Source organism: Gymnodraco acuticeps, unplaced genomic scaffold, assembly GCF_902827175.1.
Source record: "Gymnodraco acuticeps unplaced genomic scaffold, fGymAcu1.1, whole genome shotgun sequence".
Taxonomy (NCBI): domain Eukaryota; kingdom Metazoa; phylum Chordata; class Actinopteri; order Perciformes; family Bathydraconidae; genus Gymnodraco; species Gymnodraco acuticeps.
Genome location: NW_022990559.1, coordinates 773,885 through 825,100, shown reverse-complemented (window position 1 = coordinate 825,100; position 51,216 = coordinate 773,885). Strand labels below are relative to the sequence as shown.

The window sequence follows — 51,216 nt, the reverse complement described above, 5'->3', positions numbered from 1 at the left end:
TGGACAGTCAATGAAAGTACTCCCGATCCTAGATGCACTATATATTTCCTCCACATGTAGTACATACAGTAAACCATTGTATTTGAAGATTGAACTGCATTACATCTGTTCAGGGTTTGTATTGAATAATTTGAAGGAGCTTTAGGTTTACAAAAGATCACAACAGCTGATATCCAATGATTGGTTTAACATTGTATTCTAGATTGTATGATGAGCTGTATAATGAAGAATATATCTATTATGTAGCAAGGCCTATGGTTTCAACTAAATCATCAATTTCAGTGATATGTTATTCTCCCCTGATGTCATAGCATTTCCCAATGAAATAAAAGGAAGTAATACATGAGGTTAAGTGTAAAGGCATTCATACATAGGCTAGTGCAATTGTGTGAAGGCTGTGTTTGAGTTGTGCAACATAATTATTTACTTAATTTATTTTATAAATACTTGCAAATAAAAGGGGACACTTTCAAAATGTAGGCATATCCATCTGTGTGATTGATGTTTGTGCTTTGCTGTGTAACTACCAGTGATATGATCCTGTGTAGGTTGTTTTGTGGCAGTGAGATACAAAGCAGTGAGGCAGTAATGCACTTTTGTAAAAGCAATTTGCTTTACTTTTTTAATTATTTAAAAATAATTAGAATATGTGTCGTATACATGGATGTATAATAAGAACGTCATATACCGTAGATAAAGAATACCGCTATCTTTGTACATGCATGCCTGTACCATGAAACGCCCATTTCCGGATACAAACCAGACCACGCATGCGCAAGATTGAATCCGGTGGCGGGGAATCAAACGACAACATACTTTTATAATCCTCTCATGCGCCGGCTGCAGGACACTTTTATTGTTACATTGGTTTTAATATCTGATTCAGAAGATGGTTGAAGGTCCGGGGGTTACATTAAACGGAGAGAAAATCCGTGCAAAAGTTCAAAAAGGACAAAAGATTAAGGAAATCAAAGGCAGTTTGACAACATCCACCGTAAGTCATGTTATGTCACTATACGCGCTGTCTGTGTTGTCCAGTTTTGATCATGGATGTATAAAGAGAGGTTTGTATACTATCGTTAACAGGCAGTGCATGCTAAACGATGTTGCTAACCATATGTCTCTTTACAGAAACATAACTCTGGGGGAAATGCCTTCCAGAGGTTTCATGGTTGTCCGTACACCGGGGTTGAAACGCTCGGCAAGGAGCTCTTCATGTACTTCGGTGCAAAAGCTTTGAGGTAATACTGCATATATGTACACACATCTTATTGAGACTTATTGCTCACTTTACAGCGTAAATACTGCACTATTAAGCATCATTTTATCAAAATAGCAACAAGTGCAATATACAAATCGCAGTAAGCACAATATTTGGCTAAGTCAAAATAAGTAAAACTATCTTAATTCAGTATGGTGGAGCTTCAAAGGAAGTCCAAGCCTACAAATGTTTGTCTACAGATCCTCTTTGAGAAAATAGACCATGATCCTTTCAATATATGTATCAATCAGATTCAGGTTTCCTTTATTATTATCTAATGTAAACTGTAGTTTGCATTTCCAGTGACTTCTATTTTATTCTCGTCATATTATGTGACCTGAATTTCAAATGTATTTCTACTAATCATACTTTGTCATATATTATTATTTATTTGATAGCTGTTACTAAACATGGTGCCACTATTATAGCTGTGATATCTGTAAAATGTTATATCGTTTCATTGCTTTTTCTGCCTCAATGCAGTTGTGAATTTGACCATCTATTTACCATTCATTTTATTAGTATTATTGTAGTCAGTTATAGCATATAGTAAGTGTTTTTATATAGTCTTTACTACCCCTCAAAGACTTACATTTTACAAGTCATCAAGATCTTCTGCTTTTTGCTAATCCAATGAATCAAATACTTAAACATTATTATCAATTCAACTGTAAATACACTATTGGAATGTAAGAACAGTTGACACTTTCATACGGTTTTTAAGTAATCTTCATATAATCTACCCATGATTTTAATCAACACATATATCAGTTAGTCCTCTGTATAGGGCCTTCAGCTGGTGGGTGTAAAGCACTCAGGTTGGAGCCTTGTGGAGAGCCCACTTGAAAGACGCACAAGCTACTGCCCTCCTGGAGCCTGTGACAATTCCATTACACACTGATGTCTGCAAACACAAGGCCACCTTTTTGTTGCCTACTCGGAGATAAATTAAGACATGCTATCTTTAAGTGGAATTTATCTTTTCTTCCCTTCTTCCTTTCATGCTCACATCCTTTAGAATCCACTTTGGTATGAATGGATCAATGCGTATAAACCCTGCCGTGAGGAAGGAGAGGACTGGCTCCGTACCCGTGCTGGAAGTACACCTGACTAACGACACTGTGTGCTTCTTTGACAGCACTGTGGAAATAAGGTAACGGGGACACCGGCACACAGCCTAGATGGATTGAGGTGACAGAAGTTCACCTTGGGGTATGAGCCTCATTCAGTGGGTTTGTCCTACATTAGGCTGTGTCTGAAGACAGCGGCTATTGTTGCATGAAAAACACAGCCACGACATTTGTCCTGTTCATTGACTCTAAGGTCCTGGTGTACTATTCTGCAGCCAGACAGACATTTATTCCTGCTGTCTGAAACTGTAACCTATGCTGTCCTGTCTCATAATAAACAAAGTGAAACCGAATATATGAAAGAAACAATTTCGAGACGTGTAACCTCGAGAGAGCTCCAGTTGACCTCGTAGCACACTTTCTGTAACAACAGCCGTATCTTTTCTAGACTCCTCCAGTTCTGTGTGCCTGCAGGTTGACTGAGGACTGTGAGCAGAGGGTGAGGGCTATGGAGAGTCTGGATGTGTGCTCCCCCACGTTCAGCTTCTCCCGCTCCGAGGAGGCAGTGAGGAGCCAAAGTGGCAGAATACTCTGTGACGTTCTCCTAGACCAAGCCGTCATGCCGGGAGTCGGCAACATCATTAAAAACGAAGCCCTGTTTGACTCGGGCCTCCATCCAGCCGTGAAGGTATGGGAGAGATGATGGATTGTGTTCAGCAGAGGAACAAAAAAGGAGAATACAAATGCAAGACAACTCTCACAGGGAAAAAAATAAAGTTGGGCACTTGTATTATTGAGTGATGCATTGAAATGAGGAAGGTGAAAGTGGGATAAGACAAACAGGCGCATTGCGACACTTACGTTCAGTTTGAAACTTGGAAAACATTTTCAATTATTTTCATGATGGATATAGTCTTTATTGAGACTTGTGTAGGGTTTTTCATTTGAGTTATAATAAAAAATATCACTCAAATATGTATTATTCATGATCCATTCCAGACACGTGAAATGTAAAATATTCAATGCTTCACATCAGTCTTAGGTTTTTCTTTTCAATAAGCAAACCATAGAAGCAAAGTATAATAGTTTGAGGGACCTATTCATTTCCAGTAGAAGTCCCTTAAGCATAAATACTGCTCTATTAATCGTAATTTTTTTAAATCACAATATGGACTAATACAATATCCAAATTGCAGTAAGCAAAGACTTGGTAAAGACGATTCATGTGAAAATATCAGAATGAAAGGTCCCATGTCATGCTTTTCCGGTCATCACCCGTCCCCTTGTGTGTTATGAAGGTATGCATGTAAACGGTCTGCAGAGTCACAAACCCTCAAAGTCCACCCTGTAGCGAGTAAAACTCTAACACAGAAAAGACTATGCTGCCCCAGAACGCCTCGTTGGACATTTCTCTTTTTCCATTTGTTTCTTCCGGGAACCAAAATGGACCAATCCGCGGAGCTCCTCACACCCCAGGACCTTTAGCGTAAATGTTCAACTAACAGGGAGTCCCCATTAACTCCCTGTGGTAATAGACAAGTTGGGATCGCGGAGAAATGCTTTCCGCAGACCCATTCTCACAGCGTTCTAAACCTTTTTCTTACTCAATATCAAGCCACACTTATTGTTTTTACTTCGGCTGTGAGTGTGTGTGTGCTCAGGATGAGTTTCGCGCTGTCTCGCTGTATCGCCGACCCGGAAACCACACCAGTAAGCCAGCTCACTGAGCAGCGAGCCTCGCAACGTCCCGACCAATCCGAGCACACTGGGCTCACAGGGAGGGGGGGGAGGGGCGGAGCTCCAACAAGCCGTTTAGAACAGAGAGTGAATACACATACTGTACAGAGATGCTGTATGAGAAACCAATGTGAGTTTGGAAAATTGCACAATATCAACAATGGAATTATGATCAGTAGAAATGGCCGTGACATGGGACCTTTTAAGTATTGTCGGCGGCACAGGAAGTCCCGGCATACAACGATTTTTAATAATAATAATAACAAATTGGTACAAATCCTCTTAAAGAAATATCTCACTATGATCATTTTATTATATAGTATTGTATTAATGGTGTGAACAATGGTTTCAAAATGGTCATTCGTCCTTAGCTCATAAGTAATATCGCAATTATTATTAGTCAAATGATTTCAATACATTTTTTTTTCAAATCCTGCAGACCTACTATTACCTTGCTATGTCTCTGCTCTCCTTTATAATCATAACATGGGGATTAGAGAATAAAGCACACCATACCAACATATGAAATCTCTGACTTTTGGCCCCTTCTTCCTCTGAGACCGGTGAATAGATTGTGAGCTTCCCCTCCATTATGGAGCCCCGAGGTGTCCTGAAAGAACCACAAGAGGTGTCTGTCTGTGTGCCTTAGATCTTTTTACATTGAGTGAGCAGAGACAGGTTCTCGCTGCCTGGGGTTTAAGTCTTGGAAATGCATTGTATGTCATTTTGCTCTGTTGCATCATTTTAAGTCCTCTTTTTTCTTTCATGTCTGGCGGTTTTTATTGTTTATATGCTTGTATCATTGATTTGCTGACTGTGAAGCGGCTTTCATCTGTGCTTTTAGATATGAACAGCTATATTTGATTCACTCTCCTGCTGTGAACTGTGCTGCTTTATTCTCAGGTTAAACAGCTGACAGACGAGCAGATCCACCACTTGGTGAAGATGACGCGGGATTTCACTCTTCTGTTTTACAAGGTTTGAAGTTTTTGAAGCGATAACAAGAACATTTGAAAGGGTTTCATAGCTTTATATGTGCATACACATTGGCTTATGGGTACTTAGCTAACACCTCATTTAGACTGACTTGCAATAATGAATTAACTTCAAATCTGTCTGTATTGCAGAGGAAAGATAGAACAATTCAAAGCTCCAGTGACTACAGAAAACAAACATTCCTGTCCATGCATAATAGATGATTATAGAAGTGAGGAAAGGTGGATGTGTTTTTCACTTTTCTCATTATCATCTCCTCTTTATTCACTCCTTGTTTGCCCTCCTCATCTCTATCAGTGTCGCAAATCTGGCTCTCCTCTGTACAAACATTACAAAGTCTACAAGCGTCCCCAGTGCGGCCAGTGCTCTCGAGCCATCACGGTCTGTCGTCTTGGAGACAACAGGAGGATGACTTACCTCTGCGAGAGCTGTCAGACGGGTGATCCCAGCCAGGTTGAGCTCAGGTAAAAATCCTCAAAGACCTGTGGCACTTTGACTGCATTCTTTTTTGTAGGGACTGCTGGGGTTTGGTCCAGTGGTGTGTAAAAGTGTTTGAAGCCAACACTGCTTTCACTGTCTGAAGCAAGATCAAATAACATGCCCTTTTTCAGTAAAGGGATGGAACTTTATATCACAATTCTAAAGTATATAGCTTCTAGTAATAATTCGATTTTCTATACATTTACTGTATTTGCTTCTGAATAATTAACTAGATAATGCCTCATTAATACTAGTGAGGTTAAACACATGTAGAAATCCTAAGATACCTTTTATTCTTTTGACAAAAATATATTATTTATTTATTTTTGTGAGGTATTTTGAAATTTGGTCCAGACATTCCCCATACAAATGTATATTAAAACAATGCCCTTCTTCAGTAAGGGGATTTAGCTTTACATCACAATTATACTGTAAATATTATACTGACGGCCCCCACCTCCTTTTTTTGTGGCCTTCAGATTAATTTAAAAACAACGTAATTAATAAAAAAAAAAAATTATTTTTATTTTTGTACTTGTAGTACTGATACCGTCCACTAGACTCCTAGTTACGTCGCGATCTGCGTAGATGATTTTGTTCGGCAGCCAAATATCGCAAAATAACCTGTGACGCATTTGTGTGTATTGTGTTTGTTTCCCGGGGCAACACTCAGAAGAAACACCAGCTGTTGTTATGCCTGCTGTGACGTTAAGTTGCCTCTTGCATTATGCCGTACAAGCTAAGCTTAAAAGTTGCATTTATCATCTGAATTTGGTGAAACAAGTTTAATATTCTAAAAACCAAGACTTTGTTTATTTGAAATCAGATGAAAAAAAACTGTCACGGACCCTGCCGTGTTTACTATACGCTTTTCATTCATAATTTCATCGGGAGGGAGGGGGAGCGGCGCTGAGGAACAGCAGAGTGCGGGTTGACAGGTGTCTGTGTTGACATTCCCCTTATTGTGTCTTAGGTTCAAGTTAGACAACTAATGTCTGGGTTAGTGTTCACACTTTTAAAACTTAAATAACATTTCTGTGAACTGATATTTGTTTAGTGAGCTTATTAGAGGATGTTCCCGGAAAGAGTGTAAAATGTCAATGAAGATGTCAGACTTAGTATATTTGTTAATAATTACATACAATACATGGAATTTGTGGGCGTGTGTTCCAAGTGAATCTGCCGCCCCCTGGTAACCAGTACATCAATGATGTGGCCCCCACCACCATCCAAGTGGCCCCCACCACCATCCAAGTGGCCCATCCCTGAGATATAGCTTGTACATTTTTAGCATTTACTTCTAAAGAATGAACTAAATGATGCTTCATTCATTCATTCCAGTGAGGTTGGGTTATGGTAGAAACCCTCAAGTACCTTTTGACTAACTTACCTAAGGACTGTTAACGATAACTGCATTCAACCATTAAAACACAAACTCGGAAAAGGCAGAATCCTGTCGGTACATACGCTTACAAATAAGTGAAACCATTGCAAGTGGTACTGCATTTGTTTCCAAAAAGACACACCTTTCTTAGTGCTTAAGTACTGCTCACATCACAATGATCCAATAATATAATGGTATGAAACTGTACTAAGTACTTTTACTTTGAATAATTCAAGTACATTGTGTTGTGCACCTCTGTACTTGTCATTTTGAATGCAGAACTTTTACTTTTAATGACGTACCTAACAACTTTATATCAAATGTTACAGTATATTGATAGTAGTTTACATTACATTCAGTGTAAACACTTCTAACGAATCAACAAGATGATTCGTAGTGTATTCTTTATAACTAGCATATAACCCTTTTTGCAGGCTTTTGATTCTACATACATTTTGATTTAATGCCAAAAGCAAGACGGTATAGCGAGTGGTAATTTTTCCAAGTCTTTGTAGAAAGTTCTAAAGCCTTTTAGATAATACGTTCATATTTATAGAGGCCATCTTTGCAGGCAGATGGGCTTGGCAGGGAGTGGGAAGTGTTATGGGGGAAATGAATGCGCATATAAGGCTGTGTTTGCCAGACAGGGCACAAACTCAACACCTCCTGGGTTGTATTTGAGCAAAGCTTTGCGAGGGGTTAGCGCCTAAAGCGCTTACAACGCATTACACAGCTGATAAAGCAATCTGTGAGGAAAGTTTTCAGAAAGCCGCTGCTACTTTCCTCCTTCATCACTGTTGGCATTGCAGCATTGCCTTCTTGTCAAACACAGTTGAGCTTCATGTCAGCGCGCTAACATGTAGGCTCGGAGCTATTATGTGAAACACGTTGTCGCGTATCTTCATCCTCAGCCTGAAGCGCAAATGTTTGTCTATTTAAAGTCGCCTCTTCTGTCGGGCTATGTTTTCCATAATGAGGTTACAGGAATAGCTGTGGAAAATTGAATGTGAATTGCTCATGTTTTTATTTGCAGTTTGTAAGGATTAATTGCCTGCTATAGGTAATCAGGGACATGTACGTGTACATATGCAAACACTGTAAATGATTCTGGAAAACGGTAATGAAATGGAATAGTCCATTTAGTCACATTTCATGCATCAAGAAGTCATTTTCCCAAGATGGAAATACACTCAGTTGACAGTTTATTAGGTACACTTAGGTAAAACGAATGAATGTAATACAACATCCCCCGTGAAATATTCTTTTCATGAAAATTATAATGTTCTCTTCTAGTGAAAAGTGTTTTAGAAAGTTTTATTGTCAATGTAGTTGTGTTATTGGTATGTGTTTTGTTAGTATTTAGTCAGCCATCAAGTCTCTAAATAGTTTATATCAGAACATGTGGAAATATTCCGAACATTTGTTGACTGGTATAAGTTTGAATCAAGTGTTTGAATGAATCATGTGTGCTTTTGTATAAACACTAAAGGTACCCGTTTGCACACATTAACCATAATATCAGCCAAGGTATTTTTGAAGTCAGAGTTTCGACCCCCAACCCTACAGCAAGCATGCCGAAGCATCCTTAGGCGAGATACTTAAAAAGGACACATTCTGCTCATTTTCAGGATCATATTTGTATGTAGTTACTGTGACATGTCTCCATGCTTTAATGTTCAAAAGCTCTTTATTTTCCTCAGACTGCCTGTGCTGCAGCACCTCTTTTCACCCTCTGTCTGAAACCAGAGCCCAGTCTGTTCTGATTGGTTAGCTGGACGGCCAATAGAAGACAACATTGCATAGTGATGTTACTGTGTGACAGTAAACAAAGGAGTCCAATGGAGGTGTTTCAGGCAGGGCGGGGTGTGTGTGTGTGGGAGCAAAACTCCCTCTGGAGGGCACTTTCGGATTTAGCGTTAGCAGACCATTTACATGCACAGAAACCTCTTTAACACACTACAGGAAAGGGAGAACCAAAAAAGCACAATAGTGCCCCTTTAACCCCAGCTTACTTCCATTGGCTTGTATACGGTATTAAACTATGCAAGTCGCCCCTGATAAAAGCATCAGTAAAATATAATGCTATAACCATGGTCACTCTTGTCTTTCCTTCATCCAGTAAGCTCCCGGTCAGAAACAGTTTGATTGGCTGGGTCTACAATGAGAGAACCAATGATTGCGTGGCTAAAAAGGAGGAAGAGGACTGGGCCTGTCAGCTGTGCACGCTCATCAACCAGCCGACGGCCAAGTCCTGTGACGCCTGCCTCACTCCCAAACCTGAGGGTGAGTGAAACGCTGCTTTTACAGTCGCTGAGTGTAACGGCGTGACAGAAGGTCCTTGTTAGCAAGAGATCAAATAATAGTAGCTGTAGTTTGGCTGAACGATCCCTGAATGATGCCGTTTGCCAATGACACTCAAGTTCTTCTGAGCAAGGCACCAGACATCAAGCTGTTGAAGTGAAACTGCAGTCGAGCTCAGTAGTAGTGTGTGTGTCGGTGTTTTGCTGAACAAGTAATGAGTGTGTCCGTCAGCTGGCTATTTTTCTCGGACTATCTGGAGATACATTATGGCAGCAGTCAACTGGTGTTTAAAAGAAATGTCCTCGCTGTCTCTCTTTTGCAACAACAGACCACAGTTGAATGGTTTTCATAGTATTTTTTTTTTTAAGGATCACATTGCCAAATTCTGAGTAAATCAGTTTTTTTAAATAGTAGCTCATTGTAGTTTTATGAAAAATACTTACAAATAATTGCTCATGTCTTATTTTGTTATACTGAAAAGCATATGTAATTGCAAACTATCAAGTCAGCCTGAGGTTGGTTCTGATAATGTTCCAGAATTGTTCTTTGCACAGGACAGAAACCGTCATTTTCAGGATATGTGGTTGCATTTCCAGTGCCAATAAAAACATTTTGCATATTATTTAGAAAAATAATCTTTTGTACTTTTTATTTCAATGTAAAAAAAAAAGTCAAAACAAATACTGAAACTTCTTGAAACCAACTGTTTAAATGTGGTTCAAAATTGAAATAAAGGGGGATCAACAAAATCTTAAAGTGCAAACATGCATGCAAAGTAACCCTGTATTTTTAAACTGACATAAGTCGAAGTAAGTTTTATTTTCGGTTGAAACATTCCTTTTTAAAACCCGTGGAAATGTTTAATAGACTATACAGGAAACTTGCACTTTTTGCCGTAATATCCTGATTTGCATTTCTGCACTTATATTTCCATTTTCTTCTGTTGACCACTGAGCTGCTTCACTATAACAGCTGGGGGTTAAGTGCCTTGCTCAAGGGCACATTAATGGTAGTTGAGGGAGGGGAGAGTGATACTTATTCACAGCTCTGTTAATGACTCTGTAAGGCATCGTTGCCAACATTACTGAAAACATACTTCTTTTACAGTGTTATCACACGGGGGCTCATCTCACAGAAATGTTCATAAGGTCATCTTAAGCTCAACAGATTGCTTGACATTTTATTTGACGACAGAGAGCCGCAGTCTGCTGCTTACTTGTAAACTTTTATAGCTAAATAATAAACTTAAAGCCAACAACAACCTGGATTTTATGAGAGCAGACAGTGTACCAATATAAGCTGCAGCTGCTGAGCGTGGAATGATTTTTCTCTCCATCTCCACAGTGCACAAAGATGGCACTAACACTGAGGCATCACCCTTCACCACTGATTTGATGAAATACCCCTGCAATGCCTTCACAAAGCCACAAGAGGAGCTCAAAGTCAACTGGAGGTCTGCATTCGGGACTTCCACCCTTGTTTTCTCTGACTTGAGCAAGAAGACAAAGCCTGCAAACTCCCCTCTCTCTTCAGCCGGGAGTCATTTGAATTCCTTGGCGGCAGAGCGGGGTTTATATAAATACAGCGTCTGCCAGGGGACAACAAGCCCCAATTATGCCTCTGGTGGCTGGCAGAGGAAAAGTGGCGAGCTCTCCAACGGGGAATCGCTGGCCTCCTACAGTCACCCATCCAAGAAAATGAGAATTGATCACAGTCCCTTTCCCAGTAACAATGCTCAAAATGGGGCCCCCAACCCGAGGTGAGTGAATCTCTCGCTTGGCTATTCATGAATAAGTTTATAATAAGAGAAGTTTCTTGCAAACTCAGGGAGATAAGTGGGATGAAGAAGTATCTGACATGTGTGGACATTGTAATGCAGCATTGTTAAAAAAAAAGATTGATGAATAGCTATAGTAGGATACCATTTCACTAACTCATAACCACACACAGCTGAAGAGAGGTTGTTTGTTCACTAATGAGGATTGTGAGGTTTATTTTCCATCCATTGTAAAACTAATAAGACTGTTTCTTTACTTCTGTCAGTAAGCGTAAAGTAGAAGCGACAGGCCACAGCCCTTCCACTTCCAGTCCCAGCGCCCCTTGTTGTGCATCCCATAGTCGTCCAGCCGTCCTCAGAGCGGTCCACAAGGACGGGGAGAATAAGGGACGACAGTTTTACTCCTGCTCGCTGCCCAGGGAGACCAAGTGCAACTTCTTTGAGGTGAAAAGGGAAAATTAACTCATCTATATGGCATTGTGTCACCTGGAGAACAAATGGCTTTAGAGCAGGGGTGTCCAAACTACGGCCCGGGGGCCAAATGCGGCCCGCGGAACATTTTGAATCCGCCCTCAGCAAATTCAAAAAGTATGACTCACAGTATAATAAACTTCTGCTTTTCTTATATTGTGCTTCTTAAATATATATGTTCAAATATATTACACGGTATTCATGTGTTTATAATAAGCCCAATTTTCAAATAAATTCAGTCAATTAAAGTTAGTTTGATAAGAAAAAAGCCCAATAACATATTTTCACAGCACTGTTGGAGGAGCCTGTGACCTAAGATTTTCATCGTCATAACAACACTGTAGCTATGTTCGTATGACAAATAAAAAAACCTTGAAATATACCCTTCATATTTCCTCTTATCAGCAATCTGAAGCTTCTGTTTGAAAGGGGACCTATCATGCAAAATGCACTTTTGTATGTCTTTTTATATATAAATACGTGTCCCCGGTGTGCCAGGGAACTCACGCAGCGTCAGAAAATAAAACCCTCTCTTTTCCTCCGTACCCAAATATTTTAAAAACCGGGGGTACAACGAGCGGATACAGATTTGCTGCCAATATTACGTAATTTTGGATGGTGCAGAAAGTTGCCTTCAGAAACAATGCCTGACGTGTTTTGGACGTAATATGGTCTGTGTTTACATTAGCAAGCCTCGCTAACACTCGGAGCTAACCTGTACTGAAGAGCACGTGTTTAAAAAGCAGGAAATAAAAAAAGAACTCACCTTGTGATAAACCCGCAAGAGAAAAAGCATTTGAGCTCCATACTGTTTCAGAAATAATCCTTGATGTGGTTTAGAACAGGATGGCGTTTTATCACAACAGAATTTAACTTCTAATCAGGCATTAGCTCCGCCTCCTCCTTCTTTTTTTTCAAGCTAAGGACCCAAAATCCGGGTTTCTCTAACAGGGCTGGAAAAGAGGGATATGAGATGTCTAAAATCCATGATCTGTTTGTATTTTGAGCAAAACACATCATAGACATGTTTTTATATATTTGTATATATCTGAGACCCATAATATATGCCTTATGATAGGTGCACTTTAAGGAATGAGCTGCTAACAAAATGAATGAAACGCTATGGAGAGCTGTGGAGTAGGCAGTTGTTTTCTAACAGCATTTTCAAGTATCGAGAATAATTTACCTACATTGGACTAGGGCTGCACGATATTGAAAAAAACTGACATTGCGATATTTTTTTCCCCTGCGATATATATTGCGTTTTTTTTAACTATATTTAACCGGATGAAGGATTTTAGTCACGGACGTCTGGATCTTAACTGGTTGACTCGTCATACCTTAAGTCATGATCTAACATGTCATGATAATGCATGTAGCTTACCCTCAAATAAGGGGGTTCATCTGTGAATGAAGACGAGAAGAACCTTTGTGTATTCAAAATAGTTCCAGATGGCAGATGTTGCTTTTCTTTTTGGAAGTAAATCTTCATTCTCGCCGGTATTGTCCTCCTCTGCCTCGCTAATTTTTTACTGGTGTTTTGATGGTCTGCAAACTAGCGGGGCGGGGCGGGGCCTGCTGTGATCTGATCAAGAATGATTGTGATTGGTGGTTTGCTGTGCATGCAGAGCCTGCATGTCACTCACTCAAGTACCCCTGACATGAGAGCCGCGCAAAATTTCCTTTTGTAGCAAGCAGCAAAATAATTGTAACATGACGTGTTTAAGTTAATTGACCTACTTAATATCGCACGTCCTAAAAAACATTTTTTTTAATAAAATCGCACGTCCCTGCATGCGCATATCGCGGTTATCGCCATGACGCGATATATCGTTCAGCCCTACATTGGATTGATTTTTCCAACTTATAACTGAACTTATGAGGCAATATACCTCACCTCTAGTGAGTGGCCCAGCCCTTCGTATATGTTTCTGTATGTGGCCCTCGGTGAAGAAAGTTCGGACACCCCTGGTTCAGAGTATTTTTTCAAATCAAATTTGTAGTGCCTAAAATAACCACTAAGAGGATTAAACCTTTTTTCTGTGTTGCAGTGGGCTGACACACACTTCCCCTCCTGTCAGCACGGGAAGCGCTGCTTAATGAGGACGGTTCTGAAGCTGGGACCAAACAACGGCCGCAACTTCTACACCTGCAGCCTGCAGAAAGGGAAGCAGTGTGAATTCTTCAAGTGGGCAGAGAAGGGACCGGGGATATCCATCCTCCCTGGCTGTTAATGTGTTTTAGCAGTGCAATACTTCTATATTCAACCCTGATGCCTATATGTTTAGGTATCCCTTCACTAGCTTGGTAAAGTTAGATTTATTCCCAAACACCTCAGTTAGTCCAAAAATGTTGTACCTATATTTGTATGACCTATTGTTGTCTGTGTTTCACAAGAAAAATAATAAAGAATCTAAACAAACAAAGCAGAAATTCAAATGTTCTGGAACCAATGTTTGTATTTAAATTACATCTTATTTATGAATCAAAAACCAAATCATCAGCATACAAATACAGAGGGAGAGTGGTTATTGTAAAACATATATAAGAGAGATTCACACGACATTTAAAAGCAGTCCACAGATTTGAGGAGGGGTATGTCTGACTCTGAGTTGGACACCATGAAGTGGAACTGGGAGAAGCCGGGGACTTTGTTACAGGCCGCACCTGAGGAGATCACAGAGAGACAGATTAAACGCTAGCGGTGAAATACAATGTTAACTCCTTTCTCTGTAACGCCCAATTCATACATGGTATTAAACGTGTACTCTATATATAGACCTGCCATGCACAGTACACAAACCCTTTATTACAGACACATTGAAATGGAAACCCTCTTCAGATCATCTTTGTCTATTACAGTGTTCTTTCAATTAAGTTCCGTGTAATGAAGCTCAGCGCAAGTTCAACCAGGAAGACCTTCTTTTCCCATTAATTTACTATGTCTATGTTATACTCTCTCTTCTCTCAATAAGTGATCGGGGGCGTCACTCCCCAGCTTAACCTATCATTTCGCTTTATTCCCACAAGCCTATCGTAGCGCTCCGCTAAACCTTTTAAATCTGCTCTCCCCCCTCTGACAGTTGTCATTTCAGGTGACTCGACGCAACCCTCCTCCACCCCTCTTCACATCCTGTCCCTCTGAATCCAGGGTCAAGCTAAGCCCCTCCCCTTCAGACCGAACCCAACCATCCATTTACCACCACCAGTGTCTAGACCCCGGGGGGTTTCATCGGATCGGTTCTACCCTCCCGAATGATACTTCCTGCACAACGGGGCCTAATCGCCAAAAGGTCATTACATTAATTTGTGTATTCCTGGCAATAAATATGTATTCTTACATCAAAACCGTCTCCTGATTGAATTTATATTCGATAGAGATGCTCTGGGTGCATATCCTTAACTACTGATATGTGTTTACTGTTTTGGATTTTATTGATTCATGTGCAATGCATTTTTAACATTCTGATGTGAAATAAAAAAAATCCCAAATTGGGATTAGTAAATTAATTATATTCGAAAAGCAAATTTAAATATCACAAACTTTTGATTTTATAATTGTTAAAGCCAAACAGGCTCTCAAGCTCAGCATCAAATGGCCAGTCATTTTAAAAAGCCTATTGTTAATGATATTAGAGAAGCCTTTAATTGCATAATAGTTTGGTGCTGAAAGTTTAGATAACTCTATGTAGGTTACGCTCTGGTTTTAAGCTTAAACAATGCAAATATTCTAAAACCATGTATTACTATTTTGAAAAGAAGGAAGATGTTGAGATTACAGCAACCTGTTTTAGTATTACAGACATCTTATCTGGTGAGGCTTGAATTACAACATATTTTATTATTTTCCAACCCTTTTCCCCCCAAACTTTTATCTTAAACATGCTTTCTTAAATATATATATACACATTGAAATCAAATGCACATGAAGACACACTGCCTCAATAAGTATGAATGTGCAGATGCTTGACTACATCCCTCTATGTGTGGTGTGAGTGCCCTTTGGCAGCAGATTAACGAAATGCATTTGTGCACATTAGCACTCACCATAATGGCCTGTTGTGTTAGCACAGATGATGGCTCCAAAGAAGTCTGAGTAATGCCTCTTGATTCTGGAAATGGCCGTCTTGCAGGCTGCCGAGGGATCTGCCCCGGCCCTCATCAGCTCCACGGCCAAGTAGCTGTTGGCAGGATTACACGTGGTACACATGAGGAGAACTAACAAGTGCTGACCAACCAACGTGATGATAGTGATGTGTTTGAGATTATAGCGAGGAAAACATCTGATGAAACACTGAGGTGTCAAATGTAGCTACTTCTACTCCACTCAATCTGACAGCTTAAAATACTACGTGTCACTTTGCAGAGTCAGATCAACAACACAACATGTATTTAATTATATGGCTAAAATAAGATCGAAATAAGGCTGTATTTCTTCTCAGCGGGAAATGTATCTACAGAGTTATATATCAAATATATAGATATAGATATATTAGAAATATCACATTAACCTACTGCCACTTTTAAGGGATTAACACAATAAAACAATGATAGGATTTTAAACAGGCAATTCTGCATCCTGATTAATGACTTTGGGTACTTGAACCTGTTTCCTGCCTGGCCTGTTAAGCATTATGAAGAAAGATTTCAACCTAATTTGTTTATCAAAATAAGTTGTTTTCTGATCTAAAAAGAAGGCCTGCTTTGCGTATAATTGACTAAAATGTTCTTTTTTTTTATCCTGTGTTATTACTCAAGAGTTTGGATGTCTGAATTGAACATCACTGCAATGTGAATAACGGACACTATGTGCCATTAACTCTATAGACTTGGGTCAAATGCAATAAACTAGCGACACATTGCAATATCAAAAATATTTATAATAGGCAAGCATTTGGTCAGACCCCTTCTTCAATTGCAATTCCCTCAATTTACATCCGGAAACTATTAGAATTTAAACAAGGAATATGTAAATTAACCTTTATTCTTCAGTTAATATGGACAGAAAATGTACTATATTAGACGTTTTTTTCCTCATTTGTTAACAAGCTCATTAGACTGATTTAAATCCCCATTTTTGTAGAGAGTTACTATACATTTAACTGTATCAGATAACACTTAAAGGGGAGATTCAGGATTTGTGGACCTACAGCTATAAGGCCAGCATACAAGACGGCTGTATTTTTAAACTGGGCTATTGCTGGTAATAATGATGATACATTTTGACAGTATTGTCATTAGGAAGTTTTGTTACCATAACTTTAAAAATGTGTGTGACAGGAGAATGAATGATAGACACACTTCGGTCCAGAAGTAGCATGATTTCTTGTAAAACACAACGCAGAATCTTTCCAGGAAGAGGCTCAGAAAACTATGATTGAAATAGATGGCCCTTGGGTGTGGTTGTGTGCGAGTCTGAATGTAAAGCAGAGTGCAATTTAAAAATATATATATACTCCCAAACTATCCTGGATAAATAAATCTTACAAAAACTACCCTTCTGAGACTGCCGTATTTTCACAGCCAGGAAACTAACAGCAGCTTTGGTGTCTAAAAAAAAAATCTCACCTCTTCTGTGCAATCCACAAATGACAGTTTTGGGGCGATGTAGTCACCGCCTCCACTCTTTCTAATACTGGAGTTGTACTCACAGCAAAAGGTTCACACCAGAAATTGTCTGTTCAAAAACTGCACGTCACCGATGTCAATACCCGCTGAAACATATTTCTTCTGTCAAAGAAAAAGCCATGTAATGGTCTCATATTTTTTAAAAAAGTACCACAATCCCTGGTTAGGGTGCACAAAGGAGTTGTGATCCAGTCAAGATGTCTTATGGAATTTAATATGAAACACTGTTCGAGGACTATGACAGGAAGCTATTTTCACATGCATTTTGAAGTGAGGAAGAAAAGTCAGAAAACAATAGGTACCTTGGCAAAAAGCGCATCATGAGGTCTCCGTTTCCAGTAGCAGAGGCAGCACCAGCCGAGCTGTCTGCATAGGCCCCCGCTCCCACAATAGGAGAGTCCCCAACACGACTGCAGGACGGGAATATGACCAAAATATAAACACAGAATAAGGCCACGTGTATAGACACAAATAAACTGTGGAAGCAACCATATATATGCACTCGTCCAGTATTGTAATTCATTGCAAAACCTTTTATAACTTAACTAAACTGGTGGAACAGAGGGAGAAATCACTGAAACTGACTATTTAGCATGTATAATGATTATGTTCTACTCAGTAGCTATATCCGAAGTATCTTTATATTGTATTTACTGATAGGAAACATAATATACCTGAGAAAATGCATGCTAAAACATGATAAGCACTTCATATGACACTAATCTACATACCCAGGAATTTTGTGAGTTAGTCCATTGGTTGATGTGCCAGCAGCCAGGTGACCGTGTTGATCAAGAACAATCATCCCTGGTGCAAAGATAACAAATGTTAGCCGTCACCATGGTTTCCTAGTAGCTACAGAAAGCCCGACAATCAATTAAAGCCCATGTGTGATGTTGGGCTATTACTGATGAAGATTTGCTGAGCATGACATTAAAGAGACATATTGTGCTCATTGTCAGATTCATATTTGTATTGTTTTACTCTACAGTGACATGTTTTCATACTGCCTGTGCTGCAGCACCTCTTTTCACCCTCTGTCTGAAACCAGAGCCCAGTATGCTCTGATTGGTTAGCTGGCCGGCTCTGTTGTGATTGGTCTACTGCTTAGCGATATCCTGTCCCTTAGCCCATCATTTACAATGTGAGAGAAACTCCCTCTGGAGGGAACTTTGGGATTTAAGCCTTTGCAGACCATTTACATGCACTAAAACATATAACACACTACAGGAAGAGGAAAACCCCATAAAGCATAATTGGGCCCCTTTAAATCCCTAACACCTCCAAGTGTCTTGATCAGTAAACCATGCTATAAAAAACCCAGATTTGAACAGAAACAAAACCTGAATTGTTCCATGTAACATCTACATCAATTAGTCTTTCTATTTGGCACACTTTTCTGCTATCTCATCCATGTCTAGTTTCAATGAAGTGCTTGAATACTGAACTGCCTGAGGATTGCCGACTTAACCTTCAGTGTTAAGAGATAAAATATACCTATGGTGTCATGGGAGCACGTATTAACAAGCTGTGCCCTGGTGTTCCGTCTCACTGTCGCCCTGGGCTTGTAAGGTCCACAAGACTTGGAAGGATTTGGAAAGACATTCTTCAGACAAGAAAGAAAACATTATCACTGTTTGCATAATTTAATAATCCTTCAACTTCATTATAATGGCACACAAGACGTGGCAAATTGCAGCCATTTGCTTTGATGTGCTATCAATAAAACTATCAGCACCAAGCGGATAATAAAAACAGTAGGGAGTCTCGTTCTAAAATCTTGAACAACTTGAAACATTGCATGAGCAAGACACCTCAGTTTGAATTCCTGCTGCAGCTGAAATGTGTCCTTAAGCGGTGAAATCCCATGTTTTTCTGCAACCTAATGTACCTGAGGAAAGAGCAGCTTGAGAAAGGTTTCCCCGTCTCTCTGCTTTTTACGAGTGACTGAGTGTAGCAGGCAGCTTGACCTGCAGGGAGGTGTGAAAAGTTCATCTGCTCCTTTGATGTAACATTCTGCTGGAAAATGTCATATTTTGAGTTTAGGTGAACAGCCCCGAAACACAGGCCATAACAAGCTAGAAGTTAAATGCAAAAAAAAAAGGTATTTTCGCATGGAGTGTGTGTATCAGCATACATTTCTTTCAGGCTGCCCATTAATAAATCCACGTAAGGATCACCTAGTCTGCTTCATGGAGGTGCCTGTGCATTTTTCAAGAAGTCTTCAATATTCCATTTCATAACCTGTCGAAACAATCTCTTTTGTTATGAAACATGTAGCTACAGTTGTTCTCCTGGGACTTTAGCAACAATCTGAAAGTGTCACACACAAAGAAAGACTTCCAGGTACATCATACAGTTGGTGGTAGTTTTGCCTACATGTATGGACATGAGGTAATATCGTAGGGGTGTCGAGGCGTGTGCACAAGATTATGGAGCTTTTGTATTTGAAAAGATAATATCAGCTGATTGTGATTATCTAAACACACAAAGGCAAACCAAGTAGATAGAATAGAATAGAAGATACAATTATTTACTGCAAAATAATTGTATCTATTTTTATATTCTCTATTATCAAGCACTTAAAGAGTAAAAAGTTGAAGTTCTGAAGAAAATGCTACATCAATCTAATTACTAGGCGTAGGCTATTTTCCATTTTATTTCTCAAAAAAATGCCAATTTCAAACAAAATGTTCACATTCAAATTGTGAATTGATTCAGAATCTAACAATCTTGATTATTTTCTTTTATTAATCAATATTCCCCTGTCCTATTATTTACTACTGAATGCTTTCTAAACCTTTAACACAATATATCACAGGTTGTGATACAATTATATTACTTGTATTGCTATAAAATGTTGGCATGAAGAGTTTGGGCTTGGTTTGAGAGGTAGAAGTAAAAGCTTTTCACTTCCTCACTGTTGAGAGGACGGCACTTAACTCCTCTGTGTGTAGTGCAGCAGCTCACAGGTCATCACTGGAGGTCCTTGAACTGGACACCCCAAAGTGTAAAATGCTGTACATTTGATAAATAGGACACTCCACACTCTCACAAATACTGCTGACAAATAACTTTCTCTACAGATGTTGGGGTATTATGGAGCAAATTAATAAATTCGTTTTTAAAGAATAGCTACAACTCAACGCTGTAGGGCATCACCTTTACCACAAAATCAGACATTTTTATGAACTCCTTTAGTATGCCTGTCAGTTTTCCGGCTTATTATCAATCTTTTAAAAAGGAGCACGCCTGTAGCCAATACAAGTGAGAAAAACACACTCTAATACGTGCACACACACACACCTTTCGATAATTAGGTTGGCAGTTGCCCTTCAACCACTTCGAGAAAATATTCACAGATTTGTTGGTAGTCAGGTCTTCTGCGACGAAGCCCATGTTTTCAGCAAACACAGAGGCTATAAAGAGAGAAGTAATACGTTCAGGTCAAGTTACACATTCTGCTCCACACTGACCTTGGGCTAGAAGGAAAGAAAAGGTCACAAACAAAAGAAGCGCTGCAGGCAAACTCATCTCATTTAGGCTTTGGCTTGTGAGGGAGGACAGGTCTTACATCGCTTCTGATTTCAATAGCAGTGACCTTACCGTTCACATAAGAAGGATGTTTCAATTAAAATGAATTATTTCATGAATTTCATATTTTTTCTAAGGATTTCTTGACTTATGAGACTTTTAAATTTGATTTACAAGACACTAGTGGAACTACAAAGCAAAATCTCGGCCTTCACTTTCCTTACATTTCCTCTATTAATTTACTGCTCTGTAGAAAATAAATCGTTGCACTGTAATGCTATTTTTTTCTTTTCTGTTATACAACCATTCCATTTATGTTGAGAGGGTTATGTGTAGCTCTGATCCATGCATTCATCGCTCGCTGCTGATGTTAGTCGTGTAGGGATCAAAGATTATTCAAGTGCAAACAACACATTACGTGAGTGCCTAAAAGGTTTCGTCCTAATGTGACAAGTGCCTGATAAAGATCCAAAGAAAGGTGTCTCCTTCAAAAATACGAGTTGGATCTCTGTATTACATGTACATACAAAAATGTAAGTGACAAGATTTATTAATATCACTTTAAAACCATGATTTGTTGTGGACATTTACCCACACATACCTGACTCTCCTACTAGCAGTGTGTGTTCAGTGTGCTCCATCACAGCTCTCGCCACCCCTATGGCATTCTTGATTCTTCTCAGGTCTGCCACGGCACCCACATCCATTGTATCCCTGCAGGGAAAGAAAGAATTAAGTGGTTTGCTGGATACACGAGTATCTGTTGAAAGGCAAACTGTGGAGTATATGACCTGAAGAGACTTACATATTATAGTTGAAATTAGTTAATAAGCACAGTGTGTCAACATATTAAATACTATTCAGGCTATCATCATAGCCCAGTGTCCTATATTCATGAATAAGATACAGAAAAACACAGGACAAGTAGAAATCCCATTTACAGTGTGATGCAATTTCCGAGAAATGCCCTGTAATATATCTGTCAAACCTATAGCATTAAGTTCAATTTTCATTTGGGACTGTCAGAGGGAACTTTTTTAAGGCTGTAGTTTCTTGTGGTGATGTAATAAATTGTATCATAAAGAGGTGTTTCTAATATTTATCCACCAAAACAGCTAAAGTATTTATAGATATCTATTGCAGAGGTGCTGTTTTGGATTGCATTAAACTGTACAGGTGTTTCCATTATTGAGTCTAGTCAAAGTATACAATATGCTGCTGCTGCTGTATTTCCTATGCAGCTATATTGGATATAGTGTGGGAGTCTATCCTTTCCCCACAATGTATTCATGACTTTTTTATAACCGAAAAAGTAATTTTTCCTGCAGAAGGAAGAAGGAACTTTACAATACAGTTATAACAAACTGCTTTGCCTTTTGTCCATCATCGTGAGCAGGCACTAGCCTCCCATGGTAACTGAGCATGTAAATGTTTGTAGTGAGGGACTCGATAACTGTTTTCAGATCCTAATAATCTTAATTAGTGCTTTATTAACCCTCCTGTTGTCTTCAGGTCAAATCTGACCGATTTACTACTTTCAATCATAACTTTTTTGTTTTACATTCAATTGCATTAAGGCTTCATGATATCCTTCAGAGTAGACATTTGAACATATCAAATTGCTGATCACCACTTTCTTTGAATTTTGGATGATTTAGTCAACTGTGACACACACACACACACACACACACACACACACACACACACACACACACACACACACACACACACACACACACCACACACACACACACACACACAACACACACACACAACACACACACACACACACACACACACACACACACACACACACACACACACACACACACACACACACACACACACACACACACACACACCACACACACACACACACACACACACACACACACACACACACACACACACACACACACACACACACACACACACACACACACACACACACACACACACACACACACACACACACACACACACACTTCCCCCCCTTATGTGCCAATCCCCCCATGTGAATCACACCTGGCACTCAAACACACACATATACAGAACAATTCGACACATTTCCCGCTCTTATGTACCCATCCCCCCACATGGATCACACCTGGCACACGCAATACATGTTCAGTGTCTGTTCTTTGTATATTTACTGCAGTTTTTCATGTATACCAGTAGTCTGATACAATATGTACAGTTTGAAAGGGTGTTAAATAAAATTTGGTGATGATTAGTGGTTTTTGTGTTAATGTAATAGCAGTTAAAACAGGACCGGTCAAATTTGATCGAGAACACCAAAGTAAGGGGGGGGGGGGGAAACGAAGACAATAGGAGGGTTAAAGAAATGCTGGCAGGAAAGGTTAACAGTTTATAGCTGAAAATGTTAAATATGCATATTAGCACCAGCACAGATGTAAGACAGTCACTCAACATATTGACGGCTTCAGGTTCTTAGTGGTAATTTTTAAATGAAATATAGGTCCTTCCTGTTCACTTACAGCTATATATTGCTTGTTTTCCAAATCCAGAACAACAGCAATGCTGGAGATTAAAGCGTTCATCAAAAGTGCTAAAATATAAGATATGGAAGCATTTCAACTGGGTTTATACAGTTTTACAGCTGCTTTTAGGTTGCAGTCATGACAGCTGGTAAAAAAAAAAAAACAGCTGTTAAATCCCAGACAGCCGAGGCAAATTGTCCGTGTTACCGGCCTTCTGCTTAATCCACTGCTTCTTCATGCTGCATTACCATGTCATTTCCTAGTTTTACATTCAATTAAAGGGTGCTTTATGTCCAGGGTTTACCCGTTCATGATCATGGCATCCAGGGTGGTCTCTCCTGTCTCATCTGGGTTCCCACCGTAGCCCACGCTGCCATCGCACTGCTCCATTTCACAGCGGGCACATCCCTTCTCCACTGCATCCAGCACGGAGCCGCCCGACTGCAGGGCGTTCCACGCTGCAGGAGAAGACCAGGGGCACATTCAGTATGTGACAAACAAGACAGATTGATAGGAAGTAAACACACTCCACCAGTGATGATATTGGTGTGAATTCTGACTGTTTAACGTATTAACTGAGAAAGCTTTCCTGTTACTGTTTACTGTACCTTTACATTTTGTTTATAGCCAGTTTGACAGCTAATGTAATGTGATCTGATATCAGAAACACATTTGCCGCTTCTGTTGAGTGTTATGGTGGTTATGAAGCTTGTCGGGTGTTGCAATTCACCACACACACACACACACACTCAAGCACACACTATCTCCTTGTGTACTGAAGGATTGCCCATTGTGTTCAATGCTGCAGTTTTAAATTAATTTAAATTAGACTAAAAGTATATTACCACAATTATTTGTATCTGCTCATAATATTCTTTATTAACTTCCCTTCATATTTACTAAAGCCAAAGGTGAGGTGAGGTTAGGACACATGCTGAGAAAATAACGTTGCATCCTGTTCTGCAAAAAGACTTTACTGTGACACAATTGACTTTTTGCTTTATAGCATGGTTGACAGCTCATGTAATATGATCCGATACCACAGAGCACATTTGCTGCTTCTGTTGAATGGTATATGTTGTGCAAAATCTATCAAATATTGGCTTTAAAAAGTAATCTCTTCTTGACCTATAAATGCCAAAGCACACTTATCTCACGGGAGGCGTGTGGTGTCGTTGTGTCCCTGGGCAAGACACTTCACCCCACATGGCTCCTGTGGGGATTGCCCACAGTATTGAGTATATTAGTCGCTTTGGATAAAAGCGTCTAACAAGTGACATGTAATCTCCAAACTCTTGTCTGCTTTCTTTGAGAAAGCAACCAAATTGTGTAAATAATCAAACTATTTGTCGAGTTTACATAACTGAGCAGACATGTAAAAGGTTCAGATGCATGATGACCACTGAGATGGATTCCTGACAAACAGAGACTGTGAGATGACGAGCATTTGGTCACTGATCCCACTAGTGCCCATGGGGGATCAAAATACCAACTGGTAGCTCCGTCACCAGCTTGCCTCGAAACTCTCCAACCAGCAGGCTATATCACAAATTCCCCCTCTTATCATTTATGAGTCATCCACCTATTAATTCTGTCTGTCTACCATCGTTGGTAAGTGCTCTTGTCTCAGGATATAATTCATTTTTTTAAATATATATAAATGAAAATGAGCAGTACAATCCTTTTCACTTAGAAAACGCAGCAGAATGGAAGATGAGAGTAGCCTGCTATTGTCAGCTGCTTCTGTAAGCCCCCGAAGGAATGAAGATCTGCATGGGCGGATCAATAGTGGAGGCTAGCACTTTTTAAATATCTGCCGACAGAACAGAGAGCCGGGCACATTTTTCATTTTCATACCCACCTCAGGTTTACGAGGTGATGCACATGCGATACATTAAAGGGTATCCATCTATCAAATGGTGAGATTTTTTGTTAACTTTACACACCTGCAGCTTTTGATTTGTCGAGGTTTTTTAACACTATTTCTATCTTTTTTTTTGTTCCTGTGCACCTGCTGGAAATGCACTACACTTGATAAGTTACAAGCAGTGCTGAGATATTTTCAGTTTCAACTTGAACATCTCCAATGTATCATTCTGAAGGGAATCAAATAGATTTTGGGGCAGACCTGGAAATGGCAGTTATGAAGCCTAGTGGGTTCTTCCAATTTCCTATCCCCATCTTCCACTCTGATGGTCTTAGATACTTGGACGGTTAAGCTGTAGTGGAGTCACAAGTATATTGCAAAAATCACATCATATAATAGTGTGAGGGGGAACCTGAAAATACTGGTTATTGAACCTGTCAGGGATTACACTCCATTGCACATACAACATACACACAATCTGTCTCCTGTAATGATGGAAAACTGCTCGATCTTGCAGTTATAAATACACATAACATTATAAAAAATAAACCATTTTTTATTCCCTGTCTTTAATTTGTACTTTATTTTATTTATTTATTTATTATCCCTGATGAATATTACAACCTACGCTATTATGGAATTATCCTTTTATTAACTGATTAGTAATTTTTCATTATTATTTAAATATTTTGTAAACAAGTTGAAAGCATGTCGTGCAGTATGCTGTTCATGACCTGTGTTCATAATAAGAATTGAGCAATAAATTACCATTGAATTAGTTTCATTAACATTTAATTTGCAGATGATTTTCTATAATAACTGATTCATCATTTAGCAAATAAGACGACAGAAAATAGTGAAAAATGCCCTTCACAATCTGTAAAGCACAAGGAAACATCATAAGTGTTGTTTGTTACCACTAACAGACCAAAACCTGAAGAGTTTCCATTTACCATCACATTCGACGGAACGAGGCACATTTTGAAAAGCTGAAAGCGGAGAAAGGCTGAATTGATAAATGACAAAAACAATTAGGCCTAATCGGTGGATCAAATAGTTACTCATTGATTTTATGTCTGAATTGTTTCAACTCTAATAGCTCAGCTCTAAACATTTCATCATTCATGCTTTGCTGTTACAAATACTCATGTTTGAAGACATATGTTATAATTTGGTCTTGGGCTCCGTTTTGCCTCATTTTGTTGACATTATTTTGGGGTGCAGGATGTACGTGCATTGCCACTAATCTACATTTAGTTAGATAATATTTGCGTTGTATAAAGATAATATGTATATCTTTCTGTATGTTCATTTCAGACTAGTAGAATACTGAGCTAGATCTAAAAAAAGAAGGGCTTTGCTGTTGGATTGTGAAACTTTTCCAAAACGATTCCTGTGGCTTGATGTGTCAGACTGATCTGATGTTACAAAGTACATCACAAATTAACAGAAGTTGGAAGTCCAAATACTAGATATGTCCTACTTCAAAGGCTATAAGCTCCACAAGATGTGCCAATGGTCCAAAACATAACATAAATGCTATGTATCATTACATATGACGGAGAAAGGCACATTTGAAAAGCTGGCAGCAGAGAATGGCTGAATTGATTCATGTTTGAAACAATTAGGCTTAATTGTTGGTTTTATATAGTTGCTGATAAATGTTCTGTGTAATTGTTTCAGCTCTAAACATTTAATCAGGATTCTAATCAAGAATGAAATGGAAAAAATGTAATCAAAAGAACATAAATACATAGTCGCTATTTAAGCCTTGTGAATTATGAAGACTCCTTCATCATAAAGAGTTTTGACAGTGTGCACAGCTATGCCTGCAACCAAAAACCGATAGACATGGAATCGTTTTTTTAAGTCTTAAGAGTAGATGCATTTCACAAATCATTAGGCCGAGGACATACTAGAATAACAAATCATAGCCTCTGCTTGTTGTGGAATATTTTCCAAGGCCCATAACTTTGACCCAGTGTATCAGTTCAAACTGTCCTGACTGAGCACACGCACCTGTAACCTTGGCTGCTGTGCTCTCAGTGTTTTGTCTGCCTGTTCCTGCCTGTTGGCGTCAGCTGATAGAGGTGTTATCATTCTATCTTGTTATGCAGCATGTTGATGATGCTCTCTGAACTAGCTAAATACATGGGTCTGGGGTAGAGTTCTTCAGAATTGACGTGGCAACTCTACCGTGAAGTCAGAACCTCTGACTCTTGGACTTGTGATGTGAATCCTCCGGCCGTTAACTCCAAATAAACCATCATGTGTTTGACATCAAAGCTACTGCTCTTCCCGTGTCTCCTTCCTGAGTCGGTGACTCCCACTGCATAGCTACACAGAAGTTTCTTCTACACTGCTCTTCCTTAAAAAATTATGTAGCTTTTTCTGTAAAAAAAAAATTGCACTTCGTGTGTTTACATCCATACAGAACTATAAATAACTGTTATAGATAGTGATCATTTTAACTTCTAAAAAACGACTTATTGACTACTTTACAGAATATCATATGTATGTTTTTGCACAGTTGCAAACCAACACAGGAAGCCTACTTGGCAATACATATAGTGGGCAAAATAGGCCTCTTTATGTATATGTAAATTGGTAATGCAACCACAGTATACTACGCAGTGCAGTACAGTATATGTTTATTAGTCTAAATTATATTGGAATAAAGAGCAACAATTCGTTATCTGTCTATCTATATAATGATTTAGACACAAAGGCCACAGAAACGATATGTTGGTGTTCAAAAAGATAAATCATATAAAAACGTATTTTTTCGGGTGGCATTATATCTGTTTGTCTGCAGGTTTTGGCCACAATGTCACATGACTGTACTCCAGTCCAGACTGAATGAAACTTTGTAAACAACACAGAACAGTGTGACCTACCTGCAGCCGTTGCATTCTTGAATGGCCATGTGTTGATAACGAGAGGTAGCGATGTATGTCCAAGTGGAAACAGGACAGTTAGAGACGAAAACAGCAGCAACTCAAACATGTCAAAACTGCATGAACATACAACCCTACATTCAAACTTCCTTGTTGAGTTTATATACAGTCTATGGTTGAGTCACATGCTTAGGGGCGGGTTCTTCCTTAAAGTGCCAGTACATCCGCTTTGACTCGGGGAAATCTGTCTTGCAACAGTGGTAGGTTCAGAGCTGCACAGTGTTGCCAACTTTGGCGACTTTGTCGTTAAATTTGGCAGCTTTCCAAACCATCCGGCTACTTATTTTTGTCAAAAGCGACTAACGACTGATCTAACGACTTTTTATTAGGGACTTTTCTGGTGTTTGGAGACTCACGTATTGTTCTGCAGTTAACGATCTGCCGTGAGCCCCTCAGCCCTCCCATAGTACCCATAGTGCGCAGACTCACAGTTGCCTCCCGCAGCAGCTCAGCTGCAGTCAGAGCAGAGAGGAGACACCCACTCTCCCGCGTCGAGACAGCTTCAGTCACTTAATCACCTCGTCCACTGTGTGTGTGCTTCTCTGTGACAAGCTAAACATTCACGTATGGTCATCATGTCACAGTCTAAACTGTATTCACAAAAGTACAGAAAGGAGTGGGAATTAAACCCTGAGTTTAAAGGATGGTTGAAGCCATATTGGAGATGACACACGGGCATACTGCCTTTATTTCTACTTTCTACTTTGTCTATTAGAGACATTTCTGATCTACTGTCGTCTGGATTTACTCTGGTGGTTTCAAGTTCTCATTCATAACACTCCGTTCGATGTCTCACTATGGGATGCGCCTCATCGCGGAGCAAACAGAAGCATCAATCTCATTACGCCAATCCTGATTGGCTGGAGATCTTGACGTCAGCGTCAGGGAAATCACCCCCTATAAGTAGCTTGCGCCACAACGCATGCGCCATTCAAACACCTCTTCTCGCGTCAGAGCACATCTCTATGGTAGCCAGACAAGCTTCACGGTCCACAGACTGAACCCAAATATCCATTTCGGTCGACGGGCGCTTGCCGGCTACTCCTTCTGCTTCGCAGGAAGACGGTAATTACTAACGCTAGTTATTGTTGAAATCGACCTCGCCGCTCTCTTTCCCCGGAAAGTAAGCTAGGTCTGACTTTTTCAAGCTAGCGTTAGCTTGCTCCCTCACTACCGACACCACGGTAGCGAGGAAGTATTTTCTTTTCTCTTCCCCACGGAGGAGGAAAGGATTAAAAGGAGCATACTGCCACACCAGTCAGTATTCTCTGGGAATAAAAGACCCACACCGTCCTTTTCTCCGGATTAAGGACAGGGTGGTTACCTCTTTTTCTCCCAACCTACCTGTTGAGAGCGGGTCCTCTCCACGCCACGAGGCGAACAAGATGGACGCCCCTCTCCCTCACACCAGAGGAGTCAGGGACTCGGTGGCTCGACTCTGCGGCTGCGGGTTGAAGATCTCGGGCACAGACACACACCAGGTCTGCTCGTCCTGCCTCGGGCTGGAACACGCCCGAGGCGCTATCGACAACCCCGGCTCGTGCGGACATTGTGTCCGCTTCACCGTAAAGAGCCTCCGCCGACGGCTAGCACGCCAAGCTAGCCTGTCGGAGCAGGAACCCCCCCATGTCCTCTGACCTGCCGGCCGGCAGTCAAGACGCGGGGGCATCTGCCACAGAGAGTGAACCCCTCTCCATGTCGGTCTGGGGCTCAGTATCTGCGATGGCCGCAGAACCGGATTCCCGCGCCCTGGCAGGCCGGGACCCGGTGGCGGCAAGACACGCGGGAATGGGACCCCACGCTTTACCGAGCTGGGGCTCCCAGTTAGACCTCACCATGGTCTCACCCGCGGAGGATGTCCTCGAGCTGAATTACGACGAGGACGAAGAGGACGCCTCGGTGTTCCTCCTGTCCGAGTCGGCATGAACATGAAGAGGACATCTTCATGTCATCGGCTCAGGCTGCAAGCCTGGAGCGAGGGCTGCTCTCCCAGACGATAGCATACCAGATTCGCCCTGTCTGAGTATGGACCTGCAGGCCGTGTGCAAACGCGCTGCGGCCAGACTCGACATCCCGTGGCCTGAAATGGCCAAGGAGACCTCCAGGTCCCGCTACGAAGGGAAACATTTTCCCCAAGCAGCGCGGACAAAGAGACAACTCCTTCCGGTCTTCCCGGAAGATGTTGGATGAGTCGTCGGTCTCGTGGAGAGACCGGCCCCTTCAGCAACAAGGTCCCAATCCAGGGGGCCTCCTCCCTAGACTGTGACGGAATGGAGAAGCTCGGCCTGCTCCGCATACCGCCCATGGAACCGCTGGTAGCAGCCCACCTCCTACCGAGGATGGGCCCGTCACCAAGCAGGAACCCCACGCTGCCGGCAAAGTCGGACCGATTTCAGTCGACAATGACTGAACGGTCCTACAAAGCCGGCCAGCGTTGTCCGCCAGGGCCCTGAATGTGGCCTCGCTGTTAACCGCTTACCAAGCGGGAGCTCTGCGAGGACCTGTCGGGTAACCCGGGTGCAGCCACTTGGACGAAGGATGGCGGCGGTCACAGACATCTGTCCTCCGTGTCCAACGCTTGCGCCATCCAGGCCACGGGTAAGGTAATGGGGATCATGGTGGTGCAGGAAAGAGCGAGATTGGCTCAACCTCACCAACCTCCCAGACCGGGAAAAGGAAGGATGTGCTGGATATGCCCATCGTTCCCGAGGGAATTTTCGGCTCCGCTCTTGCTTCCATGCAAAGGAGGTGTGAGTCGAAAAAGAGGGGAGGACGAGGCACTCCACCTCTGCCTCCCTCGAAGGGTCCAGCCGCTGCCTTCGCAGCAGCAGTCCTTCGCCCAAGCTGCCTTGAACCCTGCTCGGTTTTAAAACACCGAAAACGCAGAGGTCGCAAGCGCCCGCCCCGAGTCCCCAGCCCAGGCTGAAGACGAGGGCGAGCTGGCCCAGAAAATCTCCGGTTCCGGCTGCAGCTCAGGCGCAGCCAACCCAGAATTTCGGCCAGCAGGCGAGGAAGACAGAAGCGAGCGGCGTGACAGCCCCTCCTTCTCCCCTCCGTGACAGAGCTGGAAGTCCACGGTTCCCCAGCTCTAAATGTGTTCCCGCCGCCTCGAGAGATGCCTCAACACCATCCTCAAGTCCGCAAAAACACATGTCACAAATCTGTTTGTTCCTCTGTCATTAAACATTTGCCGCTGACGCATCCAGGCTTCAGGCCGAGGGCGCAGCTCAAAAAAATGATAAGAAAAACAATAAAACCAATAAACAGCCCGCCAACTGTTCCCCTTCTGAGAGCAGCTTCGGCATCTCTCAAAAGGCGTATTACAGGCCGGTCTGTGAAGGCACCACCGTCACGCGCATGCGCAGTGCCGGCTGGGGTTTTAAAAAGCACCACCGCCACGCGCATGCGCAGTGACGGCTGGGGTTGTGAAGGCACCACCGTCATGCGCATGCGCAGTGTCGGTGGGGATTGTTGAAAGGGGGCACCACTGTGTTCAGACACTAGAGGGCCCCATAACACAACAAATAGAGACTCAGAGGGGAAGAGATCTGACATCTCCACTGGCTCTAAGGAGCATGCAGTGGAAGATGCTCACATCATCTGCTTGGGTTTTCAAGACAGTAACACGGGGGCTACAGACTCCAATTCGCTGTCACCCCCCCCTCGCTTCTCGGGCATTCTGCATTCGCAGGCCCGAGGAGAGTCAGCCCATATTCTGGAGAAAGAGATTCTCTCTCTCCTAGAAAAGATGGCTATATCTATTGTACCCGCCGAGCAGAGTCAGGGCGGCTTCTATTCCAAGTACTTCCTCGTTCCCAAACGGGGAGGGAACGGAATTCGGCCAATACTTGATTTGAGGGCTCTGAACAAATATCTAAGAAGATATAAGTTCAGAATGCTCACTCACACATCTCTGCTGCGGCTCGTGCGACAAGACGACTGGTTCACATCAGTCGACCTGAAAGATGCGTATTTTCACATCCCAGTATATTACCCACACAGGAAATATCTGAGATTCGCATTTCAGGGGATCTGTTATGAATACAGAGTACTCCCCTTCGGTCTGTCTCTCAGTCCAAGGGTGTTTGTACGATGTACGGAAGCCGCGATAGCCCCGTTAAGACAACAGGGTATTCGCCTGGCGACCTACCTGGACGACTGGCTGCTTCTCGCACAGTCGGAGCAGGAGGCTGTTACGCAGACAAATGTCCTCGTAAAGCACCTGCTCAACCTGGGTTTCATAATAAACACAGAGAAGAGCATGTTGTGCCCCGCGCAGACTATACTCTTCCTGGGTTTACGCCTGAACTCGGTGCCCTTTTCAGCTCGCTTGTCAGCGGATAGAGTGAAAGCTTTCAGAGCTTGTCTCGCTCTTTCCCAGCTGCGCAAACATGTTCTCTTTAGATCATGCCTGCGATTGCTGGGGCTCATGGCGTCAGCCATCCTGGTCGTACGACTGGGACGCTTACACATGAGGGAGTTTCAGCGCTGGGTGGCCGCCCTAAAACTAAACCCTGCGCGCCATGGTGCGCGGAGAGTGATGGTTACTGTGAAATGCGTAATGGCACTGCGCCACTGGCTGCACCCGACTTTTCTAGTACGAGGTGTGCCTATGGGTGCTGTCCTTTCACGGAAAGTGGTCACCACGGACGCATGTCTGACAGGTTGGGGAGGTATTTATGAAGGTCGCCCGGTGAGGGGTCTCTGGAGCAGAGACCTCCAGCGGGCGCACATAAATTACCTGGAGCTTTTAGCGGTGTTTTCTCACCCTAAAACGCTTTCTGCCTTTCCTCAGGGGACATCACGTCCTCGTGAGGACAGACAATACGACCACAATATCGTATATTAACCGCCAAGGGGGTTTTGCGTTCTCTCCAGTTACACACACACTGGCGCACAAACTTATCCTATGGAGCGGTAGGCGTCTCCTCTCTCTGAGAGCGACGCACGTACCGGGAGTGATGAACCTCGGGGCAGATCTACTGTCCAGAGGTATACCACTTTATGCAGACTGGACTCTACATCCAAGGATTGTGAGCCAGCTGTGGGTGCGTTACGGCAGAGCCGCGGTGGATCTGTTCGCATCGAAAGACAACGCTCAGTGTCAGCTGTTCTTTTCGATGCGCGATCTAAATGCACCGTTAGGCGTGGTTGCACTCGCGCACAATTGGCCCCCGGGCCTTCTGTACGCGTTCCCACCCCTGGCTCTGATACCCCCAACTCTGGCCAGAGTGAGAGAGCAACGCCACACACTTATCCTGATAGCTCCGCACTGGCCAGCTATGTACTGGCTAGCGGAGATATATCAGCTGCTGTGCGGGCAGCCATGGCAGCTCCCACTACGCAGGGACATACTGTCCCAAGCGGGGGGGGCGATCTTTCACCCACACCCAGAGCGCTTGGCTCTATGGGCCTGGCCCGTGAGTGGTACAATCTAAATACAGTGTGACATGAAACTGACTCTGGCAGCTGCCAAGAGAGCCAGTGGCACTCATGCACTATCTGTACAGTTTTCATGCACTCAGTTTGCCCCAGGGCAAACAGAGTGTGGTTGAAGCCTGACCCTGCCTTTATCTTAAGGCGGTCGGTTCGGGTACCACATTTGACATTAAGGCATCCTCCCCGCCACTGTATTCCTCCGGGGAACAGCGGCCGGATTTGCCGTGTCCAGCCCGTGCTTCACGCACGTACAGGGACAGATCAAGGGTGCTTTGTCATAATGACCAACCCCTTGTGTCCTGGGCTAACCCTTATAAGGGCAAGCCTGTTACTAAGCAACGGCTCTCCCACTGGTCTGTGGAAGCAATTGCTTTGGGGCTCATACGAGTCAGAGTTCGCAGGCACCCTCGGGTCCGCAAGCTCTTTCGACTCAGAGTCTGGCTGCATTCTGGACTCTGTCCAGGATGTCTCCCATCAAAGACATTGGTGCAGCGGCGAGCTGGTCCTCGCCGCTCACTTTTGTCTGCCTCCTAACAGGCTGGACGTTCTGCTCCCAGTGTGACTCAAGCAGTGCTGGGCACCTGGTTGAGTCAGAGCTCTACCTGTTAAGTTCTGGTTGGTTTGGTGATTTTCGAGATAAGCTCGTCTGGCAATACGGGAGCTACAATTTCCCATAGTGAGACATCGAACGGAGTGTTATGAATGAGAACTATAGGTTACTTGCGTAACCCCAGTTCTCAGAGTAACATGAAGTGAGATGTCTCACCAGACGGCCCTCCTTGCTATGGTGAAGCGAGAAGAGGTGCTTATTTTGAATGGCGCATGCGTTGTGGCGCAAGCTACTTATAGGGGGTGATTTCCCTGACGCTGACGTCAAGATCTCCAGCCAATCAGGATTGGCGTAATGAGATTGATGCTTCTGTTTGCGCCGCGATGAGGCGCATCCCATAGACATCTCACTTCATGTTACTCTGAGAACTGGGGTTACGCAAGTAACCTATAGTTTTGATCCTTGAAGGGGGAGGAACGTTTTTTTTACCGCCATTACATTACATTACATTACATTGCATTTAGCTGACGCTTTTGTCCAAAGCGACTTACAATAAGTACATTCGACCAGGAAGACACAACCTTGAAGAAAACAGAATCATATAAGTATATCAGGTTTCATAGAGCCAAACATTTCAAGTGCTACTCAACTGGCTTTAGGTAATCCAGTCCTTATTGGTATAAAAGTGCTTCGTTAATCGTTCTAACGCTCGAAGTGGAGTCGAAAGAGATGAGTTTTCAGTTTGCGCCGGAAGATGTGCAAGCTATCTGCCGTCCTGATGTCAATGGGGAGCTCATTCCACCATCTTGGAGCAGGATAGCAAACCCACGTGTTTTCGCCGATGGGAACTTGGGTCCCCCTCGCAGCGAGGGCGCAACGAGTCGTTTGGCTGATGCAGAGCGTAGTGCACGCGCTGGGGTGTACGGTTTAACCATGTCCTGGATGTAGGAAGGGCCAGATCCATTCGCAGCACGGTAAGCAAGTACCAGTGTCTTGAAGTGGATTCTAGCAGTTACCGGAAGCCAGTGAAGGGAGCGGAGGAGCGGAGTGGTGTGGGAGAATTTAGGAAGGTTGAAAACCAGACGAGCCGCTGCATTCTGGATGAGCTGCAGAGGTCGGATGGCACATGCAGGTAGACCAGCCAGGAGGGAGTTGCAGTAGTCTAGGCGTGATATGATACATGATATGCAAATTAGGCGATGACGTCATTTAGGGACTTCTGGTGACTTTTCGTACAGCCAATAGCTACTTTCCTTACTATGGAGTTGGCAACACATTTCTTCATGATACAACAACATTAATAAATCAGGTGCATAGCAGCGTACAATATGTATTTGACTAACACTGGAGAAGTTCCCTATATCAGCCTTTTGATAACAAAAAAGTGTCTACACTTCTTTGTGGAAGTTTGTGGGAAATAGGTTGTTTTTGTTAGGGAACTCCTCCACAATTATTCTGAAGGAAATATGGCTATACAATGGCATGCAAGACCTATACTATACAAAACCTACATTATCTAAGAAGTAGAGACAGGTTCCATTATGTAAGCAACCCAGAGGAACCACATTAGTGTTTCATTAGCATATATTGGTAAGTGTGGTTGTTTTCCAACATCATTCCCTAGTCCCTAACCATTTTTAGCTATGTAGGCAGGCACATATCTGTTACCATGCTAAATGTATGCTGTTGTGCTAATTGGATGTTGCATTATGATCTCCAGACACCAATGGCAGCACTGAGTAGATGAGCAGGAAAGAAAAAACATATTTTTACAGAAGCCACTTTGACAGCAGGACCAGCATATGTTTAATTAATATCATCAAGGATTGCATTACAATAAGTGGACCTGATTGCAGGGCCCTGCTTTTGTGCTTACTGGCTCATTTGTATGGCTTAAGGGAATTTAGCAATCTTTAACAAATGTAATTCACCTGAAAGTCACTGTTTTTCTTTCTGGTGAGTTTGTACTTTCAGCATTATTTCCTTCATGGAACTTATAGAGACTTGAATCTGAAATGAGTGGGTCGGCTGGATATTGAACTAGTTACATTCAATAATTCATACAGGACTGCAGCATGGCCTCTGTAACTTGGCAGTGTTCACTGGTTGCCCTCATTCACACCAGAGTGCTCAGACTTGACCACTTCAGCTGAAACCAAGCTGTGCTGTCGGCTGCTTGGGATCATGGTGACATTTCTAGATGGGTTCATTCACTGCGGAGATGCCGGGAAACCAAGGTAAGTGTTTGCTGCTTGTGCTTTTAGTAGAGGTCTTGGCTCAGGACAATTTGTTTGTGCTTGGCAAATGTCAGCAAACTCACTAAGCTGCCATTGTTGCTGACTATTTCTCTGTCCAGTTTTAGCTTTTCTGATGTGTGCTTTACACAGATCCAGTTTGTTAGAGACATGCATTTGTTTCAGGGTCTCTATGGGTGTTCTGCAAAAGTAATGGATGTCATACTGCATTCTGTCTGCTTCTGTCTTTCTACAGTAGCTACTTATTTCATGGTATTGATTGAAAAAGTAATTTGGCTTCCAAGCTTTTATTTGATTTCTGTTTGATACATGTGTTATGCCTTTGTGCTATTGATGTCACATTTTTTTGATCTATGTGCTAATTTTTTTGTGGGGCATAATTATGCCTCATTTTGATGACATTTTGTTGGGTTTTGTTTAGGGATGTAAATGACTGTCTTGCATTACTCCTCTGTAATGTGGCTTCATTGAATACTGATAACTATGTTCACACATGGTTTCACATCCAGTTGCATTCATTGAAGTGTATATATCCCTTGTATGAAGAATAACATATTGCTGTATGTTCTTTTTAGAGAAGTTGGCACAATTACTGAGATATATTTTAATAAGGAATGGCTTTGCTGCTTGGATTGTGAAAAGTTTCTATAAAGACTTTATAAAGCATAACTGTACAACTTCACAAATCAGGCAGTTTCTTGATGTGTCTGACTGATCTTATGTTAACAAAGTACATCAAAAACTAATGAAAGCTGGAAGTCCATATACTAGATGTGATCCAAGTCAGGACTGGATTCTCCAAAGGATGTGTTCCACAAAGGTTTGTCTCTCAGAAGATCTGAGGTCCAATCTGTGGCTGCACCTCTTCCCAAAATAAGATGGTCTACCAGAGACCAAAACTAATTGGACATTCAGGCAGCGGTCCCTCATCAACTTGTGAAGTAAAAAATTCAAGTTGATCACCATATGCTTTCAGACAAACGGAGAATGTATCAGTAGTTAATTAGGATAGTGACAATATTAAAGTTTTAAGTCAATGGGATATAAATACTTCCAGAACGCCATTAAATAGCATATCTACAATAACTACAATTCCCTCTGGCAAAGTTCAGAAAGTAACTTTACTGTGACTCGGTCAAAGTATTGAATAGTCAAAGATAGATAAACTGTAAATCATCAAAACATAGAACTGTCCATTCTAGACGATACATAAATAGTTTTGTCTCCTGTAAAGAAAACCAGGAAGAAGAACATGACCCCTTTTATTAATGGAATACACTGTAGCCCGAATATATCATGATTGATTACTTTATTTGTCTGCATGCTATAAATAAGGAGCACACAATCAATACAGAAGCCCAGAAAAATCTAACACTCTTTTCACTGTGCATGCGTGCTTCACATGCATAGTGTGCCTCACTCCTTGTTTTCCCTGCTGGGTGCTGTTCATAAAAATAAAGTGCTGCTCAACGTAGAGATTATACTGTAAGCCTATCAAATAATTAACAAATTACTTTTAGATTTAGCGGTTTGGGTTTTGATGACAATTCACACATCAAACTAAACTTCCCTGGGAGAGCAGTTTTGGCATGAAATCATTAGTTAAGTGTAATCTTATAATTTGAGCATATTGATCAATGTTCCGTCAGTCCTTTCCTCATCTCCTTCAATTTACCTCCTGGGAAGAAGCAGTCGGTTGTGACACAGTGAAGGAAACAGGTTGTGGTGATAAGTGTTGGCATACCGTCCAAGTCACACCATATGGCACTGTCTTGACACTTCATACCTCATGCTGGGCCTGGAATCTTTCTTTCAAGTTATTGGAATAACATATCCCAGAAGATGAGGCAAAGTGTCCATCAGAGGAGAGAACTTGATAGAATTGGATCCTCTCATTTCTTACCAAACAAGAACAAAGTGTGGGCCATGCAGCGGAAGCTAACAATACAGTGTAACCTTGAGACGTTGACGCCAACAGCGTGCCCTCTTTTACATTATTCATATGAAAAATACAATTTTCACTTATATTTATTCATTGGTTTTTCCTTAAACAATGAGCAGTCCTTGCGTGATTTTGACAGGGGTATCTGACGGAGAGAAAATGGATGAGAGGGAAGGAGAGTATTATTACTTTCACCTGTGTTATTGATCGAAATTAAAGAACAGCCGCTAAAGGAATAGCTTTTCAATAATAACTTCATCAGTCAGCGGTGGCCTTTCATGTTGTTTTGTAATGTCCTTCGGAAGTCTCAGAGGGCACACACAATGTCAGTATGGGTGCAATGGCATCTTAAGAAATGCATGTGTGGTTATCTAAATCACCACACGGCTGTACATTATACAGTTTATGTTTTCAGTGCTTGCTGATCGACAGTTGCTGACAGAATGTTGCACAATTCAGTAAGTGAATACGTTTATTGCCCAAGTGATACTGGATACTTAAGTTTGTTATATATCAGAGAATAGCCTTACATTTTTTTACATAAAAACATGAAATAAACAAACGTTTTTTAAGAGTTATTGCAGTGTCCGTTAAAAACATGCCTGTTTGGAACCGGCCTATTGCTTGGCCTGTTACTTCATTATCATAGTATGTGCTTGATCTGTTTGGTGGGAACCATGTTTTAAAACGTACCCACATTCACTGTAAGGTTACTCAATGGTTCTCTTTATAAACTGCAGATACGAGGTGCTAAAATGGATTCCCAAATCTTGATCCCAATTCATTCTAGATTAATATTTACCATCGCTTATTATCAGCAATTTTGTTCCATACCAATCAGATGAAGAAATCCCAGGTTTCCATTTGGAGGCATTTTTGATTACGAATCTTGGATTTTACCAAAATCATTTCTCTTTGAAGCTATTTTCCTGTCTTTTATGTACCTTGCTGTGCTACATTGTGCCCTAGGAAGCAAAGAGACAAGGACAAGGAGAGAGATTTATATTCATTAATTCTGAGTTTGTAAAAACACTTTTGTGGAAAAGGACTTGACAATGCCACAACATACGAATCAAGGTTCCCATTTGTCCACAACCATGCGAGCAGAGGAGCTAGGTTATTTTTATAGTCTGTAGAGAGTAATACATATAAGGATTTTCAATTGTATAATTCTGAATCCGAGCGACTTGAAAATTACTGCAGGGCCTCTCGACATTCTTTCCCACTCTGCAGAGGTGATTGAAACCCTTAAGTCTAGTTACCTTTGGGACTGAGGCTGAATGTTGGGATTAGAGAGGGAATTAATCAATCAATCTTTGACAGACCTGAGACAGTACCTCTGTTTGATGCTAAAGAGCTAAACTGTTTATCTTTCTCACAATTATAGTCAGCAAATTCTTTGGGGAGTTTTGAGAAAAAATGATTCGAATCGTGGCACTGTAGGGAAGTGTTCCTTTTCAAATGATATCTCCTTCTACGCTCCTCCCAAGGATAAAATCTCTCCATTCTCAATGATTTGACAAATCTCTGTAATATTGAGTTACTACTATACAAAGTTAGACAGTGTTTTCCCTGTAGATCTAATTATTTTGTTGTTCTGTAAAGGACAGGGTACTAAAGCAAAGTTGGTGATTTTTAATGAACGTTTTAAAGGTCTACTACTTCTACTGATCATAATTCCATTGTTGAGGTCTACTAAAACAGATTTATATTGTGCAATTTTCCAAAATCACATTGGTTTCTCATACAGCATCTCTGTATAGTATGTGTATTCACTCTCTGTCCTAAACGGTTGGTTGGAGCTCCTGCCCCCCCCCCCTCCCTATGAGCCCAGTGCCGTCTGCGAGACAGCGAGACACAGCCAAACTCAGCCCGAACACACACACACACACACACACACACACACACACACACACACACACACCTGCAGCCTGGCTGGGAGTTTGTGTGTGTGCTCACACACCGCCTCACAGCCTCGCCGCGTCCCGCCGTCTCAGGGAGGAGAAATCGGTGGAGCTGCAACTGAGAAAAGATTGAGTGTGTGTGTGAGGAAGTCCGCTCCGCGGACTTAACGTAACGGCTCCAGAGATTGGTCTATTTGGACCAATGGGTCCATTTGGGTATGGGCACGTCACTTTACCCAGGAAGAAAACAATGGAAAAAGAGAAATGTCCAATGAGGCGTTCTGGGGCAGCATAGACAGGTCTTTTCTGTGTTCGAGTTTTACTCGCTACAGGGTGTACTTTGAGGGTTTGTGACTCTGCAGACCGTTTACATGCAGAAAAACCTTCATAACACACAAGGGGACGGGTAATAACCGGAAAAGCATGACATGGGAACTTTAAATCATATTACGAGAGTTCTTAATAATACTATTATCTACTTTTTTGGGTGTAACAGGACAACCCCACAGATATATAACAAGCCAATATTATGATGCAAACAGTTTGTAGAAACAAGATCTTATGAACATGTTTGTTGTACAAGTAAAACACAAAAGAGAGCAAGTTTATGGATTAAATAGTGTATTGATAATGTTGAACTTCTTCATTGGCTTGTTGATTTTGCTTAGACAGTTTATGAATGTGTTTCATTGAGGTAATACCATCTCAGTAAGACCATTTGTGTTAGATTTTAACACTAATTAGCAAATCAGCATTTTCAAATGATTCTTTGAACAAATGAAAAGCTGAACAGAAAAAAAATCCTCTTCACTCCCGATAGTTTTCATACTTTATCCTGAATGTCAATTAAGTCAAAGTCAATTAGCTCTTGGTGTAGGATTTTCCATTGGGTCCAAAACAGATGGTACGAAGGTTTGTCCAGAGACCTGCCTTTGAAACACAGTTGCAAACAAAGAAGTTCAGATGGCAGAATTGAAAGGTTTGTTGAAAGAAAAGTCAACGTTCAAAGGCAATGAATGGGGTAAAATGCCAGCTAGGTGAGCTGCGATACCAGCTGTTATCTACGAGAACAAGAAAAAACTCTGGGGTGATAGCTGGCACTGGACAAATTATCCTGCAGAACAGATCTGTCCTCAGAGAAAAGAAAACCCAATTCAGCAAACACCAGTTGAAAAACTTTTTTTTCTTCTGTTGAAGTCACAAAAAACTCCAGGAATCATCATTTTTTTTTCAGTTTAAAGCAAAGCCAAGGTATCCCAATTAACTAGATAATTGCTCATTTATTTTGCACATATACATCTCTCTATGTTAAGTTGGTAACAAACCACTCATGCATCAAATAATTGCTGGGATGACTGCCACTTTGTAACTTTGAAAAATAGCGCCCCCGTCTATTTTCAGTTCAGCAGTGGCTAGCTTTTTTATTATGGCAATGTTTGAAACAAATCACAGTAACGCCTGGTTGCATTTCAAAGAATGCAGAATCATACTTGTCAAATAACTGCTCCAAACATAGTTTAACATAGCCTATATGCACTTATGTTAAAAGTCACCTATTATGCAAAATCCACTTTTTCATGTCTTCTTCATCAACATGTGTCCCCTCTGTGTAAAGAGATTCTGAAAGTTTCAGGAAAAAAGATTCTCTCTTTTTGTCCTGACCTATTTACATAAAAACCTGTCTGAAAATGAGCTGATCAGATTTTGGCCACTTTATGATGTCATAATGTTTTTTTGGCCCTTATCACCTGAATCTCCTCTAGAGCACCATTAGGCGCTTTCACACCGGAGTACTTTTCCCAGTATAGTTCTGATATAGTTCCGAAAATGTGCGTTCACAACTTCACACCAAAAAATCCGGAAATAGAATTTAGTTCATGAAAACCTTTTCACCCCCTTTTCAGTCCCTGCTAGAGAGCAGAGACTTTCATGGGGGAAAAAGGTGGGGATTATGGGAAATGCTACAATGATCTGTTTGGTATTTGGAGCCAAACACTTCAGAGACATGTTTTGTATACATCTGAGACCTATAATATATTGATGAAAAGCAGTATAATAGGGGACCTTTAAAAATGTCAATACCATATAGTCACAATTCGGGCTCATTTATTGTATAAACCATTACATCATCGAATCATGTCAGCAGTTGAGATCATGTTAGCAAATCTGCAGTCAGTCAGCCAGCCATCCAGGAGCTTCAGGAGCTTCAGGAGCTTAGATACAGCTGTATTATTTGTGATTGAATGTTTGAGTCTCCTGTAAACTAAGATTTGAGGCCATGCAGTGTTTACTTTTTCATTTAGTTGAAGCTTGCTGAACAGAGTGCCAGACATGCCGGATTAAACATAATTTCATGCATGCATTTCTAACCAGCAGCCAGACTTCTAACTAACAGGAAGACAGTGCCCAGTTAGATGTCATGTACACTGTTCAGCTCCAGGGGGGAGAAGTTTAGCATATTGTGGAACATATAGCGTGTGGTTTGTTGTCATGATCCAATCCTGTCTGTGGAAAGATGAATTTAAATGAGAAATTTGCAAAACATTTTTGTTTTTTTAAATACAACTCATACTTAAATAATAAAGGGCCTTTAGGTTTGAATCAAGGTCATTAACACCAATTAACAGCATTAAATATTCTTTAGTGTACTCTTCCGTCTTTATCTAATACAGTATTCCATTAGCCAGATATTTTAATTTGCATCGTGTCCTTGATCATTTTAGCCTTTTGATTATAATTCATTACCAACATGAAGTACATACTTATCTTATTCCGAGTACAATAAACTTGCCAATTTACGATTTATTTTCCATAATGTAAGCTATTTTTCTCAATAAAAAAAAATGCATAATCTCACTTAAATCAGTGTTCACCATAATAAACTGTACTCTTTATGTACTAAGGTATAATGCACTCTCTTTTGTATGCTCCAGTTTTATGATAAATTATGCAATACGTTGTAGCTTGTTTGCTGAATATAGGAACAATGGCAACAGCAAATAAGGAATACTGTTATTTCTTTTGCATTCACTTAAAGAAGACTCATCTCACAGGAATCAATTTGAATAAAGTTGAACAGAGGAAACATCGATGGAAAATAAAACGGACTTGGGGATTAATTAAACTAAAGTACATTAAGTGCCTTGCAGAGTAACATCTGGGACAAAGCTCCTTAATTATATTACGTACGTTTCTCTGCTGCTCTTTCTATTTATCTAAATCACTCCTCACCGCTCTTTTTGTTGTCACAAGTGATACATTTAAACACCTCGGTAAAGGATTCAGATGCACTACTGCAGGTCTATTAAAGTCACTCTGGTGGAAAGGGAAACGCTGTTAATACAACGAGAAGTGGCAGAACCGTGCTCATCAGTAGCTTTAGTGATCCAGCTAAGTCAATCACAATGTAATTGTGCCTCTGATCCAGAGGATGGGGCTGAAGCATTAACCACACTGTGCTGTTCTGCCATTCTGTTTATGCCACAGTGTGTCTAATGATAAAGCTGCAATCTTGTACTCGCATGCCACACACAATCAGAATTCCAAGTAGCTAGGGTCCAGTAGTCAGCCTGCTGATGTGTGTGAATTGTTTGAATAATGGTAAACCCACCATAACCACATAATATAAAAATAAAATGAGGTAGATGCTGTATCATTCTCCAGAAATACAGTGTCACCCACATGGAAAAACCCAGGACCGTTCCAGTACACTGGATTCAACTACTGTAATAACCTGATCCCTAAACATCTTGGAGATATTTTTGGGGGGTTGAGTTACTTTGGAGGAGAAAACATCTTGGTAATTGTATCACAAAACCACAGGTATTATTACTCTGGGGATTAAAATTCATCTTCACGCATAAGAGAGCAAGAAGAGGAACTTTTTCTCGCGTTGGCAGGGGAACGTCTGGCTTTCCCTCTTTTGCTCTTTATTCCCTACTGCCTGAGAAGTCCTGATAACACGCACAAGTGTCTGGGGGGGAGTAACCTCAGCATGATGAGGTGGGATTCAAATAGTTTGATGGAGTGACTGATTAGGTTTTACTATTTTATTTTTTTTACTCCCTGATGTTGCTGTGAAACACTATCCTTTGAAGTTGTGATGGTGGTACCATTCCCGTTTTTCTGCCAAAGCCACTGTGAATGATGGAAAGGATTAAATTATTTCTGTAGTTGTGTTACAGGCAGGCTCGTAATTTGCTCTGAAGCACAACTTCTCAAGGCTGTAGTGGAAGAGCTATATTCAGAGCCTGTTTCTCTAAAATATATTCATTTAAAAAAATAAAATAATTGCGATCCATACTACCGAGTTGCTGCAAAGTATGTCATTGCATTAAACATTTGACTTAAAATGCACTGCTTTTTATCCTCGAGAAACAGCTCATTATAAATTCGGAGCACAGTTTTAGCCTAACCAATGTGACGGTCATAAGTTGAAGAGACCTTACACATTTTATAATTAGATGATACAAAGAATTTATTGTGTTTTTTGATGCATGCAACACAAAAATCCTAGGTTACATTGTGCTTTTAAAAAGAAAACTGAAGATCAAGTGATCATAACATGAGATTGGCTTCCCTTTTCAAAAGTAAAGGTTAAATTAAGTGAGATGAAATACCTTCCAAATACAAGTTTCAGAAATAAAAATTTAAGAAAAAGGCTGTTGATATTCTATGTTTTTCTGATTGATAACAAGCCCATGAAAAGATGAATGTGAGTCCATTATCTTTCCGACTTAAACCCCAATCCCATTTGTGCCTATTGAAGTCCTAAGAAGGGGCACAGATGTAGACTTTTTTTAGTTAATACATTTTGCATGTGTTGTGGACATTTGCTGCACTAATGGGTATTTAAGGACAGTGTTTGTTGGATTGTTTAAAAATAAACTACAGTGGTAATGGTCGTTATATTGAAGCAAAAATGCACCCAATTTGTCACTGGTCAGCCCATGGTGGCTTATTGATGTATTTCCTTGGAGGTTAATGGCACAGGGAAGTAAGCTTTACCTTTAGGCTACAAAGACAAAACTAAGTCCGATCAATCAATTGTGGATTTTGGTGTTTGTGGGGCAGTGGCGGTTCTAGACCAATTTGACTGGGGGGGCAGAGGGGCACAATAAAAGCGGGTTAAAAAAACAAAGACAGTATAAAGTAATTGTGTAAAATAAACATAAAATACAGTAATTGGTATTTGTTTTTGTAAAGATATTTTATTTTAGTACATTTAAGTTACAGTCCTTTGTTTCAGTAGTTATTTTAGAGTATTTGTTTTAGTAACTTTAAGTGACAATTTAATAAAAAAACAGTATTTACTTTTATATAAGGTAATGAACAGTTTAATCTCCATTGTACATCCGGGTGTCTGATTAGATTTAGTTCCAATAAATCGTAATATTGTAACCTTTTGGAAGGGGGCCACAGGGGGGTCCCTGGTCAGTGTCACGGGGGGCACTGGCCCCTGTTGCCCCCCCTAGAACCGCCCCTGTTGTGGGATGTAGTGACGAAGAACATTTAAAATATCACCGCTTCATTGTTTAAACACAGTAACGCAGCTTGGGCGGGCGTGTCTGAAACTCGACCAACAACCAATCACATGAATCTTCCGCCCCGGACACACAAGCACGCGGTTTGATTGGCTAGAGCTTGTACTGGCATATGATTTGATTGGCTGACGCTTCCGTCAAAGCTTCAAAAGTTGAACATTGCTCAGCTTTTGAAGCGAGCAAAGCGAAGCGATGGAACCACAATGCAGTTTGCAAAGTGTGACGTCACCCCATTCAAAGTGAGGCTTCAACGCACGTCGCTGTGTGGACGGGCCATAAGCCATACAGTAATATAGCCCTGAGATGCTCCATGCTATACTGCCCTTTTTACAAACCAATATTTTGTAATGGATTTATATTGAAGCACTACAACACATTATGCTGTGTGTGCTTGTATACGTTATGTTTTCGAAAACTCAAAAGACAATGTATCTGATCATGTAACACCCTCATATAAATCGCATTACTACCCAACATGTTATTCTGACATCAACCTTCACCTTCCTGTAGTCCTTTGTGTAATCCTCTTGTGTTCAGAAACTTAATCAGAGCCCTGTATCCACTATTTTACACCATAAGACATTGCGTCTTGACTTTGGGGTCAAGGGCCTCTGTCAATGACTTTTTATCTGTATTGTTCTGTGCTAAGGATGTAACTCTTGGAGCCCTCAGTCTCTGGGTCGGAGAGGGAATACAGCCTCCCATTAGGGATTGAGACAACTACCTTATTAATTAGCCTTCGCAGCTTTAGGCCAACCTGGTAACCCATTTAATGAGTAAATAATTGCTTCCTAGGTCTTATGTCATCATGTCTTTTATTAATATGGGAAGTTATCTCAAAATTACTCTTCAACCCTCGGAGTACCAAAACAAATTTGGAGCAGAGGAGAATTTGGCCTGAAGATCTTTCTTTGGGCTATACATCTTGGAGGATTGGTTCCAAAATAAGATAATTTGGGAGTTGATTCCTTAAGGATTTTAGGAATTGTCGAAAGACTTTTTGACAAGGGATTGTTATCAAATAATTGGAAAAGTACATCCAATTTTGAATATCTTTGTAGAACTTCTACAAACAGATACATGAAACATTTCCCTTTCAGTTGTTCACACATTCTGCCTTGTTTTCACGATCAAACTACCCCATTGAGCCTAATTGCTCATTACTTAAAACTGTTTAGATTATATTAATACCTATAAAAATGACCCAACAGAGTACAGAAGTTGCATGCAGTGATACATGGATACTTTATCAGTCCCCGGGGTCAAACTATCAGGGACAGCAGAGAAAATTGGGTATTTCTCGTCAGTTAAATAATTGTACATGTTTATGTACATTTGCCCAATTCTCTAAGGTCTTAATGGTCCTTTGCGAAGCGACTAATAACCATCCCTGTTTCCACTGCAAATCAATAACTTGTCCTTCTTGGTCAAAAGCCGTCTTATGATTGATGTACAAATCAATGAGGGTTTTTCATGAAGTTGATGTCTTTGCTGCACTGCACTGGTGATGTCATTTGGTCATTGTGTCAGCGTTGAACTGTGTTCCTTTTCAGTTAATCATGCTATGGTTAACTGCACAATTTATCTACAAAGATAGGTTATCTGGGGGTGTTTGGATGACTGTAAACCGAAAATGTGTAGTGTGGGAAGTTATTCTACTGAGTGCTATAAGGTTTTTATGTTATTTCAGTTCATTGGTATAAAAGGAGACTTGAAGGGAATACTAATCATACATTAACCCTCCTATTGTCTTTGTTCCCCCCCCTTACTTGGGTGTTCAAGGTCAAATTTGACCGGTCCTGTTTTAACTGCTATTACATTAACACAAAAAACATTAATCATCACCAAATGTCATTTAACACCCTTTCAAACTGTACATATTGTATCAGACTACTGGTATACATGAAAAACTGCAGTAAATAGACACTGAACATGTATTGCGTGTGCCAGGTTTGATCCATGTGGGTGGATGAGCACATAAGAGCGGGAAATGTGTCAAATTGTTCTGTGTGTGTTTGTGTGCCAGGTGTGATTCACATGGGGGGATTGGGCACATAAGGGGACACACATGTGTGTGTGTGTGTGTGTGTGTGTGTGTGTGTGTGTGTGTGTGTGTGTGTGTGTGTGTGTGTGTGTGTGTGTGTGTGTGTGTGTGTGTGTGTGTATGTGTGTGTGTGTGTGTGTGTGTGTGTGTGTGTGTGTGTGTGTGTGTGTGTGTGTGTGTGTGTTGTGTGTGTGTGTGTGTGTGTGTGTGTGTGTGTGTGTGTGTGTGTGTGTGTGTGAGTGATCCGGATGGTTACTAATTCCTTTTATTTATGGCGGGAACACCATGGGTGTTACAAAGTTGACTAACACATCCAAAATGCAATGAAAGTGGTGATCAGCTATTTTATATGTTAAAATGTCTACTCTGAAGGATATCATTAAGCCTTAATGCAATCGAATGTAAAACAAAAAAGCTATGATTGATGAAAGTAGTAAATCGGTCAGATTTGACCCAAAGACAACAGGAGTGTTATTAAAAGCGTGACCTATATTTTCAGTTCAGTGAGATTTTGTGGCAACTGTGTAAAAAGATAATGATGCATACAGAAGTTTTAGTAAGAAAAAACTGGTTACTGAACAAATAAATGTAAGATATTGGCAAAATACTGAGTTTCTAATCTACATCGGCAATAATGTGACCTCCTTTCTCTTTACAGCAAATGTGTGGATGTCCTGAATGCTGTTGGTGGTGAATCTGTCAGCTTCTCGCGTTATAAAATCTGCACTTCATTCAGCTGGTAAAGTAATGACCATCAATGGGTTTGTAAATAACCTACTTGGATGACATTGTGCTGGAAAATGTGCTAATTAGCAAGAACAATGGTTGCACTGGTGGTGTAAAAGCATCTTATCCTTGTCCTCTAAAGCTTAATGTGTGTCTTTAATGTGTCAGGGTACATTCTCTAACAATGTAAATGTACAAGGGTTAGGGAATTATTTCTCAAGTGCTAGTGATTACTAATGTCACAAACTCAAGTTAATTCAGTTGATTACATTATGTGAGAAGGGAAAACATTATTTGCACGAGTTGAGGAATCTTTTGAAATGTATAAATAATTTTTTTTTTCGGGGTCTACATGTAGACTTTATATTTATATGCCTCACTTTTACATTTGTAACTTTCAGCTGCAGAGTCATAGACCTGGGGCAATCCATCCACAATCAAACAACTTTTTTGACCTCATGCCTAAAAAAAGATATTATCAACATGTTATCCATCTATTGAAATGTTTGTAGTGGATAGTTGATTGAAAACAAATTACACTGATATGCAAACGTCTCTTTCCCAAAATATAAGTCGATAGGCGAAAGTGTTTTTGAGCAAAATGACATCACGCAACTGTAAGTTGTATTACCACCATTTGGCCACTAGGAAAATATGCTTCAATCCCCGCGTGCTTTCTGGGGACTTGGCTGGACTAGATCTCAAATGTGGGTCCAACTTTGATGGCCGCCTATGTCTCTTGAAATGTTGGACATTTTAATGGTCAAACCACTCATATTGGTAAAATTGTAGGAGAAAAATGCTCACCAACAAAAGCGTTGTGTCCAGAAAGTGATTGACAGAAAGCCCCGCCTATTATTTTCTACAAGCCCTGGCACCAAATTGAACTGTGAGTGACAAAGCATTACACACAACAAATACACATGCAGCTTTGTATTCTGAGCCCTGAGCACATATGACAGTGTACAGGTAGTGATAATAATTTAACAGGAAGGCTATTGACAAGCTACAGTTTGTCTGTGGACAGTTCTGAAAAGTAGAAAATGCTCTTTTGCTGCTATTCATGCTGATGTCTAACAGCTGCTTCTGACTGGCTGGTTATGAGACTATTTGTCAAGACTCCTGACAACTTAGACTATAAATTCTGCAATACAGGAATGTAAGTGTCAGTCTTTTTGAAGTAGACAGACATCAATAGGTCAAGATGTCGTTCTAAAGACTGAATGAATACCTGTGGGTGTCAAATTGCTTTGTTCTGAGTGATGAACATGTAGCAATATTTCTCTTTGGGGAGAGAAACCACTTGTATGGCAGGCACAGTAAAAGGATGTCTCAAATGTGAGGATGTGCTGCTTTTATCTGTTGTAAACCATTGACGTTTTAGTTGTCAAATAATTAAATCATCATATAATTTAGTTTTTTCCCAGTCATACAAAATTAGACAAAAAATACAACCCTCTCTTTTGCTCCTTACCCACATCTCAAAAAAACAAAAAACGGGAGTGCAAACGAGCAGATCCAGGATTTGGCTCCTATGACATCATTAGTGAAATGTGGCACACGTGACACGTCCCAACCTATCGTACTGTCGTCTAGCTGAATCCCCTCTCGCAGCTGTGTGTGTGTGTATTCAGCAGGATGTCTGCAGGAGGCACTTAGAGTAAAGTTGTTATATATAATACATATAATGGCACTGTTCTAGCGGTAAACACTTAAGAAAGAACATGTCAAGCTATGTGCTGTATCAGAAACAATGCGTGGCGGGTTTTGGGAGTAATTTGGTCTGTGTTTACATTAGCAAGCATTGCTAACGCTGTACTGGAGAGAATATGTGTAACGTAATGTCCCTATGAGAGAGAAACGTTTGAGCTCCATACTGTTTCAGAAATAATGCTTGAAGTGGTTTGGAACATAATGTGGCATTTGATCACGGCAGCGTTTAGCTGAGTTTCTCCCGGTAGAAAACTCTCTTAGCAGGGGAAAGCTGCATGACGCTACAAAGGGGCGTGGCTAGCAGCAGCTGTTCCATTTAAAGCTACGGTCACAGAATCAGCCTTTTTGGAACAGGGCTGGAATAGAGGGATATGAGGCATGGCTACAATGGGTGATCTGTTTGGTATTTTAAGCAAAAAACTTGCAAAAAACACAGACATATTTTGTATAGGTATGGCCCTACAATATATGTTTCAAATATAGCATAATAGTTCCCCTTTAATTAAGAGAAATAAGATAAAAAATGTACCATTATTACATTCCCAGCATAAGTGTTTGTTATGCCAATATATAAAGGCCTTTGTGTAGATAGCTCCTCAAGGGCAACTGGTGTACAGTATGTTATTCAGAAATTGTAGCTTTAAATTAAATATTGATTTTGATTGTCTGAATTTTCTTTACAGAGCTATCACCACCATGAATGTGTTGTATAGTAAACGTTTTGTTTGCCGGCATGAATCTGACGTCATTTGACCATGAGATAAAAGCCAGGGAAAAAATATGCTATTTGTTGTATTGTGCACAAGCCTGCAAACAAATCTTCTGTTGGTGAGGTGTATGGGAAATGCGAACCTACCAGATAACTTGTGTTGTAATGAGACTTGAAACTGAGAACAAACTGCTTTTAGGTTTCCAAAAACACAATCCACGTGTATTACTAATAATAAAAAAATACATATACATATCTCATTTGTTTAATGCAAACAGTGCTGCAGGTCTCCCTTGAAAAAGAGATCATTGATCTCAATGGGATTTTACCTGGATAAATAAAGGTTTTGAATTGAATTGAAACAAATCAAATTGCCAAATTATATGCCAAATTATGTCTTCCCTGGAAACCAGCGTATACATAGTTA

General features: G+C 41.0%; 2 protein-coding genes across 3 annotated transcripts; one reads left to right on the top strand and one right to left on the bottom strand.

Annotated features, from left to right (window-relative positions):
- Positions 1-767: 767 nt before the first annotated feature.
- neil3 (nei-like DNA glycosylase 3) lies at positions 768-13,903 on the top strand. 2 transcript variants are annotated; one of them, XM_034227624.1, is made up of 10 exons: positions 768-994; positions 1,132-1,241; positions 2,280-2,414; positions 2,806-3,019; positions 4,972-5,046; positions 5,362-5,528; positions 9,048-9,211; positions 10,574-10,988; positions 11,273-11,450; positions 13,529-13,903. In XM_034227624.1, exons 1-10 carry the CDS (start codon positions 890-892, stop codon positions 13,709-13,711), a joined length of 1,746 nt encoding a protein of 581 aa, XP_034083515.1. In that variant the 5' UTR covers positions 768-889; the 3' UTR covers positions 13,712-13,903. The 2 variants fall into 2 exon arrangements, with proteins under 2 accessions (XP_034083515.1, XP_034083516.1); XM_034227625.1 differs by lacking the exon at positions 11,273-11,450.
- Positions 13,904-13,910: 7 nt separating this feature from the next.
- aga (aspartylglucosaminidase) lies at positions 13,911-28,104 on the bottom strand. The gene is made up of 9 exons (XM_034227627.1): positions 27,905-28,104; positions 23,445-23,598; positions 21,241-21,353; positions 20,412-20,524; positions 18,603-18,711; positions 17,837-17,912; positions 17,408-17,515; positions 15,525-15,658; positions 13,911-14,144 (listed from the first exon to the last, which is right to left on the bottom strand). Exons 1-9 carry the CDS (start codon positions 28,011-28,013, stop codon positions 14,044-14,046), a joined length of 1,017 nt encoding a protein of 338 aa, XP_034083518.1. The 5' UTR covers positions 28,014-28,104; the 3' UTR covers positions 13,911-14,043.
- Positions 28,105-51,216: the final 23,112 nt, after the last annotated feature.

Coding starts and splice junctions, on each gene's coding strand:
- neil3 (XM_034227624.1), top strand. CDS start 890: ATGGTTGAAGGTCCGGGGGTTACATTAAACGGAGAGAAAATCCGTGCA. Junction 3,020..4,971: donor GCCTCCATCCAGCCGTGAAG/GTATGGGAGAGA, acceptor CTTTATTCTCAG/GTTAAACAGCTGACAGACGA. Junction 10,989..11,272: donor AATGGGGCCCCCAACCCGAG/GTGAGTGAATCT, acceptor TACTTCTGTCAG/TAAGCGTAAAGTAGAAGCGA.
- aga (XM_034227627.1), bottom strand. CDS start 28,013: ATGTTTGAGTTGCTGCTGTTTTCGTCTCTAACTGTCCTGTTTCCACTT. Junction 21,354..23,444: donor GATGCCATGATCATGAACGG/GTAAACCCTGGA, acceptor CTTTCCCTGCAG/GGATACAATGGATGTGGGTG. Junction 14,145..15,524: donor TAACACAACAGGCCATTATG/GTGAGTGCTAAT, acceptor TGATCTCCTCAG/GTGCGGCCTGTAACAAAGTC.